Here is a 72,089-nt window from a genome sequence, read left to right as displayed (position 1 = left end):
ATATTTACCCTATTAATACTAAAATTTAAGAGCTTATATAAACTTATAGCAAAAGATTCATTGTCAAACAAAAATATTTTTTGTTTTGTCAAATTAAATGTTGTATTTAATATCTTCTATTTTTTTACAATGAATGACTTGTCTCGTATTTTTTGATACTTATTAACTTAGAATGTCAAGGAGCATTAAGAAAAATATTCAAGTTATATATTGTTACTTTAATCTTTTACAAACAGTAGAAATAACTAATTTTTCATTTGTATTAAAATACTGTTTCAATTTTATCTCAAACCTTTTTTAACTCTTTTTTAGAGTAAAACTGTGTATAGTTATTTAAAGTTTTACTTAAAGCAATAGGTTTTAGACTAAAATGAGCTCCTAAAAAGAAAAAAAAGTGTTAATAGATCTAACAGTATTATTTTTTATACTGAATTAACTGTTATAACGAAACTCTAGTAGCAATAGGTAAAAAGGTAAACGTACAAGTACAAGATAAAGGTATACAATCAAAATCCACCCGCGTTCAAAATCAACTTGATTTTTTTTTTCTTTTTTATTAATTTATTTTATATATTTTTTGCATTTTCTTTATTACTTTTAATTTAATTTTCACTATCACTGTTAACCCTAACCCTTACCCTCGATCGGTAAGCGGTTTTCGAATTCGACTGGGTGGATTTTGATCGGGTGGATGTTGAACGTGTCCCAAGATAAAAGCATGAATTACTGAAATAGTGTTGTAAAATCACATAACAAATAGCTTGACAAAAATTTATTTTAAGTTTTATAAAAAAGAACAACGGTTAGTCAAAAGTTTTATTTTTAATATAAAAAATAGTACATATTATAAATTCAAAAACAAGGAGTTATCATTTTGTATACTTTGAATTACATCTGCCTTTCTCTAGTATTAAAAAAGTTGGAGACAAAATAATTAGTTAAATTGATTCAGTTATATATTTCTACTATCATGATCTGAAAATTTACCAATAGTAATAAAAATGCTTTAGTAGTTTATTACATGTTTGTTGAGAAAAAAAAAAACAATTCTAGTTTAAACAATAGTTGGTGAAAAATAATCAGTTTTAAGTTTTTTTATTAGGAATTAAAATTTTCGTCAAATAATAAAATACTGTATACATATAAATGTTTAAACTTTATTAATGTTAACCTCTATGTCAATTATGAGATACATTGACCAGATAGTTTTTTTTATTTAACTACTAAAATGCACCAACAAAAATTGATATTTTGCATTTGACATTTATGTATGAAAAAAAATAAATTGTAAAATTTTTGCATAAAATTATAGTTTCGGGATGGGCAACGTACATATTGCGAGTCGGATTCGGCCCTCCCACAAAAATCTCTGAACCGAGACGTATTTTCAACTTCTAAATAACATATAAAAAATATATACAATTGAAGTTTTTGTTAAGGATATGTCATGACATTGCTCTTAATTTGAGATTTAGTAAATATAAGTGCTTTTGTTAGTGATTATTTATTTATTCTTTTAAAGAGTTTTTTGTATATTTTTATTTTTGAAAACAATTGGCCTGCTACGACTTTTCAAAATACAATGACCCGCGATTTTTTTGTGTTGATAAATTTGACCGTCCTAATACTATATTATATACTTATTCTTCTTATATTATATACAAGTGTAACTTACATTATACTGATTACATAGCATATATGTGTATGTCCGTTCGTTAGTGTATTGTATATTATGAAATTATTACTTCAAAAAAAAATTAGTATCAGTTTATTAAGTACTACTAATATGGTTTTAAAATATTACTGTTCAAAATATAGACTTAATCGTTTGCTAACAAAAGGTCCTAGTGAAACAAGTTCACTAGAATATAAATGAAAACAAATTATACAGTAGTCTTCCTTTATTGTACCAACTATGTTTCTGTGTGCCAATCTACACAATTCAACTGTGTTTTTAATGGAAAGAATAACTCATGGTAATATGTTTTTAGTACTGGATTATTTGAAAAAAGAATTTGAATTTCTTTTAGTTTGATACAAAATAGTTCAAATCTACAACTTTAATGTACTGCTAATCTATAACTTTGAAACAAAACTTTTATCAAGATACTCTTTTTATATCGTAAGTTAAATTCTAAAAAGTTTTAAGATATGATAACAAAGCTTGTTTGATTTCATTTAAGACTCACTAGTACTAATTATGTTTGTTAATAATAAGATCATAATAATGTGAGTAAACTTAAGTTTTTTTTTATATGTTTTGCTTAATCATCAATTGCTTCTTTAATTTTTTATGTAAACTTGTACAATTTCGATTATTGAGAATATTGTGTTAAGCTGTTAAAATATAAACAAAAAAAATTGTGCTTACAAATCTAAATTAACTATAGCAGAAACTATAAAAAACATATTTTAAAAAAAATTGAAAATAGATTTAAGTTGGAATGTTTATATATAACTTGTAGAATAAAATAAATTCACAATACAATAAATTTGTTAAATGTTACATTACTACCATTAAAGTTTTTTCATTTTAAATTAAAGTTAACTATACTTTAATCAGAAGAAAATTACTTTTAGTTTTAAAGATGATAATGCAGTTTTTTCTATAAAGTTTTAAAGTTCTACAATTTATTTGTGTTTTTACATTTTCTATAAACATTTTACGGTTTTCAATAACTTGACTGAAGCTAAAAACTGTTTTAAGTTCTACTTCTTAAGCATAAAGTAAGACACTGGAAACAAGGTTTTAAACAATTTGTAAATATGTATAAAAAAACTTATTTACCTGCAACTTTTGCAGCTTTTTCGGCTTCATGAGTGCCAAGTCCAAGTTCTTAGCCACTCTTGAAGAGCACTTGGGAGCCTTCACGTTGGATGATCGCAACTAAAAAAATACAAATTTAAAGTAAAATATGCTTTATTTTATTATTTAACCAAACTAACTTTTTTGTGGTACTTATTGCCACAGTTCTTTGAGTTCTTCGTTTTCCTAACCTAGTAAAAGCAGTAGTTGAAAAGTTGGTTGTTCATTAGATTACAACTTTAAGGAGTTACAGTGTTTAAAAAATAGTAATAAAAAAAAAACACTTTAAATAAAAAATTAAGGATTTAATTGTAAGTGTTTACCACTTAATAAAAAACATATTTTTTAAGTATTGTGAAAACACATTACTCACCGAACGTTGGTTTTCTTTTGAAGACTTCTTAGACTTTGAATAGCTTGGCATACTGAAATTGCGTTTTGGAAATAGTAACTTAAAGTAACTAATCACTTAATAGATTGCTGAAAGCTTTACGAGTAAACGTGTTACTGGTAAAATGTTTGCTAGGCAAAAAAGATTTTTAAGGAAAAAAGTCTCACAACATTTAAATGTATGTTACGTCACGAGTTTTCATTATTAAAATATTTTTAACGAAAATAAAAGCCAATAAGAAGACTTAAAACTAAATAAATTATGAACAAAAACAAAAAAAATAATTAAGCAGTTTAGAAATCGACGGTCGTAAAATAAATGACCAAAGGACTAACTGTATAAGAAAGAGACAACTTGGTCATATCAACTTACACAATACATATTTACTTATACTATCTTAAGGTATATACAAAAAACAAGTCTAAGTTTTAAACTTAAAAAGAAGAACTAGCATACAATTAAAAAAACAATGTACTTAAACATAACACTTTAATTAGTAATAACTTTTAAATGTTAAATAATCGTGTTTAAATGGTAAATAAAGATCTAGTTAAAAGTATAAACACGAGAAAAAAATAAAAACACCTTATATTAACCATTAGATTAAAGACTTTAGTATAAATACACCAAAAAGAGAATTTTCTTGGAACTGGCCTGTTAATAATAGTATCCTATTCATTTGAACTTATTAATAGGCCTGTTATTTTGACAGTTTAAACTGTATATGGGTTTCATTTATAAACTTTGTCGTCTTCCTGAAGTAAAAGTATAATAAAGTTTTTATTTTTTCAAAAAGATTTTATCGAAAAGGAACATTAAACTTGATTGAGTAATATTATTAGTTTATTTTCTATAGTAAAAAAATGTGTTGTTTTTAAAATATATAAGACTGTGCTAAAACTTGTATAATTCTATAGTTTAAGCTAAATTGTTTTTGTACATTAGTTTTTTTTTTTCCATATTATAACATAACTTAGATGTTAAATTGGAAGTAAAATATTTTACTTAACTTTTGTTTTGTAGTGTATTCAATTTATATTTTCTAAATCTGCTAGCTTTAACTATTTTATAAAGTTTAATTAAAACTTTTTTTCATTTCTTACTGTAAAAAAGTTTTAAATTAGTCTAAAGCCATTATTAGAAAACAAATTCAACGACAAAACCTTAATAATTTCAATGTAATAAATAATGAACTTTACCACACGACCATCAACAACAGTATCCAAGACAATTCTCAACCTACGACTCAACTTTGTTATTAATGGCCTTAATAAATATTGGTTAATTTTAATGGATAGTGTTTTTTATACTAGGTAAAAGTGCAGATTATTACTATATATTACTTAAATACTTTAAAGTTTTGACAGTTTAAATACTCCAAGTTAATAACAGAATCATAAAGTATAGATTTTTTTGTTATAAAAAACTACTAAAATAGTATATTAAAAACTAATAACACTAAAACATGATTTTTTTTTCAACTAAGTTGAATCATTAAACTACTAAAAGCTTTAAATGTAAAAAAAAATTAAAATACTAATAACTCGAACTTCCATCAAAATTCCAACATAAAACTGTTTTTATTTCAAAACGTTTAATGAGATAGAAGTAATAACTTTACTACGAGTATTTTTTATTAATAACACACTATTATACATTTTAACTATTGTATTCATGTTTTGTCGGTCTATCTATGCAATCTAAGCTAAAAACCGTATCGGATACGCACTGCCGTGAAATTATACCAAGATAAAAAACAAAGATTAATCAAACGTTTTAAACTAAAAAAATATTTGTAACTGTGCTGTAGTTGGTAATTAGTTTTACTATTTCGTAGTAAGATAATATGTACTTTTAGCACCTAAGCCAGGGGTCGGAAAACTACAGCCCACGGGGCAAGATCAAGCCAGTCAAGCAAAAGTTTCTGGCCTGCGACGTGAACTCCCGATATTTTTCATTTGTTTCTATGAAAAAGCAAGGTTAAAATCTTTAATATAAGACTATTCCTACAACAGAGTTTTTTTTTTGTTAACGGTTCGCCACGAAGATCTTTATTTTTCTACATGGCCCGCAAAGAACGCGAGAAGTGTTTTAGTAAAACTGACCCGTTTCTCATAAAAGCTGATGACACCTGATAAAGGCCGCAAGAGTGCAAATTGCTTTGTTTTATTCACAACCCGTTTTTGGTAAGCTTTTATCGGTGGGAGATACTTTTATTGTTTCCAAGACAGTACAATAAACTGTTAACACGTTTTAACGGAACTTATACACTATAACTATGAATAAAATTATATCAGTACTGTAACCTGCCAGCTAGGTACGCACTTTGAAAACAGCGCAAAATACGTACCTAGGATTTTTTTTCTCTTTAATTACTTACATTAAGCCTTAAATAAACATGTTAAAAACCACTAAAGTTTACAAGCGACTACTACTTTTTATTTTATTTATATTTCAATCATAAGCTATGAAAATGTCAATTACAATGTTCTTTATTTTCCTTAATTTCGCTTTTTATATTATTTTTATATTTAAGCTGCAATCATGGTTATGTAAATGTCAAATTGCACTGTTCATTGTTTTTATTAATCTTTTTTTTTAGTTTTTATTTTTATACGCTTTATTACATTTATGTTTTAATCATTAGCATTATATTAAATGTTAATTGCAGTGTTCATTATATTTGTTTATCTAATTATTTTATTCCTATGTTTTAATCAAGGGATATCAAAATTTTAATCGCCCTGCTCGTTATTGTCGTTAAATAAGTTAACTGTAGTCGTTTGTTTTAAATATTGGATATGATATACAACTTTTTAGTACATAATTTTTTTTTGGTTCCTTCAGTTTTAATTTATCAAACTTTAATAAAGAATAGTTTTATTATAACATAACAGTTTTGTATTAGTAATCTTAGGTTTATTATTAAAATTTCAAAGTAAATAAAAGTGTGGTTTGAACACAGCTTTCTCGGTGTAGAAATAAAAGTGCGTACCATACCGGCAGTTCGTACCTAGGAGGTGTGTACCTAGTTTGCAGCTTACTGTATATGATATGTATTAAAATGTAAATAAACAAAATATGTAGCCATTGAAATTTTAACTTTGTTTAGAAAAAACTATCTAAATTGACAAAAATAAATTACTTTAGAATAAAAGTAAATTTGTATCCGCAAAGATATAGCTTATTTTTTTTTAAATTATTCTACTTAGTTGTCTTGAAATTTTTTTCACCTATTTACTATTGTTCTTGGTATATAATTTTTGTATTTAGGTAAAAAGTTAATTGTTATAAGTTTTAAAATAACAAAAGCAAAATTACTATTGTTTTAATTAATAAAATAGCTTTCTAAACTTAACTGTATTTCTTTTGAGTAATTTTAGTTATTTCTTTATTTGATTTAAACCGTAACTTGAAATTGTCTTTTAAAATGTTATAAGCTATAAAATAACTTTTTTAAGTCAAACTGCTGAGATTATTAGTCACAGGGAAACTTTTATGAGTCAACTAAAGTAAGCACCTATCATAGCAACCTTTAAAGAAAAAGGAGCAAGTTATAAGTTACTACTTATGAGGTTATTTGAAAAAAAAACTGAGTAAATTTGCAATTTATTTTTACTAGATAAATAAGTTTTTGTTAAAATTGAGATTTACACTATCAACTTTAAATACCAAATATTTATTTTTTACATTTTTGAATTTAAAATTTTTATAGCAAACTGCTAGTCTTTGCTTTTAGTAACAATAATCAAACAATTTCCGCAATTTTTCAGAAATCTTAATCTTTACAGCAAAACTTGTGTTTTGTGTATTTTAATTGCATGTGGCAAGAGAATCTACTTTTTTAGAATAATCAACTTACTTCTCCGCTCGCCTCTCTCCAGCGCAAAACGCACTCAAGTGAAACAGAGTCACCAAATTGTTATGAAAGAAAAGCAGTTATGCAACTGATATGAGTTAAATAACATTTTGATTTTAGCATTTCAGTTAGCTTTTTTAAACTGTTTTATATTTTTGGATTAAAAATGTGCACAGTTACTCATGCAGTGGCTTAACATGTAGATCAGGGAAATGATTTATTACTTTGATTGTTGCTTAAGGCCTTTTATTTATTTTCAGCTTAAAAAGCAAACCTTAAGTTTTAATTAGCATTTTTTATAACAAAAAAATTTAAAACACAACTAATTATAAAGTTGATACTCAAAGGTAGATTTTATTTTACTGCTTTTTTATATTGATTAACTTATGTAAGTTTGTGGCTATTTTAATTTGTAAATTTTACTGTTAATCTACAAAAACTTGGTACATATTTAATTTTAAAGGCGATCAAATAGTAACTTGAAGTATTAGTTTATTCTGGTAAATATTCAAATATCTTTAACTTTATTATACTTTTATACCTATCTTAAACTTAAAAGAAAATAATATTAAAAATCATTAAACATTTTGCAAAGAAGTAATAAACAATAGTTTTATTTAAAAAGAAAAATTTGTAAAACACTGTTGAACTATTTAAAAAATTACTATATAGGTTTTATTTGTAAACTGAAAAACTTATGTCACATTTAAATAAGTATGACTAATACAAATTAACTTCTCTTAATTTCTAAACAAAGCTTAAGTTTTTAGCTAAATTAACAAAAACACAACAAATTCATAGAGTTTTAGCAAAGTAGCTTACAAAAAGATATAAGAAGCAAACTTAGTTTTTTTTTATAAGTGTTTATCTTAAAGTTGAAAATTTGTGCTAACCACTTCTAAAGTTTATAAAAAGCAAAACATCGATTTTCTTCAATAAGCGTGATATGTTTAAGTATTTCTTAGTTTTTTTATTTCTTTAACAAAAATTCAACCGGTTTTAAACTTTTACATCTTAAACAGTTTTATTAAGAACAAACTAGCATATGTACAAGTGAGTTTTTGTTTAATTAATTATCTTCTATTGAATATTTTTTGAAAATTTTAAATGTTTATAAAACTTTTCAAACTTAAGTTGTTGTTTATTAAGAGAGTAAATCAGTTGTAAAAGCACCTGTAACCGCTTAATTTTAATTTAATTAAACTCTCGAAGTAATTCATAGCTAACTATATTTTTTATATTAAGGCTGTGTAATTAATTGCAGTTAAAATAGTTTTAGATATTTAAAAAAGATAGTATTGTACTAATAAATAAATGTAAGAAATGTTAATCTTTTATTTACAAAGCAACACACAGTACAGTAACAAACTAACTATTCTTCAAAAATGTTTACTAAACAAATAGTACTAAGTTTGTTAAATCTGTTATAAGACCTAACTAAAATTTAACAATTTGTTGGAGTAATTACAATTTAATATTACTAACAAACTTTGGTTTAAAACTATTAGAACATTGTAACAAAAACATGTGTAGAATATTTTTTCAAATAAACGATATTTTTTAAGTTTGCTCATTATTAAACAATAATAATTTTATTTTTTATTTTTTATTTTAGTTGTATTCAAAAAAGTCTGATATTTGAATCATATATTAAGTTGCGAAAAATCAATATGTTAAATCTCCCTATAGCACTACTATTTAATGAGTGCATATGTTTCATTTACACGCATTAAAAAATTTTTACTGGTAAAAATGTATTTGAATTAGTTCTGTTTTTTATCCTATTAGTTACAAAACTTTATTTTAATTTTTACTTATTGTAAAAAAAGTTTATTTTATGTTTAAATTTCTTAAAATCAGAACAATTAAAGTATCAAAAAATATTTTTTTATTTTCAATATCATTTTAATTATACTGTGTACTTATAAACTTTTATTTCACAAATCTACTGCGCTCAGTTGGTTTAGAACAGGAATCGGCAAACTGCGGCCCGCGGGCCAAATGCGGCCCTCAAAGTTAAAATCTGCGGCCCGCAAGCTATTTTTAGCCAAAAATATACATTTTAAAAACAATAAAAATTTTTGTAATAAAAACTTACTGTTAGGCATTAAATTCTATTATTACTCTTTCTTAAAGCTCTAAAATTGTTTAACTTATCATATTTTTAATCTTAAGTAATATTTTTATATTGATTACAAGAACTTTTTTGAAATAAATGTGGCCCTAATTTTTTTTTTTTTAATACTTAGGCCCGCGAGAAACTTTTCGTGGGAGTATTGGCCCGCGAGTTACATAAGGCCCTGTTTTTAGGTAGGTTTACACCGACCCCTGGTTTAGAAAAAGGTAGAGACCTATTGTTCTATCTAAACAAATTAAGACGGCATGTTTAAATATATTCTATATATTTTTTAAATACAGCAATGTACTTTAAACTTGTTTTAAATTACTATTTTTTAGGTAAAATGACAATTAAAACTCTTCTAACAATTTAAATCTAATTAATAAGGTTATGATGACAAAAATAAAACTTTGAAGAATGTATTTATTAAAAGAAAAAAGTCATAAGTACTAAAAGTACCCATAATTTAGTAAGTTTTCAAACTAAATTTAGCAAATATTTAATAATAACCAAATTTAAAAGATTCCAGTAGTATATATAATTTGAATATGATTGCAAAAATAAACTAGAAAAAGTAATCAAATAGTATAATTTACATTAATCCATAAATATTAAAGTTTTAATCACGAGAATTTTAATCGTCGTACACCAATTCCTTATAAAAGCTTGTAGTTGCATGGCTGTTCTTAAAAATACTTGTTTGATTTAATCATTTCTCTTGATAACATCTAAATTTTTTTTACAGTAACTTAATCTAAAACACGTTTTGACAATGACCAATGACTGCGAAGTGGACAGGGACCGCACTGCTCGGTTCTCAAGCGACATTGAGAACAAAAGGCATCCGGATCAAAGCGAACACCGACTTCAGCGCAGCAGCAAGTTCTCCGACTGCAATGAGGTGATTAAAAAGAACTTGGTTGAAAAATCCACTGAGAACAACTTTTTAGTGAATAACTCAGTTGAGGAGCACCAAGCTGTTAGTTTTCAAACTCACGGTACGCAACTAAAAAACAATGTGACTGCGCTGAAAAGAAAAAATGACTCGGAAATAATTAAAAGTTCTGTTGAAACTGTAGACTTCGCAGATAAAAATTGCCGCAACTCGACAAAAGGTAGTTATACATCCGGGAAGGAAATCTCTAACAGCTCGAGTAGCTGTTCGAATTCTTCATTTAGTCCTGCTAAAATTTACACTGACCAGTCAAAGACAATGGGTACGGATAAATGCCAAGAAAATAAAGTTTGCCGTAACATAGCAGACGGCAATTTAATTGAAACAAACGATTTTGAAGAAAAAGTTTTGAGCAACTCTAATAGCTTTAGGAGTTTTAGTCCAGCTAAAATTTACATTTACGAATCAAAACCAAAGAGCACGGACACACTCCAAACGAACCACCCTCCGGTTGTGACAGTGAACAGCTTGCTGTGCTTCGTGAAAAACTACTTCACCCTGCTCAACCGCGAAGTGATGATAAAAGGCGTGCTGAGAACTTACAGCTCCGAGGAAATTTACACGGCCTGCAAGAAGCTCAAGGAAGTCGCCCCTGCCATAGATCCCCGCCAGTACAAGGATCTGATCCTGAAAGACGAGATGCCGGAGGAGGAAAAGACGGCCCGATGCATCCTCTTCATATTCGAGCATTCGAACGTTCGAAAGCTGCCCGTGTTCGTCAGCGAGGACCTCAATTTTCCGGACATGCAGCTGCTGGAGCAGCTGAACGAGATCTTGGAAAACGAGGAGCTGAACCGGCTGGTTTCGATGCTGGAAACCGCTGCTTCGGCGGGTGGAAATGCGGTGAATGAAAATAGTTCGGATGGCGACACGGGACAAGTTTAAAGTGGTGATTTGAGTGGAATTAGGTGAATTAATAAACTTAAAACTTTAAAAATGTTAAGTAGAAGTAAGTTGTACACATGACGTTTTTATAGTTACTTAAAGTTACAATTTTTTAATTATAACATCTCTAGTTTTATTTTATAGTTAATGTTAATGTTTTTGTTTTTTTAGGTAGATAATATTGTTTAAATTCAAACAATGTACTTTTGAACTAAACTTTGTATAAAGAACTTTGTTGTTTTATAGATATTTTAGCATTTTTTACAGATTATAAATTTAAAGTTAAAAAACTGTAAAGTTACTGTTTTCAAAATTATACATACAAAAAACATAGCAATTAAATATTAAGAATTATCTGTTAAATAGTATTGAGTTTTAAAACATACTACTAGTTAAAACGATAGGAAAATTTTTTGAATCTTCTTACTTTATTATGGTACAATGATAGCAAGTATTTATAATTATTCCATTCGTATTTTTCACTAGGAACTGTACTATCATTTATATTTTTAAACATTTCTACATTATTACTGATTCGCTGGACCCATGAGGTATCATTTTGAAACATAAAAAGATTAACCTAAAAATCAGGTAAAAATCAGGTAAAAGTTTCTTGTTTTTTGAAAAACTAAATATTTGATTTGTATACCTGCTTGTATTTTTTATTTATTAGCTGTGTTACCTTAACTGTATAGTTAAAGTACATTTAAAGAAGCAACTTCTATCTAATATTTAAGAAGTAAATTTTTCAAATATCAGTAGAACTGATGCTTAAACTTAATTTTAGGTTTTATTTTCTTAGTGATACCTAAATAATAATTTTCTTAGTTTAGAAATATTTAATGTTTTAAAAAATATGAAGCTACTGACTATTTAATTAATATTGGTTTAAACAACCCTAAAAGGTTTAACATACAGACATTGTTAAGTATAGTATATTAGATTTCAGGAACTTATGATTAAACAACTAAGTTTCATTATTTATATAGCAGTATTAATGTTGATTTATTGTTGTTTTCGTGGTAAAATAAACGTTATTTAATTTTTAATTATAATTTAATGCAATAATCATATTGCTAACAAATACTTACAATTTAATTTTTACTTAGTTTTTACTTTAATATTTTAATTTTTAAATTTGATCCTAATTAGGATATCTAATTTTATCTCTATACAATTTAAAATATTAGTTGATAATTTATTTTAATTTTTGTAGAGTCTTAGATTTTTTGCAGTGTATAATAAAAAATTTAGTCTTATTTTTTATTAAACGGTAATTTCTTTATTAGTTAATTTAAAGATAGGGCAGGTGGAATAATACTTGATGAGCTGAAACTCACTTGCTTGACCTTTAGAAAACGTTTATCGTTGCAGAGGGGAATGGGAGTTCTTGTGATGTTTTTCTACCAGAAAAAAAAATATTTTGGTTGTTAATCAAAAGATAACATAATTAGAATTTTTAAATTAAACTTTTTAAGCTGTTATTTGTTAAAAAATTAGCTTATCAAAAATCGATTGTCACATAAAACTATATATTCTACTACATTTGAAAACTTAGTTTAAACTTTTTTGTAAATATCAGGGGTCGGCAAAATGAGGCTTTATAAACAAAAATCTGCTAAAAACTTTTCAGCTAAAATCATACCTTTTTAAAAACAGTAGTAAGAAAAGTTTTTTGTGGTAAACCCGTATAATTAGGATCTTAATTTGACAAGGAAAGTTCACTTTAAGGTCAGTTTGATTTGCATATTTGCTGAGTTGTCAAACTTTTTAAAACTTTCTGTTTTATTTTTTATTTTTTTTATATTATTGTCCCTAACCCACCTTATCCAAACATATTAAATCAAAGTTAATCAAAAAATAAAATTCTCGTAAATAAAATTAAAAAAATCTTTTTTTGCAGACTCTGCAACAAGTATGCAATTAAGACTGAACTTTAAGTATACTATCGATTTTATAATTAATCATTACTAGTGCTCTTACTAATGCTTACTTTATCACATTTTTTTGTTTAAAGCAATATTGTTATGTTGATTACTACAAATCTTTTGAAAAAAATTGTCCCGCGAAAGACCGTTTTTAAATAGTGCAGCCCGCAAGCAACTTTTACTAGAAATAATTTCCCGAAACTTATATATGGCTGCCGACCCCAATATATATAAGTGTTATTCCAGAAATTATTTTATATGATTTAATAAATGTTACTATTGTATAACAGATTGTAGTATTTAGTAAAAGTATGTTTTTTAGTACAAAAAACTTGTTGTAAGTTAAAAGCAGTTTTTACAAAAGTTTATAAAATTACCAGACAAGTTCATAATCATAAAACTGTGGACAAGGCTTGTTAAATGTTTTGTTAGATTTTTTCCTCCCTATTATGTTTTATGTTTTTTAAATAATTCATCGCTTTTAAAAAACATTATCTTAAATCGTATTTATAATATTTTGTCTAAAATATTTTTTAAAATAATAATATTTTAAAGTTATTCAAATGTTTATAACAAAACTAATATATATTTATACATGATAAAAATGTAAGTACGATTCTTTTAACTAATCAACATAAGTAGTCAGCTAAAATTCTCAAGTAAAAGCAAACATAAGTTAAAAGAATCTGTTTCTTTATGGTAGCTATAAATAACATTAGGTTTATAAACTTATAAGTTTACAGGAATCTATATCAAAGCTAGTATGAATTTAAATCTGTTTAATGTTAACAATTTCCAGATACAAACAAGTTTTGTTAATTTAAAAAATATTTATAGAATCTACTAATAAAAAAACAAGTGGTTACGATTTATGACTTTATGTTCAGAATAGAAAAATTGTTATTAATAAAATATATCAACCATACGTAATTTTTTGTTTTTGAAAATGTTCTACCTCAAAGGTATCGATACTTTTTATGATAATTCCTGTAAAACTGCTACTATTCATAACAAAGTTAGAACCTACAATCACTCCTGCAGGTTATTATAGTACTAATTTTCAAGTAATTTATATTTAAATATGTAATCAAATTATTCATTACTACTGCTTTCTTTTTAGATCCGGATCCGGCTAAATCATAATGTTATTGATCTAGTAGATTACTGAAATTACTTTGCTCGTTTCATTTATTATTATGTTGCTTAAAAGTTAAAATATTCTAAAACAGACATTTTCAAGAGATGCTTAAAAAAAAGGTCTTAGACATATTTCAGGATAGTTTTGAAAATTACGCTAAATATTACGATAAATTTTGAAAGTTACCGATATTACCCGGATTATGATATTACCGGATCCTAACTTTATAGACCAGGTAGATCACTAATTAAAACTTTTTTAAATTAATCTATCAGTTAAAGTACCTTATTATTATAAACGGTAAACAAAGTAAATAATTTTACTTATTTAACAAAGGTTTTTATTTTTGTGTCAGTTTTTAGAAAAAAAATATTGTTCTATAAAATATATACTAATCAAAAGCTAACTTTAAATTCTTATTTTATTTACATTATATACGTAAAAGATAAAAATGACAATTGCCGGAAAACTTCGCCATTCGTCCGTTTCTGTATTGTACACGTGCAATTTTTCTATTTACGCTATTTCATCTAAATACCATCTCCCTTCAAAAACGTCAAGTTTAAAAAACAATTTTTTGCGAAAAAAACTCCCCTGGGAACATTTTGACGGCTGAAAAGCGAATGGACCAATAGTCGAACACCTCACATGTGTGCGTTACATTCCCCGCCATCACAAAAAAATTGTCGCCCCTCGCCACCGTAACGTGACCCAACCTGGCTTCGACCATGTCCGACGAAAACTGTCGTCAGCAAACACTTCGTACGCTTGGACCGAACTCGTGCCGCGGTCGCTGCCGAGTTCGGTGCTTCCCCCGACCACAACTAACCTGCCGCCGAAGACGGCGCAAGAGTGCTTGGAGCGGCCCCGCAGTACGCCCACTTCGAGCTCGGGTTCGTCGGGTCGTAGACGTAGCTGTTTTCTTGCGTCACGTCGCCAAGCCTTTGGTGCCAGCAGCGACAGCCCCGAAAACGTTCAGCTCGCTCAAAAAGGCTAAGTCGAAAATGTTGTTGAGGGGAAAAAGCGTAGTGTAATGCCTTAATTAAGAAAACGTCTATAAATAAAAATACTGCTACATTAATTGAAGTTACCTGTTTTTACCAATGTAATCAGCTTCTTTACAGCCCATTATATAAATCACTATACAATAGATTGAAATATTTAAGTAAAAAACTAAATAACGTTTAAACTGCAAACTATTAATAATTTTTATAGCTTTAAACTATCAACTTGAGAACAATAAACAAGTATAATAAGTTAAAAGTACTTTAGACAAAAAATTTTATATTAGTTACAATTTTAATCGATTTGATTTTACTAAGCTAGTATATGAACAAAAAGTTATTCATTTGCTTATACGTAATTGTAATGTTTATAAATATAAATTTTGTATAAATATTGTACTATTTATATAAATAGTTAAACAAATAATAAATAATTTTTGGCATATATTTTTTTTTATTGTTGGTCAGTTGAAGTATGCAACATACTTCTAAGTGTATTAAGTTTCTTGAAAAAAAGTTTAAATTTAATTAAAATATTTGTTAATAAAGTTATTAAGTAACTTTTTTCAACTTTTGTTTTAATTTTAAGATTTAGTTTAATCCATAGTTAAATTATATTAACAGCGCCTTTCCTCTATTAACGATGAGTCCTTTTCAATGTGTTCGATGAATATTTATCTGACCAGTCTATTGTTAATGTGCTTGGGGCTTTGGGTTTTTCAATTTTTGGTTAGACAATGCATTTACATAATTGATGTTATTTTTTACAATTGGCTGTACCTTAATTCTCAAATTTTACATTTTCAAATGTATTGGTTATGCCTTGACTAAGCAATACAAATAAATGAATAAAAAAATCGGTTTAACACATGTGCAGAACCAAATTCTGATAGTCATAATTGGTATATCGGTTGATTTTTGTTAAAGAAGAAAAAATGAGTCTTAATTTTTTTGTTGTTGTTTTGTATTTTGAATCCTAGTGTGTTCTAACTAACTTGGATAAAATTGTTTAATTTTAAAGAATGCACAGTTGTTATGAAATCTAGCAGATTACATGGGTAAATTTGTTGTTTTACTTGTACCAAAAATTTTTAAACAAAAACATCAGGATACATACTATTTTTTTTCTTAAAGATACACCCGTACTTGCCAGACTTTCTATAATAAAATTTCCACATACTTACTCGAACATGACACTTTAAGTTAAACAATACATACATTTATTTAAGAAAAAAACATAATAAGAAATACAAGACACTCAACTTAATAAACTAGGTATATGTCTGGATGTATCAGTAGCATAAAAAGCTGACGAGAGAAAAGATTTTTAAATTTATTCAGACAGAGAGTAATCATAAGTAATCAAGAAAAAACAAAGGAAATTAGCTAAAACTAAAAGTAACTAAATTTACTTGTAAATAAATGTTCTATATTAAAATAAGCATTAAAACAATGACGAAAACACGAACTTCAAACAAATTTAATGTGTTACGAAGGTAAAGAAACAGCATAACTTTTTTATTGCTAATAACATCAGGTTTCCTGAATAAGATAAATATAGGTTCCACTTACACTAAATCGATATTTTTACTACAAATTTCAGCTATTTAAAACCTATTTAAATTACAACCATTTTAATTTCAACCTACCAAAATTTTCGCATATTGGGTTTTAACAATTTTTTTTTGAATTAGACGAACTTTTTGAAGCATTTAATAAAGTTTAACCCGTACACTAACATTAATTCTAAATGTTTCAAAACTTTCGTCTATTGCCGTCCGACTCGGCAGCTACAAGTAATTAGCAGGTTAATTTTTCTTAAAAAACTTGCTCGTGGACCGCATTGTTCAATAAAATCTATTTGCTGGCCGCATTTCTTTGAAATAATTGTAGTAACAAAAATAAAAATGCCATATTGTGCTAAAAACACAACTAGCAATAAACAGGCACTAGTGGTTAGAAGTTATTAAGTAAAGGGCCTACTTGTAAGTCTTTACCACACAACTTTTTTAAAACTGTGTAAAAAGTACATCGAGGACAAATTTTAAAGCTTAATTTTAGGGTTGTAATAAAGTGTTCTTAGGTTTCTTTATTGAATGTATACAAAAATTCTGAGAGTTACAAAGCAAAAGTACGATTTAATTAATAAAAACTTTACTTACTTAAATAAAGAAAAAACAAGTAACAGTTTAGCTGGAGTTTAGGGTGAAATTTTTTTTTTTTTTTTAAATATATATTTACTTAATGTTTAACTACTTATTGTTACCTATTCAAAATAAACAATTTCTAAGTTTTATTGACCAGTTAAAAGATTAAGCGATGTTTTTCAAAAACTGTACACCTGTATTTTATCTGTTTTGATTGCTATGTAACTTTCAGATTAAGTTGTGATGCTTTGAAACCACATAAGATATACCACATTAAATTAAATGGGTAAACTGACAAATTATGTAATATTTGTGGAGACGTTTAATTAGCAAACAAATTTTTACCCGTGACAGATGCTGTAGCGGCTATTATTAGAGTGAACAGCTTCTAAATGTTTACCGAAAAAACGCAAAAGTAAATGTCATTGTTTGTAGCTAAAAAGAATGAAAATTTTACTTGTGCAGTTTAACATCGAAGCATGGATGACTTAACTTTTCCTTTCACTATTGAATCGGGCTTAAGAAATTTTACTTCACCTGACCTGTTTCTGATCTATGAAGTTAGTTACTTTAAGATCTAACATTACCAAAGTTTATAAAACATATTTTTAAAGTCTATAATCTGTAATACAATTGTATTTGTGTTTAATTTAAGCTTAAAGTCTTATCAAACTGACAAGTAAACTAAAATGTTTTAATAAACTAATATAATTTTTTTTTTGTCAATAACATAAACAATAAAATGTTTATTAAAGAAGCAATAAAACAAATACAAAAGTTATCTGTTTTAAAAACTTCAGCATTTTTTAAATCTTTTTTAAGTATTTTCTAAAATACAGTAGCTTTTTTTACAGAACAACAACAAATTATAAAAATAGAAGCGTTAAATTTTATTTTTTAAATAACAATTAAACAGCTGTTAATGTTAAGATTAAATACTTAATCATATAGTGTGTTGATGATTCCTTAGCGGTTTTAAAAATAGTTTTAACATTAACTGCTTTGGTTTATATACTTTGCTCTACCAAGTTAAAAATAAACAGAACATAAACCTTACTTTCATCTACACGTTAACTTTGATCGGAATTTTCACGATGGCCGAAAATCTGTTTGTGATGGTAAATTTGATAATAATTATCGGTAAGGCCAGAAGAACCAACAACATAAGATTCATCAACGGCTACTACTTGTGCATAAACCTTACAATTGCTGATTTTTTTGTAAGTTTTTTTTTCAACTTAAAAATTTACACAGCAACAGTTTTTTTTTTTTTTTGGACTTGTTTGTTAGTCAATACTGCCTACTTTTTTTTTTGCAAGCTGTTATAATTGTTTGGTATTATTACTCACGAACAAAAATATAGTACACTACGCAGTTTAAGGTCAGATGACTTTTCAATTTAAAAAATATTAAAGGACCACGATTTAAAAAGTGATAAAACTTAAAAAAAATTAAAAAATGCGTATGTAGGTCTAATTGCACCAACCATCCTGGACAAGTCGTTAAAAGGTATCCAAGTGGTGTGCGACTCGATAACCGTAAGGTGTTTTCGTGCACCAGTTCCTAGGACCAAATACTTTGAGCGGTTTTTTTAGTCTTTCAATCAACAATAATAACCACAGGTGGGAAGCGCGGCGTTCATAGAGGGCCACTTCGACATCCACAACACAAAGTCCCACCACTTCATCAACTACAGCCAGTGCCTGCTGCGGGTCAGCTTGATAGTCAGCCCGGCCATCGCCTCCATACTGACCATGACTTTCGTCGGCCTGGACCGCTACTCCTCCATCATGCACCCCTTCGAGTACGAGCGGCTGGTCAGCACGAAAAAGGTTTGTTTTCAATAAAATTTTCAAAATGTTTTCACACCATAATAGATAAAAATCCTCAAAGCTGCCTGCATTTAAAAAAAGTAAAAGCATTTTTTATAAAAAGACATTTATTTTACTAATTCTTATTATTTTTAAAAGTGTTATTAAAAGCACGAAAAAGGTCGATTTTTCGTTAGTTTATGTTTTATTGAGTCAAAAGTGTTTAAGCAAGCTTTAGTGGATTTGTCAGCGTTTTTTTATGGTTAACGGTTGTGTGCACGTGATTATATCTGTATTTTGGAACATCTGAAAAGAACAGTGTTTGAGATTTTTATTGTGGTGTAAATTGAGTTTACTAACTGGACTGCAAAATACGTTCGAGGTATAATTTTCAAAATTACATGTCAAGTAAACTAGTTTATTTCAAATACTTTGCAGAAAATATGTAATTAGGCTAGTTATGTTGTCAATAAATTTAGCCTCAAATAGCTTATACGTATAAAATTAATTTTAACTAACACTTCTGTTAACTTTCTACTTTACAATTTTTAACAGACCATCCTATCAATACTATCTATTTGGGTCATAGCCATAGTGTTTGGATGCATGCCGTGGTACAACTTTGACGAGATTCAGCAAAACGCCAAATTGTGCTCGTTTTTCGTCGTTAAGCCTGCTTACGTGGCGTTCGGTTGCTTCGGTCTTTACATACCTGAACTCTTCATTTCGTGCTATCTATATTATAAAGTGTTAAAAGGTAAAACTTTCCTTTTCGTTTTACATTAGAACTTTTGATATAAAAGACCTTTTTTAAAGTTAGCTCAAAACGAAATATTAACTTTTAAGATGCATTTGAACTTATTTTAACACAAAGTAATAAATGTCACAGATTTTTTTTAATTAAGTAACTATCTTAAAACTAAAAGTTGTAGATATAAACTGTTTTACTTAACCTTAGTAAAATTTTCCAGTTTCATTGGCTCAATACGATCGCCACAACTGGTCGATCGAAAACAAGTACAAGGTGTCAAGGAGGTTTTCCGACCCTTGGCAAGCGCAAAACCTAAAAAACGCAACAACCAGTCCATTGCCTTTCACGGCGCGAAAACGGTGCAAGAGCTTGGAGCTGCCGAGTTCCTGGTCGTTGTTCGATGACGTCATGGACTCGGCCAGAGTGCCCAACAGGACGTCAAAGTCCATGAGGCACCCGCGTCCGGTGAAAGTCGGGCCCGTGACTTCGGTGATTACAAAAGCAGAAATCGTGGAGAGGAGCAAGAAGAGAAATTCTTCCAAGCTCTCCATAATTTCCTCGGGGCAGCTCATTTCAAACAGTGTACGCAGTTGTTTGTTTCTACTTTGCACAAGCTTAGAGTTTTCAAGAATTTTTAGGTTGCTTAATTGAAAAAAATATAAAAAATCTGTGTTTATAGTTGTGAAAATTTTAAGCTTAAATTGCACAAAAAATGTACATTTATTCAACTTTTTATTTAAAAAAACTATATTCATTACAAAATATTCATTATTATAAAAACGGATTACGTTAACAACTGTTTTATTTCTAACTAAATGTGTAACTATCAAAAATATTTTAATTACTTTTTTTTATCCTATCTATACTATTACTTTAGGTTGGTTGATAGTATTTTATAAATTTTAAACAGTCTTTCCAAAACTCTGACTACTTTTTTATGAAAAGCAGCATCCTAAAGTATAAATGTTTATATTAAACATACTTTTAAATTTTTCAAACCATATACTAATTTTAACACATTTTTTAGAGTATATTATTTTCTAAATGTTTTTTAAGATTAGTTTTTTTAATTTGTAAAACATAATACTAGAAATCCATTGTACCATATTTTTCTGTTTTCTTGAAAGTATGCAAAGCTAAAATAAAAGTAAAAATTAAAAAAACGTTATTAAAAATTTTGGAACTAATAATGATAACTAAGACTTAACAATAAAAATTATATGTCTGTACCTCAGTTTTGGACATCAACTAAAATCTTTAAATTTTAAACAACGGTTCTAATTTAACAATAGTTTTATAGAAAGCAAAACTACATTAAACTTAACTTTAATTGCACCAGGTCCAAGGACCAAGTATTTTGAGCGATTTTATTTTTGTCATTCAATAAACAATATGTACCTATGAATACTTCAGATTGTATATAACATACATTCTAAGTGTTGCGTTTCAACTACTTACTTGCAACCAAGAAAATCTTAACCAAAAGGTTTTTAGATTAATTTTTTAAGTATTTTTTCTTTGTCGTTCAGTAAACTATAATACTGACTAAGGTATTGTTAGAATACTTTAAACTTTTAACATTTCTGTTAGTTTTTGAACGAAGTTGGTTTTATTTCTTTATCTTAAACTTATACATTGTACACAATACAGCTCAGCAGAAAATGGCAGACGACAATAGAAAATTTGAGAAAGAAAAAGTCGCTAAAGACAATAACATTGATTTTATTTTTCTTCACAACAATGTGGTCTCCGTTTCTTATTTGTTCTGTTATACAGGTTTGCTTTTTTAATAAAGTAACATACTTGAAACAAATGTCATCTTAGTAAAGTTGTGATAATCTGAAATACTTTTTTTGATATTTAAAGGTAAAAAAAATATATAGAGTATTAAAGTCATCAAGTTTTTAGAACATTCTTAATAAAAAAATCTTATCTAATCAAGAACAAAACAAAGGTAAACATATAAAAAAATTTTACAGGTGTTCACAGGAAGCTTGAACGAAGAGTTCGTTGGAACGTGGCTGCTACTGCTGGGAATTTGTAACTCGGCCATCAATCCTGTCATATACACGTACACCAACAACATGCTCAAGAAGCAGGTGAAAATGCTGCTGAAGCCGGGGAAGTTAGTGAGGAAAATCGGATGCAAAATCAGTAGCATCCCACGTCGCTTGCGATACTCGAACAACAAAAGTGTTTCCCAGGCGTAATGTATTATTTTGTGCAAGTTTTTCAAGGAGACTATTCAAAATTAAAAGCTCTAAATTAGTTTATTGCTAAAATTGCTTTAACTAAAGAGGTTTATTTTGTTATCAGATAAAACTGGCACATCAAATTGTTTAGTTGCAGCGTAAAATTACTTAACAGATACTGGATGTAAAAACCTCATTGTATTAAGTGAAAATTATTTATTAGTGATTGCATAGATATGGCTTTTATAATTTTACTTTTTGTCACATTAATTAAAATTTTTACAACTTATATTATCTTTGTGTTGTTATAAGTTACATTTTGTGTAAACTTACTGTGTCATCTATATTACAGTTTAAAAGATTGTATAATGTCATCTGTACTGTAATTTTGAATTAGTTACAACAAATTTCTTAATTTTTTATATTGTGTTACTCCAAATAGTTTTCTCTAAAAGTACTTTATTTTTCTAGAACTTAATCTAACCAGTTTTTGAAAAATATTAAAAAGCTGCAATCATCTTAATTGTCAATATTATTTTAAGTTGTTGTGAACAAACACTCTAAACTTATACTATAATAATCACTAAAAATAAGTAATAAAAATTAAAGATACGTTAAAATACAAGCCTTAAAAATAAAAAGCAGGTTACCACAAATTTCCTAGTTAATTTGTATTCTGTGAAACTACGGCTTTTGAGATATTTGCAGTTCACAGCGGCTCGCTAAAGAAAAAAAATTAGAACCCCAACATTTTTATTCCTGCCAAGTATTTTTTTGATTTAGTTTTTATAAAATAAGTTGTAAACTTACATTACAAACATAATTAAGATTTTTTCTACCACTAACTAACAGTCTAGGCACAATTTTCAAATCTAAACATGTAATTATGAGTCATTTTAGAAACTCACAATCAAATAGTTGGTCAATTTAAAACTAGTTTAATACTTTTATAACGACTTGTATAATAATTGATAGATAAAAAAGTTATATGAGAACAGTTTTCCAAAAAAAAATTAACTTGATTCTAACATACTTTTTGTACTCTTAGATAATGACATTGACCTAACAAACTTTGAACATTGACATATAAAAGGGAAGTTAGTAATTAATTTAGAACTGGAATTAAAATCAACATATTATTATTTTATACTTTAATAAGTAGAATAGATCTATTGCATTTACAATATCAGGTATTAGTTTAAATTTTAAAGTAATTCAAAAAGAAATAGACTCAAAAACTTTTTCCAAAAGAAAACTAAACTCATTTTGTTAATTAAGACATTAATTATTATAATTAAGAATCAACATGTCATCCAATTCAAAATTTTGTCATCTGCAACAACTTTTTCTTTATTGAAATTAGGGCGGTCACATGTTTTTGAAAAATTTCATCCAGGTTTTTTGAATTTCCACTAGGATTTTGAAAGTGCACGTTTTTTGGTCTATTTTTAGTTTAAATCTAAAAAACAGGTTAAGTAGTATAACAAAATTGAAAAGGTACTGTAAAGCTAGTTTAAATATGTTTGTTAATGAAAAAATTTTTTGATGATAACAAATTTTTTTTCTCATTACCATAAATTTTTCGGGTCAAATCGAAACTTCATTACTTAACATGTAAAAATTTCAAGGTTTTTTGTTCAAAATTCACGCTTTTTCCAATATTTCTCGAACTACAGGTTTTTCCAGATTTTTTAAGCCTAAATTGTCAAATTTAATTTTTGTAGCGATATTAAAATCAATAATTATTTTCAAAATACCTTCAGTATTAGGTATTTATTTATTATTAAAACCTTTCTAAATATAAGCTATAAAGCTGTTTCGAATTTAAATTAACTTAAAACACTTAACACTTTGTATGAAATATAATTAGACTTTCTTTATTATTTTTCGTATGAACTACTCGGATAGTTGCACTAAAATACAGCTATTTGAATTGATATTGTTTATAAAGTTTTGCTTATACGTATTATCCGATTTTGATTCTAGTTTAAAAAATATGTGGCGCTAAAATTTTTTAAAGATTTTATCAGTCAACAGTAAAAAGGAAAGCAAATTTCTAATAACAAAAAATTCAAAAAAAAAAAAAAACGTTAATACTCTGAGCTGAAAGATATTTTTAATCGTATCAACTGTCTATATGTCCTTAATCATAGCATTAAGTCAGCTTAATTTTGAAATCACTGTGAAAAATAAACACTTGACACTAGTAAAAATAAAAGCAAAACAACTATTTAAAAGCCACAGCAATAAACATATATAGACCAGGATAAAACATGATAGAAAATGTGTGTGAACCTGATCAAAAAAAATTCTATAGAACTATTTGAAAAGCTAAGTTATCGTAATCAGTAGAAAAAGTCATCTAAAATGAGTGAAAAAAATTAGCACATTAATCAGAAAAAAAAATTGTATTTTAATTAAAACTGAATAAAACCTGCTTTCTCACATATTCGCTTCGTCAGAAAAAAAAAATCAAAACGTAAAAACCTGGGTAATACAAAAAAATATACTTGCATACTGAAAATCACTTACACGCTTAAAAACAAATTCAAAAAATATATCATGTCCGCAAAATAAATTTTTTTTTCAAGGGTTGCCGAACTGCAGGAACTTGCTGGCCTTGTTCTTCTGCTGCTGGTTTCTTCCGTTGGACGCCGCCTGCCCGTTCTGCTGGGAGTTCCTGATCATCTCGTTGATCTGCTTCAGGTTCTTGCTGGGCGACCGCTGGAAGTTGTACGCCAGGCAGGCCGAAGGACGCACCGGTGACGCCAGTTTCGTAGATCCTTTGTTGATAAATTATTAAAAAATTTGAAATTCAAACGCACTTTTTTTAAAAGTATTTGTTATGCTTGATGTTTTTTTTTGTAGTTTAACTTTTTAGTTATTTTTAAAAATATACTTAAAATAGTTGAAGAACATGGTAGGAAATGTGTGTGACACCTGATCTAAAAAAATCAAAAGTTATGAGTTAAATTTAAATTTCAAATAACTGTTTCTCTTTTGATGCTAGTTTACTTTTGCATTAGCTTTATTTCTCAACCTTTGAACACAAACCAAACACATAAATGCCAAGTATAACTAACCCTTGCCATTCCCTCTTCCCAGTTACATACTTGAAAAAATCCTTAAATATTACTATTTAGTTTAAAATAATAACAAGATAAATTGCATTACTACAACTCACCATTCTTCATCGGACTGACGTACACGTTGTGGTTGCTTGCCACTCTCTTCGGGCTGCAAACTTGAGACCTTTCTATGGGCATGGGGGAGCAAGGCACTTCCAACTGTAGAGTAAATTATTTATGTTTATCAAGTGAAATAACAAAGTATTTTCATATTTGAACAAAATCAAAGTAAACATCGGCAAAAGTCTATCAGGACAAAGCCCGGACTAAAGGTTTTATCACAACACTTCGATTATCAGATCACTCATCGACTGAAATGTTAACACAACTGAACACGTGTTCTAAATCTATTCGTTGTCTTTACTTAAACAGCAAAAAAAAAATTAACATTAATTATTTATTTACACTATAGCTAAGACATTCTACTGTAGTTTAGATACTTTTTATGATCTTGCTGTTTTAATTAAATCGCAATTTTTGTTACTTAGTTTAAAAAAAATTATATAATACTAATCATACTTTTTGGTCTCCGTGCTTGTTCTCGTCTTTTGGGGCGAACTTTTTAACAAACGCCCGCATGGTGGGGACATACACCTTGTTGTAAAACTGAATCAGGTCGTCCCTCTCTTCCTCTCTGTCTGGGGTTTTACCCTCCTCTGAAACCGATGAGGATTTGGAAGCCGGGCATATCAGCACGCTCCTGTACACCTGTGAAAGTCATCGGTACTATCATACATTATATCAGCGTTTATTAACCTTTTATCATGTTTTACCGCATTTTGGAAAGTAATTACAAAATTTATCCCTTTTTGGAAGGTAATTACCTAATTTACCCCCAATATACAAAATAGTGATTAATTTTGAGCTTATTAAATGTAAAAAATCGTAAAATTTAAAGATAATATATAACTTTCAAAAAATTACACATATATACTAACTTATAAATTAAAAAGACAATTAATAAACATTTATTTACATAACTTGTAATAAATATAATTTACCAAGGAATAATAAAGCACGGAAATTTACCCCAAAGGTAAATTTAACCCAGGTTAAGAATCGCTGTGTTATAAGCTATTTTGATGAGTATACTTTATCAAATGTCAAACTGTTTACACAAATCAGGGGTGCAGAGGTTTTTGAAAAAAAAATTCCAGGTTTTCTGGATTTCCTGTATGTAAGTTCATTTCTAGTATAAAGTTAAATGTAAGTTAAAAACCTGCTACAATGGTATGAAAACATTGAGCAGGATTGCCAAATGTTTTAGGCAAATTTTTTCCAGGTTTTTAAAATTTTTTCCAGATTTTTAAAATAACACGTTTTAGGGTCTGTTTTTAGTTTAAAATTAAGTTTAAGGTAAAAAACTGTGTTCAACAGCATAACGACATTAAAAAGATATCTTAAAGTTTTTTAAATGTGTTTTTTAACTAAAAAATTTGTGATCATCACAAATATTTTTTATCTATATTTGTTTTTTCTGCTTCAGGTTATCTATATTTGAGTTTCATATTTTATTTTTGCTTGAAAAGGTCGCAATCTCTTGCCACCGAAACCGGTCGCGAATAAAATCAAAATTTTACTACTTAACAAGTGAATTTTTTTTTTAATTCTAGATTTTCCAGGTTTTTTAACAACTTTTGTTTTATATTACAAGTTTTTTTATAAAATTTTTGTTTATAATTGTTCAAAAATTCTCAAGTTCGAGGTCTTTACAGTTTTTTTATCCTAAATTGTCAAATTTCAGTTTTTTCCAGGATTTCAGGTTTTTTGGCATCCCTGTATTAAGAGAAATCGTTTTGCTACTTGTAATGTGTTTTAAACTAAAAAAATTCTACGTAACTATTTTTTTTGAATTTGATGGAAACTGTATAACTAATCCTAATCTAGTAAATTACATTTAAAAACTGTTTAAAATTCCAGGTTTTTAAGTGGTTTTTGTTCGAAACTCCGGGTTTTCTTTGCCTAAACTGACAAATTCGAAGTTTTAAATAAAGGTTTTAAGCAACCCTGATACTCATTGCTATAATTACTTACTGATTTTCAGATTTCAAAAATAAAGCATAATTTTTAAAGAGTATTTAAATCTTTAACTAGTTTTAACAGAATGCAAAAGTCTGTTGTTAATCAATATTTCTTAACTTTAGATTACAGCTCGAAAAGTTAAATGATAATGAAAAATTACCCACCGAACTATTTGCTTGGGGTTGATTTCTGTAGCAACGCATAATTTCTTGAAATGATTGTTCTGTTTTTTCAACCTATTTGATAGTATTTTATTAATTTTAAAAGTTTTCTACTGAGAAACAACCTAAAAACACATAAGTAAACAAAATTTTTTTTTTTAAACATCCGCTGTAAACAGCTAAATTAACAGTTAAAAAAATTGAAACCTACTTAATTTAAACTCTAAAAATCGTAAGAAATTCAGTAAGAAACGTGTTGCACATAACAAAAAGGATGAGCTTTTTTAGATACTAATAACAAAACACCCTAAAAACTCATTTTAACAACTAAATTCAACACAAAGTACAATGAAAAGACCCTTGTTAGTAACGTTATCAAAGGATTATACTAAATTTTCTTAAAAACTGCAACCTATTTGTTTCAAAAAACGATATAAATAAAACTGCAAACACATTCAAGTAGACAACAAACCTTGAAAACAACGTAGAAAACTTATATAAACTACTTTAATAACTTTATACAACACTAATTATAACACAACGAACCTTGTTAATAACGTACACTGCGCACATGAGCAGCTGATCAATGTGCCTGTCTTTCATCATGGACGCCCTGTTGATGCTTATGCTGTGCTCGAAACACGTCCATATCCTCGAAGACAGTTTGCTGTCTTCCGATTGGCCGATGTTCAATTCCCTGCACAGGTGCCGCAAGCGGATGCACGCCAAGTTGTAAATCTTGGGATTTTTCGATAAAAAATTAGTTGATAAACTCATATAAAAATAATAAACTCAACTAAACTTGATTATTATTAGTACGCCAAATTGTATATCTGGGTTTTAATAAATATTTTTGAAAATAATAGGAGCTTATTTGTTGTGAATTATAATACATTGAGACACACTTTAATTATTTTTGCTACTGTTATTTAGATCAGGGTTTCTGTAAGAGGTTTATTCCTGATCATTGATGCAGAAGCAATTCCTCATTAAAAAAAAATTGACCCCTTGCTTTGGGAACTATTGATTCAGAATTATCAGTGTTAGAAAATGTACTAATTTGTTCAGAAAACTATGACTTGGTTTTTAAAAGTTTCTTTTATTTCAATGTTTTACCATGAAAACGGATTTTAAACGAGTAAAGATTTTCTAAGTGCAAAACGTATTTGCTTAACACATTGACATTTTTTAATTTTTATAATATATAGGGTAGATAAAGAATTTCCAAAATTAATATAAAAAAAGCAATATAACTGTTGAATTTCAAATATTTTTTACAACTTAAATAAAATGTAGTTTATCAAAGATGTTTATTTTAAAACTGTCAAAGAACTTTAAAAAGGTTATATATACTTTTAAATTTCAATTTAAAAACAAAAAATATATATAACCTACACTATTTTTAAGAAAATATATTTTATATTGAATTATAATACTTATACTTATAATAACTGACTTTATTATTAGTCTTTATTATTATTGTTATTTAGGCCAGGGTTTCCTAAAGGGTGTTATATCACCCTTTTAGGGTAATAATTATTGACGCATAACCATTTTCTCATAAAAATTTAATAGTTGTCACTAAGGAAGGAACGATGTTTACAGATTTTCAGAAAACTATATCTTGATTGTATAAAATTTTAGTAAACGTGTTTTGTAAGTCAAGTTCAGTTTACTCATTATATTACATTTCGTATATATTTTCTAGTACATTCTTTACATATAGTCGCTGTAAAACTAAATCTACCAAAACCGAAAAATATTCTTCACTGTATCTATAGAAACTTTATATAGTTATGTTTACATAACTTTAATTTATGATTAAAATATTCTTTTTCATTAAACATACTTAAACGATCAGTTTTTAAACGAGGAGCTATTCTTGAATTAACCTATATAATTTTTTCTATAAATTGGTAAATTTAAATTTTGATTGAAACACAAATGTACTCACTTTCCTCCAGAAAAGGGCCAACGATCCGGTCTTCTTGGGCTTGACGGAGTCGTGCAGCTTGCTCTTGAACTTGTGCGAGTTCATCCTGGACGAGGTCTTGGGAACGTTGGAGAGAGAATTGGTGGCAACCAGCTTGATATTCGAGAAGTTCGCTCCAGTGTGCTGGCCTGTATAAATTAAATTGATTTGTTGGTTTTGTCTAATTGATTACTTAGTTTAAGCAATAATGTTTGGTAAAAGGTAGTTTTTTCAAAACTAATACATAAAGTTTTACACGTTTACAACTTAAAATAAATATTATAAATGAATTAACTTGATTTGTTGGTTTTATGAACTTAAATATTTAGATTTTCAAGCATTGGTTATTGATAGTATGATAAAAATTTATTAAAAGTGTGCTGGCCTGTATGAGTTTACATGATTTGTTGGTATTGTGCAATTGGTTACCTAAAAGTTTTAAGCATTAATGACAGCAGCAACTTTTTGAAAAGTAATCGATAAACTTTTACATATATTCTAACTGTAATGAATGATTTTTTTAATAAGTAAGTATCAATATCTGTTTCAAAATAAATTCATAGTTGGTATATATGTATTAACATTGTATTAATTATATTTATTTTTCAAGTTAAAAAGGAAAAAATATATATACTAATGTAGCTTATCAATGTAAACAAAACTGTTTCAAAGCTAGTAAATAACTTTAAAATTGTACAACTTTCCTTAAAATACAATCTTGATGACTAATTACTTACAGTTAGTAAAAAAAAATCAAGTTAGAACACTAACCTGTGCTCTCAATAACGTAAGTTTTAGTTTGATTTCTCTCAATCGGCTGCGTAGTCAACGGAGTCTGAAATCGACAAAAATATTACGTAAAGAAATTTTTTTAAATTAATGTTACCTTAATCAATACAATTATAACCAAAATAAAAGTAATTAAACTAAATTAATAGATTAATACATTAAATAAAAACAACAAATATATTACCCAAAATTAATAACATATATCTAAGCATAAAATAAAACATTTTTTTAAAATGAATAAACTAAAGGATATAAAAACATTGAAAAAAACCACTAGTAGTCAACATATTTATAAATACAAATATTTGTAATCTCACCACCACGATGCGCTTCTTGACGACGTTCTCCGGGTTGGTTGTTATGATGCTGATGACGGGGTTCCCCGTTTCGTCCGTACTGCTCGTAGCAACCTGGTTGACGACGGGGTTTCCCCCCAGCGACACCTGCTGGGCGGGCTGCGGCACCGCGGACAGGCCGAAGGTCAGCTTCCGCTTGACCGGGGTCGTCTGGGCGCCGTTGCCAGGGGCCGGGTTGCCAGGGAAGAGGACGGAACCGACCGCCGGCGAACTAAACCGGTCCTGAGCCGATCCGATTTCTGCAGAGTTTGTTGTTTGCATTAACTAAAGCAAACTTTTAATTTACTTTTTAAGCTAACTTTTCTATAAATACTTTTCTACTTTTTTGATAACTCAAGTTTTAAATTTAACTAAAATGTTCGAAATATTCTTGATAAAATAGTATAGTACAAAATTTTAGACTACAAATTTAAACTACTATAACGTTTTATACTTTATTAAAAAATATTAAAACACAACAAATTTTTTTAACAAACAAAATTTATTCACCTTGGCTGCTGTTTTTCTTTGTGCCGAAATCACCACCTAACAATTTATTCAACCTGGGATGGGTCGGTTTCGGGGTTGGGATGGGTTTGGTGCCCACGATGAAGCCCTGGTTCATTACGGGGCCGGTCAACTGGACGGTGGGCTTTTGCACACAGGGTTGATCCTTGCTCTGGAACTCTATTTTGTGCTTGAAATTTACCTGAGGATTTTAAAAATGTGTATTAATATAAAATAATCATATAAAATTCTATTAACTTAACAGGGTTTTCTTTTAAATGTAAGTTTTTAAACGAGTTTTTTTTTTAATATTTCAACACATAAACTAAAAGTTGATAAATTATTGACTACATAAAATGAGACTGTAAAACTTTTACAACTGTTATAAAATTTTTGCTGCATAAATTTAACACTTTTTTCATGTTGTTTACATCATACTTGTTTCTTCAACTTTGTCTTATACGGCGACTATTATTTATATCTCTGGTTATAATTATCACACATAGTCTATACAACTTTTTATTTCAAAATTCTTTTTTTTTACAAAACAAAAACTAATTCAGCAAAACAAAACATTAGTTTTAGCGAAACGATAGTTGTAGTGATTCTCAATATTTGATATACGCAAGCAAACAAAAAAAAAAACAACCTCCTCGCACAGCGGGGCGCAATCGCCCACGACCTGCTCGCCCATCTGCACCCACAATGGGGAATTCCCCTTCCACGCGAGCTCTTCCAAAATCCTCTCCTCCACCCCGATCAGGTGCTTGATGATGGGCGGGCTGAACGCGTCCTCCGCCCGGATCACCAGCTCGATTATCTGGGTGATTCAAAAAAAACTAAATTGTTTCAACTGTTTAACTAATTTATAATATGTTTTTTTCACGTTTTATTGGCAATATTAAAATAAAGATTTTACGATTTTTATGTATTAAATATTATTTACTGTCACCAGCTAGATTATCTGTGTGCTTCTCATTAAAAAAAAGAAATGATAATTGTTTTTTGTATTTTTTAGAGTTTAATGGTGACCTTTTTTTAAAGTTTAGTTATTTTTAGACAATAACTAATATATACTTTTCACGATTTAATTTATGATAACTATTTTGTTTTTGAATTTTAGGTTTGAATATAAATTGTGAATAATTTTTTTTAATTTCTTTAATGGAAAATTTTATAATAGACTGACTAAAATTATACCCTAAGTAGCACCTTTAAAAAACACATTATACGTTTCATTTACTTAGAAGCCTAAACTAATTGAAAACTTTTTTTTTTTTAATTCCCTTATCAGTAAAATTAAGCAAATAATAAAAATGAAACTTTAAACAATACTATTTACAAAATCAAAACAACCAACTTTGTAAAAGTAGTAGGGGGACAAGTTGAGCGCATCTAGCACCCAGGGAAAATCGAGTTTTGTTTCCAAGCAAAAACAATTAATTTCCAGGCAACATGCGAACAGCAGGCTGTTGAAATCGTCTCTTTTCAGTAAACTCTGTTATGTAAAAAAATATTATAATTAAACTTAATTCTATTAGATTTTTTCACAAATTAAACGGAAAATTTTATAGTGGGATTCAAAAATTCAAAAATTTATAAAAATAATTAAACAATTTAGGTTTTTCACATTGGAAAATTATATTTAGAATATTTTTGAAGCTTTTTTTAAGTAAAACAAAACCGGGTAGGTAATAAGCAAGAAAAAATTATTCAAAAAACTAGCAACTATGCTTAATATTAAAATGAATAAAATCATTGTATTAAAACATAAATTTACTAATTAACAAAAGTTTAGTTCATTGTAAACTTGAAAATGATTGCTTAAATTAGTTTTTAATGGTACATATATTTAATTTTGAAAAAATACGTTTTATGCTAAAATGTTATTTCAAGTTTTAGAGTAGTGTATACGATTAACATTTTGTAAATTTTTACTGACATTTATAGATTGAGATGAAAGATTTAAGAAAGTTTAGAAAACATGAAAATAAAGGTTATTATAAATTTTTAACAGCTAAAAAAAATATTCTTCAAAATTATAGATATAAACTGGTAAATTCTAAGTTATTCAATAAAAAACTAAGTACATTAAACTAATTTTTAATAGTGTAAAACCAAAAAAAAAAGTTTTTAAGTTTTTTTTATGCATTTTTATTATGCATATTTAAACATCTATCAAAACTATTACTAAATACCAATTCAAACTAACAGTGAGATCGTTTTTATGGAAGCTCCTTTCTTTTTCCTGGTTGACAATTTTTTCAAGAACGTGATAGTACATCATCTTAGTGTAAAGAACACATTTTTCCTTCATCGCCCAACTCTTAGAAGCAGCTGTTAGAATTTTATATAAATTAACTACTTTAATTGAGCTAATAGAAATTATTAAGCATTTAGCAAGATGCTACTATAATAATTTGAACTAATTAAAATGCAGTTTAAATTTGAATACTCTTACATAAAAAAACTTTAATCTCATAGTTGAAAAACTATTATTTCAAAAAATGTTTATAAACAATTATTTGTTTAAGCTTAACTATAGGATTTAAAAATAAAGTATTATAAAAATATACAACAAACCTAATTTGTGCAATAACTTAATGTTAAAATATTATCAAAATAATATTAAAATTGTTGTTTCTGAATTTTTTATAATTCTAAAATGCTAACTAAACGAGAAGGCGTAATGTCACAAGTGCGTAAAGATACGGGAGGTTACTGTAATTACAAATTACAATTTATCTTTAAGTATCAACATAAAGCTTTCAAACCAAAAAATTATGGGAAAAATATATTTCAAGGAAATTAACAACAAACCAGCAGGGTCTTGTGATTCCTTCATGGTCTTTTCAAAGTGGGACTGGTACTCAGCAATGAATTTAGCGCACAGCTTCTCCAAACGCTCACTTATCTGCTGCGTTACATCTTCCTTGCAGTGCCTGAAAAAATTTTCCCATTTAAAATATTGAAGATAAAAATTGAAACTTTATAACCATAACTATAACAGACTATAAAAGTGTATATCTAGATAATTTATAACTTTATAAGCTAAAGCAAGCGTAAAACGTTCGAAAATGTAATCAACGTATTTTAAAGAATAAATAGGCGCAGTCTTCTTCGTAAAACCTAATTAAAATAACTAAATTTATCAAATTTTATACAATCATACAAACACAAACAAACTTGAAAACTACGAGCAGGTCGGTTGAGGGGGTTGTCTTCGCCTGAGACAAGATCGACATCAGCTTCTGAGTCTCGGAATTTCTGGGGCCGACGTTGGACTTCCCCTTCTCCTGGTTCTTGCCGACCAAGTACTCCCTGTTTGTGAGGGGAGTTTTTGGAAGCCTTCTGCCGGTACTTGCCTGCTGTTTCTGTTGATATTAAATTTATGTTTTTTTTACTTTAAACCTGCTTAACTTAGCGAAAGAGAACGGCAACCATATGTTTAGAATTTAATAAACTATTTCAATCAATTTTATACTCGTCCAGTGTAAGTTAAGTATTGTGGCAGCTATATTTATCAAGATAGTAAACTTACAAGGAATAACACAATTGACTGTACGTTTTTAAAAACTTGTTTAAAAACTCTAGCACATGTTTAACATTATATTAGAGCAGTGATTCCCAACCTTTTTGATGCCCCGCACTCCTATTTATTTTAATTTGTTCTCGCACCCCTTGAAGTACATCCAATGTTTTATTTAAGAATAACTTAAAAGAGAACGATTAAGATATGTATATAATTTTTTTTTGATGGTGTACTATATTAACAAAAACAAAATATATGCAAACTAAAAGAAAACAACAAACTGCATTCAAACAATTTTTTTTTTTCAAAGGTAGAAAACATCAGAACTCAACTTTCCCCTCTTAATCTAAAAAATATAAAAGTTTAACAACTAAGACATTTATTTTTTATAAGATTTATTTAACAACAACAATGCTTTTGTCTATGACCTCGTCAGTTTGTTTTTTTAGGATTTTTATCAAACTATCCGAAGTTAGGAAGGTACCAAAAGAGTGAATAAATTTTAGGCTTAAATTTGATATATTAACTTTTTATACACTTTAATAAGAATTAGACAATAAAAAAAAAATCAACTGTGCTAGCTAAAGTAATATTTTCAGTTAAAACTATATACTCACATTAGTCTGAAGCTTGTGAAAAAAAACACTGTTTTCTAAAAATGTATAATAACTATAATAATTTTTAGTCTAGGTCAGGGGTCGGCAGCCTTATATAAGTAAAGGGCCAATTTATATTTCAAAAATTTGCTCGCGGGCCGCACTATACAGAAAAAAGTCTTGGCGGGCCGCAGTTTTTAGAAAATTATTGTAATAATTAATAAAAAAATTCTATTTTAAACCAAAAAATGTGACAAAACAAGCTATAAAAGAGCACTATTAATGCTGATTACTTAAATTAAACCCTAGTTGCAAGTTTTTACTACCAAAACGTTTTTTCTATTGTTTTAGAAAATCTTTTTTTTAGCTGAAATGTACCTCGCGGGCCACAGATTTTGTCTTCGAGGGCCGCATTTAGCCCGCGGGCCGCAGTTTGCCGACCCCTGGTCTAGGTAAAGGTAGTAATGTTTTTTGTAAAGCAACATTTAAATCAAACAACAACTTAGTATTGAGTTTGGAAGCTAAGTTTAAAATGTGCTATTAGACTATGACGTAAATATCAAAAATATTTTATATGATTAGAATTGCTTGTTAACTTTAGAATTAGTTATGTTTTGGTAAGTAAAAAAAATTATGGCTTAGAGTCGCCCAAGTTTGGTAAAAATACCCTTATTTATCAAACAAAAATGAAAAACCATCTTGCACTCCCTACAATGCTGCCTCGCACCACCAAGGGTTGGGAAACCCTGTATTAGAGCATTATTTAATACAACTGTGATTTAAGAATGCTGTAGTAAACAACACTTTAAACAAATATAAAGTGCACTTTAAACATACATTTGATTGATTGAATATTAAAACAAACAATTTCATAAAAACAAAATTTAATCAAACCTCCGCTGTGCTACCTGCTACGTTCGGAACCTCTCTCACCGGCAGGTTGGGGTTGGACTTGACGGGCGTTCCCAGCTTGGTGTCGCAATCCTCCTCCAGAAACACCCGCTCGTCGAAATCGCCCTGCTTCAGCAGGTAGTCCGAATACAACTTCTCCAACTTCTGGCTGTTGAGTTAAAATAAACATAAAATCATATTGTTATGTGCTGCAAGATAGTAATAAATTTTAATAGATTAACTTTATTAATAAATCTGCTTCAGCAAGTAATCCGAATAAAATTTCTCCAACTTATTGCTGTTGAGTATACAAAATCATTTATAGTGTGTTAAAAGATAAAAATAAAGTTTTGCAGAGTTTTAGGTTTGAACTGCATATTTTTGTCTCAAACTTTACATTTGTTTTTGAATTCTTTTCGCACTTTATGTAATTATTTCGAGGAGAAAAACTATCCAATAAAAAGTTCATTTAAGTAAAAAAAAAATAATAAAGCATCTTTAACTTCTTGTTGTTAATACAAATACACTTTTTTAACAAACATAAAATTTTCCAATAAATATTGTTAGTATTTACTGTAAAGTGTAAGGTCAGCAATAACCACATGTTAAAATGCTTATGGTTTATACTAGGTTCATCAGCTTATAAAAACATTAAATATCATATAAAAGCCATCTTAATTGAATTTTGATTTGTTTCACCCGGAAAGCTAACAATTTTTAGCATCTTTTTTTATCTTTTTTTTAAAACTTACATTTTTCAGATTTAAATTACTACTGAAGAGCCTTACAGGGTGAAACATTATTTTCTATTAAATATATGGTAATTAACATAATAAGATGTAAGCCATGTTTTAAGGTTGAACATTACTTGTTTTTTTACATTTTGAATTCTTTTCAAACTTTTTGTAATTAAATTTTTGAGAAATATATATAATCTAAATATTTTTAAAGTAAAATAAATTTGTTAATAAAAAAGTGCTCAGAATTTACTAGATATTTTTATTGTTTATTTACTTGTTGCGTAAGCTTAATAGCATTAGCTTCATAAGCAAATATAACAATTACAAAAGAATATTAAATAAGGTAGATAAGTCCGAAATTTAAGTAATTAAAATTCAATCTAAAAAAAATAAATCATTAAATTATTTAAATAATGGGTATATATTTATACTTTGTTACCATATGAGTTTAGAATTCGAATCTCACGTTAGCTTTATATTCAACTGATGAGAACAGCTCGAAATATATCTTGTTTACTGAATTCATGAATCTTATTTTTACTATAATTTGTTTTATAATATAATATCTTTTAAACTATAAAAAATTCAATGAAAATCCTAACTTCAAAAGCTAAAAACTATATTATGTACGATCAAATGTTCATTATATCCAACTTTTGACATCACGTTTAATTATAAAGTTTTATGTTTATTTCAATAACTTTTTGTTTAACTAGCTTTACTTCAACTTGGGACAACTTATAAGACCTTTGTTTCACCTAAACTAGTGATTATAGCTTTTAAAATGTTATTAAAAAATAAGTTTTAGTATTTTATAGATAACTTAAACAGTTTTTCCTGTAACACCTAGCATACAAATTAATACCTTACGACAAACTTAACAGAAGTAAAATTTCTGATCAACCTAGCGAAAAAAACACGGTTTGTTTTATTCTTTTTTAGATAGCTAAACACTCTCCTAAAATAAGTCGGGAGAAAACGCCGAAACAACTTAAAAATTATTCATTTTGGCAACTCTACCTTACAACTTTTTTTTTGTAATGTCTGAGCAATGCAGATAAAAAAAAAACCATATCAAATCAAAACCTGTTGCTGTCAAACAGATCGCATCGGAACAGCAAATCGGGAACTCCGCTCAAGTGCGAGCCGAAGTTCTTCAGGTATTCCGACCACATGTGCTTGTTGAGGACTTCGGCCTGCAGCACGCAGTTGTTCAGCTCTCCCTCGCTGAAGTGCTCCCCCGTGAACCTCTCGCACAGCAGCGGGATGATGTCCACCTTGTGAACGTTCTCCTCGTTCCAGTTTGCCGGCAATCCTGCGTTGAGTATGAGTTAACAGTACAATAACAAATAGAAAACTAATTAACGTTGTACTTCAGGGTTTCCCAAAAAAAAAATTTCAAAAGGCCCCCTTAAAAGTAATTTTAAAAAAAACTATGGCCCCCTCTAACAAGATTACTTAAAAAACTACTATAAAAAACGCATAAGACCTTTTTTTTTTTGCTCATCATCATCAGCTCCAGAATATCTAGTTCAATTTTCAAATCACACATCTTGCTTAAAATTGAAAATTAAATAAAAAAAGTAAAACTTGTCAGTGTAAACAATAGTGGAAACATATATGCCTTATTTTAAAGTATAAACAGGGTGGCCACTAGTTTTTGAGAAATTTCTTACACGTTTTTGAAAGGGGAGCGGGTCAGAATGACACAGCGACAAAATGACACGGTCGTCAAATAGACACGGTGCATCACTTTGGCACAGCGACAAAATGACACGGTGCGTCACCTTGGCACAGTGCGTCAGTTTGGCACGGAGGGTCACTTTGGCACGGCGACAAGATGACACGGTGCGTCACTTTGGCACAGCGACAAAATGACACGGTGCGTCACCTTGACACGGTGCGTCACTTTGGCACAGAGGGTCACTTTGGCACAGCGACGAAGCGACACGGTGCGTCACTTTGGGACAGAGGGTCACTTTGGCACGGCGACAAAATGACATGGTGCGTCACTTTGGCACAGAGGGTCACTTTGGCACAGCGACAAAACGACACGGTGCGTCACTTTGGCACGGAGGGTCACTTTGGCACAGCGACAAAAAGACACGGTGCGTCACTTTGGCACAGAGGGTTATTTTGGCACAGCGACAAAATGACACGGTGCGTCACTTTGGCGCAGCGACAAAATGACACGGAGGGTCACTTTAGCACAGCGACAAAATGACACGGTGGTTAATAAGGGAGGGAACGATTTGTTGTGAAACTTCAATCTTTATTGGTATGGACAACGATCTTATTTTTCTAGGAAACTTTTCGGTTTCCTGTCTTCTAACCGGTTTTGTAGAATCAGCAACAATCACATTGATTAACTTTAAAAACAAAGACCGCAGGAATTTTTGATCGTGACTTCATAAAATAAAGTGAAACACGTAATGTTTATACCTTCTATTCTCATCGTCGTACTTATAAAAAACATGCTCGTTTTTAAGCAATAGCAAGGTGTTAGGTGTGCTTAAAAGCTGTGCTTAATAAACAACAACTAGTTGTTTATACCAAACAACGTTCACAAAGATGCAAAAGCAGCAATTTTTTTAACAAAATACGACTGCCAAAATTAACGAAAATTTATTTTTGATTACTTTCGAATGGAAAATCTTAAACACAGTTTAGTACTAGAACTTGAAACGAGTAATAAAAATTAGAAAATGACTTGCCATTTTACGACTAAAAAGATAAAAACTCATATAAACATATTTTTTAAACTTCAGCAACATTCTGATTTAAAAAATACAATCTTCATTTTAGATCAATCATTCAGTACATCAAAACAATAAACTAGTAGATGTAAATACAGAGGAGAATTTGTTTTATAAACTAAAACTCAGACATTATCGAAAGCAACTTTTCTGCTGTTGTAATTCTAAATTCTAATGCGGTTCTAATTTTACGGTTTTATGCTTAAAAAAATTAATACTTGCGCTATTTTGGCGACTTAATAGGTTGCAAGATTAAAAATAGAAAATTAAATATTATTTTCATAACAGAGTTAAGACAAAACCGAGTTTTTTAAAACTTTGTAATAAAACTCAAGAACATAAAGTAGAAGAAATGTTTTACACGCAAATTAAAATCTGCTTTTACTGTATCATTATGAAATTTATTTACTGATTTTGTATTAAATATAAATGCAACTAAATCCTTATATGCAATAAAATACTATAATATCTGTCATACTCTAAGTTTAATTTTTTATATTTTAGACTAAAAATTTTTGTAAAAATAAAAAAGACTTAAAGTATTAACTTTAATAGAATGGCTGCAGCTTTAATTAGAAGGCTGCAGCAGCAATATTGTATGTATAACCTCTTCTAGTGATTTTTTTTAAAGTGATAAATATATAAATGCGCATGAATGGTTGCATCAGACTCTTAATTTTCTCTCAACTGTTCATAATACTATTTTTAACTTTTTCATAAATTTAGAATCCAGGTCCGTTTATTTTAATTATTTGTTTTTAGACAAGTTTATTATATATTTTCAATACAGAGTTTTAAGTAAACATCCTAACTTATTAACTTTTGTTAAATATTTAATATAAATTTAATATAAATGGCTAGTTACTACAAAAGCAGCTTAACTCTGTATTTTTAAAAACTACAGTTAAAACACGCATGACTTATTCTTACTACGAAATAACTCTTTATTAATTTAAATCTTAGTTATTTTTTAAACAACTCCTGATAATAATTAATTAAACTTAACAACAAAAAATACTAAATTTTATTCATTACATAAATTAAAAAGTCGTGAAACGTAAAAAACAAACTTAAGAAATTTATGTTTTTATATTATGACTTAAATTTTAAAGCAATGTAACATATATAGTTTCAAATGTATCAAGCTACTATAGTTTGGAAAAAGTATAATAAATCTTTTGTTTAACTAATTACTATCAAAATTTTACAATTAAAAGTTATATTACTGAAGAAGTTTAGTTTTGCATATAAGTTTGTTAATCCATGCTATCGTGACGCACCGTGTCATTTTGTCGCTGTGCCAAAGTGACCCTCCGTGCCAAAGTGACGCACCGTGTCGTTTTGTCGCTGTGCCAAAGTGACGCACCATGTCATTTTGTCGCTGTGCCAAAATGACGCACCGTGCCTAAGTGACGCACCATGTCATTTTGTCGCCGTGCCAAAGTGACCCTCCGTGTCGAAGTGACGCACCGTGCCAAAGTGACGCACCGTGTCATTTTGTCGCTGTGTCCTTCTGACACCCACCCTTTTGAAAGTACACGTTTTTGGGACTATTTTTAGTTTAAAGTTAAGTTTAAGGCAAAAACTGTGTTGGATAGTATAACAACATTGAAAAGATACTGTGAAGCTACTTTAAATGAGTTTTTGAATAGGAAATTTACTGATGACAAAAAATTTATATATATTAGATAGATTATCTTGTCAAATCAAAAATTTACTACTTAATATGTCCATATTGTTTAAAATTCCAGACTTTTTATAAATTTTTGTTCAAAATTTCAATTTTTTCAGTTTTTTTTTTGGCCTAAACTGTCAGATTCCAGGTTATTCCAGTACTCCAAGTTTACAGGCCACCCTCTATAAAGTTTACAAAACGTAGTTCACAGTTAAAACTTGTAAGATTGTATATTCTAACTAGAATTACTAAAACAGTAACATTTAAGGTAATTCCATTCGTTAGTTAAGAAAAAAAAAGCATTCTAACTTTTGTCACTAGTTTTCATGTTTTAATCATGACCTAAGTAATCAGTATTATTTATTATATCAAGTTTTTGTGATGAAAAAAAATATATATATATATATATTTATTAATTAGTTGTAGGTAACAGCGCACCTAATAAAACATAATTCAAGGAAATACAATATAAAAAAACAGAAAAACAAAAAATTTAAAGGGTGTAAAAAAGCAGTTTTATTACTTTTCAATAAAAATAACCTTTTTTTAAATATAACTTGTTTGTTGATCAGAAAAAACATGTAGGACATACTAAAATAAAAGTAACGAAAATGCAGTTGTTGTTTTAAAACACTATAAAAATTACTAAAGTTAAACTAAAATATACAAAGCTATCCAAAATTTACTCAGAAAATCTAAGAGTTTTTTTGAAACTATTTAAGTAAATTATAAAAGTTTTTTTTATTATAACATTAACTTATTATGAACAAATTTAAAATTAGCCGATCTAAATACTTAATCATGTAAAGTTTAACAAATAAAATTAATTACGATTCAAATATGAAAAAGTTGCACAGAAGTAAACGTTTTAAATTATAAATAATATTTCACTTTATGAGCTACTAATATGCATCTACTTATCTTATTCTAACATTTAGAACATAATATAACATTGTACTTAACTTGTTTGCCCTTATAACTAATCAATAACAATTATAAAACACTCAAATTTACATTTGTTATAAAAAACACTAACTTCGAAATACAATATGCACACTTTTTGCTTATATGAATAGGAAAAGGCTATAAACAAAACTATATCAACTGTAAAATACAAGCAAGATGTAGTTCATGGCAGCAGGATTGTTAAAACAATGATCTTGATCATTGTATGAAGATTTTACTTTGTAATATACTAAACGTTACAATTTTTAGTTTAACACAAGGTTGTAAGTATTTTTCAAGATTTTTTTAATGAATTAGATATAATATGGGTATCAAGGGTTCATTTCTTATCCATTTCAAACAATTTGTACAAAAAAAGTTAAAGTTTAATTGACTACTTTTAAAATTTAATTTCTTTCTTTTTTTTATTTCATTTAAAATAGTTTTATTTACATTTAAACAGGTGTATAAATTAAAAAATAAGCTTGCATTTTGATAATAAACATAACTAAACATTTTTTCTAAAAAATGTTAATTAATTTTTTTTTCAAAGAGGGTACAACAACATATAAGTTAAATGTATTTTAGAAAAGTTAAGTTCATAGCTATTCAAAACATCAAAATTGCTTGTACACAAAAAGATATCACTAATTGTTTTCTTTAATAAATATTTTCGTTTGTAAATGTACAATACTTTACAAAGGTAAATCATAAAATAAAAAACGAGGAAAATGTGATATTTTAACCTAATACATACATTAGGTGTGACATATAAAAGTTTTAAAAGTAAATAGTGTTTAAGATTTGAAAAATAACAAGTGCAAAAATTAATTTTACCAGAAACATACAAAGCAATTTTTTATATCAATTTATAAATTCCATAAGGTTGATTAATAACTTTCATCTAATAATACTTTTTAAGAACAAACTTTATTTCACAAAATATAAGGAAGTCCTCTAAAAATAATTAAAACTACTTGGAGAACAAAAAACAAAACAATTTAAATTCCTTCAAATATCGACTCTGTAAGGAAAATTCACTTAAAACAGTCACCTCTCTTATTTTATGTATATAAACTAAAAAATAGTATGTATTCTAGAAATTCGCAAAAATTATTAAATGATTTTTTTAAGTAATTATTTATTCTTAACAACTTTTTTAAACTTAAAAAACCACTAGTATAGACTGTTTTTTATAAAATCCCAACAACTTTATTTTTTATTGTTACAGTTTAAACACTTAAAATGATTTTAACAACTACACATTCTAAAAAACAACGAAAAAATAAATACTTGAAACCAAATAGTACATTTGTGATAGTTTGCAAAACACTGTGATGGAAATCTTGCAAAAAGTTACTTTCAAATAACCAAGACTAACATGCCTAATTTTTATATATTTAATGCTCGTTAAAACAGAAAGCAAGATTGTCAAGACCTTTCAAATGCAAACTAAAAATCTCTAAAACTAAATATAATTTAAAAAAAACGAACCGGGAAACTTGGGGTTGAGAAGCGACGACTTGTGCTCGCACCTGAGAGTGCAGTTGAAGCACAGGTTGACCGCGCACAGCAGCAGTTGAAAAGCCGGTATGATGTCTGCGCTCAACTGTTGGCAGACCGTACCTGTAAAAAATATCGAGGCTTGCTGATTACACATTAATTAAAAACTTAGCTGCATTGTAAAAAGATTATAGTATAACTGAAGTTCACATTTCATAGTAAACGCATTATGTCAGAAATTTTTCATTTTTAAATTATATTTGACTTGCTGTATATTAGACTTTGAAAAGCTGTTAATATATTAAAATAGTTAATGTTAAAATAGTATGTCAGAACATTACTACAATTTCAAACCTGACTAAGACCGATTAATAAGAGAGAGTTAAAAACTTTTTTTCAACTTAATAACAACTTCTGTTCAATAAATAAATGCCTTATCAAAATTTAGCAAATAAATCTTAAATAAACTGTTTTTTAATATAAGTTAAAACTAACAATGAAAAATAAATTATTTGCAAATTACAGAAATAAAAGGTATTCAGAGTTTAACTAAAAACATAAACATCTTTGTTCAAAAAATGAATTTGAATTTCTTAAAATTAAAATATATTTTCAAAAATTTTTTCAATGCATCTTTAAATCCAACATAAACTAAAGATCTTGATAAAGTTAATCAAAATGTCCGATAAAAACTAAAACTTACAATACTTAGGAAAAGAATAGTTAAAGTTTTTTAAGCAGCATAACTGATTTGCATTAGCCACCTAAGTGTAAAAACTGGCGTATTGTATAAAACAAATATTGTTATTAAAAACTTAAAACAGTGGAAAAAAAACAAAATTTAAATATTTTTATGAACAACATGTTAAAATTAATAAAACTATTTTAACATAAAAAAACATTAAAAACTCTTTGTAAAATTTTATTACAATTTTAAGAACTTTCCAGTATTTCATCAAAACAAATCAGTCTCTAAACTGTGTATTTAATACATAATTTTTAAATAATATTTTTATTTAAATGTATGATAAACACTTAATAACTCTTTTAATACAAACTTTTATAATACTTTAAAATACAAATTAGAATTAAAAACATTAACACAAAAAATTTAAAAATAAATTAGAATTAAAAGAGCATTTCCAAAAAAACTTTAAACATAATTATCAAAACTTTATTTTTGATTTGACTAGTAACTCCAACTATTAAATGCTTTGCTCCTTTTTCTTTTGACTTTATATATACTGAAGATATTTAAAAATAAAACTTAACTTTTTTTACTATAATTTTTCAAACATAAATGATGTAAGTATTGTACTGAGAGTTTTGAAAAAAAACATTACAAAAAACATTAAATATTAAAAAATAGTTTGCAAAAGTTTGAAAAGGCTTGCAAATTATTTTTGACAAATTTTCTTCTGGTTTTCAAAATTCTTCAAGGTTTTTTAATTTATACGTTTTAGGGTCTATTTTCAGTTTAAAACTAAGTTTAAGGTAAAAAAAAACTGCATTAAATAGTATAACAACATAAAAATATATCTTAAATCTTCTCTAAATGTATTTTTTGTTTAAAACTAAGTTTAAGGTAAAAAAAACTGCATTAAATAGTATAACAACATTAAAAATATATCTTAAAGCTTCTCTAAATGTTTTTTTTTTTACTTCGATGACAACAAAAACATTTATCTATAGGATGGATTTTCATTTATTTTTGTTCAAAATTCCATGTTTTTTAGTTTTTTTGCTCAAAATTCCAGGTTTTTCAAGGTTTTTTAGCCTAAATTGTCAAATTCCAGGTTTTTCCAGGGTTCCAAGTTTTTTGGCAACCCTGTTTGTAGCTACATAGAAATTTTTCTCATTAAATCTATTCTTGCACAGAAGTAAGAAAAAAAATCTTATCTACTTTAATTGCATTTATAAATGGAATATTATACTAACTTTGCAAAAAATACAAGAAATTTAAAAACATTAGTGTAATAACTCATTAAATCGAAATTAGTTATTATTTTAATAAATTTATCTTAAACAAAGCTTTAAAACTTTTTTTACCTTTCGCATGTATGAACAACATCCAACAAAAATTGAATACTTTACTAGATGAACATGTGAGTAGTTCCCTAAAAAAAATATTAAAAGGATGACTAAATTTTCATAACTTATAAAATAAGTTAACATATAAAAAAATATATATAATAAAACTTGTTGTGGTTCATCAAAATTATTTAAATAAAAGTTCTAAAATTGAAAAAAAAAAAATTCTTAATTAATTCAAAGATTGTAATTTAAAATACTAGTATAATATACACTTCATTTTATTTAAGTCTTTTGGTAATACTGTAGAAACTGACTTTTTAATGTATTAAAAATGAAACGTATATGTTTAAAACTCGTTTGTTTAATATTTATTTATTATTTACATTTAATATAATAAATATATTGTGCAAATTTCATTAAACTAAATACCATTTAAGAAACTACAAAACGACCATAATTAAATGATTTTTTAAATGAACTACTAACTTTGCTTTGTAAAAATGGTACATTTATATACAAAAGTGACAACTTATAAAAAAATCAATCTAAAACCAAAACTACCTTTGATTGTCTATTGGACTATTGGACAATGTTCTATTTTTGAAAATATCATCGAATATGGGTGTGAAATGTTTGAATATAACAGTGGTAACTCGAAAATTTTTGTCTATTTTAGTCATGTGGTTGTACAAACTTTCATCTTTGTTCATTTGCATCCAGACGTTCATCTTTTTGATAAATTCAGTGTAACTGAAATTAGAGCATTGAATTAGTGTACAAACTATTTATGAAAACAATTACCTCACTTTTATTACAGACCACTCATTTATAAAACAATTTTGTGTAAATGCATAGGATTTCAAAACAACATTAGGTGTTGTTTTTAGCATTTATTTATACTCATTTGTAGTCAATTGACAATTTAAGCACCAAAACCAACCTTATTTTAGCTTGTAAAAGAAGTTTGCTGAGAAGTATGTTTGTAGAACACTCCTGCTTCAACCCGCCTACCGAATTCATGGTGCTGTTTGTCTGTCTCAACGCGTGGTACAGCGCACATATCAGCCATTTCAATTTGACTCCCTGTTTTAGTAAATGTTACAAGTGTGAATGTTAATGCATGATAAAAAAAATCTTGTGTTCTTGTTTAGACTTTGTTAAGTTTGTTTAGAAAAAGTAATAATCTTGAAAGTCAAGCCCATAAGGGGAAAATCACTTCTTTTACAACTTTATCTATTTTGTAGAGTTTTATCTATGCTACAAGCTTCTTTTTACAGACAGGGTTGCCACACACTCAGGGAACTCAGGGAATCTCAGGGAATTTTCAAACTGTAGAAAATCTCTGGGAAACTCAGGGAATCTCAGGGAATTTTGGCATTTTTCTTTTAACTCAGGGAAACTCAGGGAAGTTTTGATTTTTTCTCTAAATTTCAGGGAAGTTTTTGAAAATCTCAGGGAAATTTTTTTCTAGATCTAGAATGAGGTTTAGTTAATCCTGTTTCAATATTTTGTTCAAAAGTAGTAATTTTTATTATTTAAAAGTGGTTATTAAGAATTTTTTTAGCCTTGCGGCTAGTTCTTCAATATTCTTAGTATTAACATTGTAGTTTTTTTAAGTTTTTTGCTAAATCAAGGTAAAGTTTCTAACATTTTGTTCAAGTCATTTCACAATGAATGTAAACTTTTTATATTTGCTATAATAAAAAAAATTAAAACAAGAATGACTGTTGGTTTGAACTTTTTAAGAAGGGCTGCTGTTTTAAATACGGCATGTCTAATTGGAATGGGTAAAGACCGTTGTGTCAGAAACTTTACAAGGTTGGTCCAACAACTTGTCAGCATGAAGATACTAAAAGCAAAAGAGGGTGATGACAGCATTAATCAATACATTGATTTGTTAAGTTCTTCTAACACTCAAATACTTTTTGAAAATTTTCTTGAAAAAAGTCACAGTTTAGACACCTTTTATTTTGACACACTCGATATCCCAAGCAAGTATAAAGATTTAACAAGAGTCCTTGAGGCTGTTTTTGTGCTTCACAATGGCCAGGCAAGTGTTGAACGGGGCTTTAGCTTAAATAAGGAAGTAATATCAACTAATATGGGAGAGATGACAATAAGGTCCCGAAGAATGATCAAAGATCATCTATATGCAAACAGTCTAGAACCAAGCACAGTTGAACTAAGTTCTGAATTGTTAAAATTTGTAAAATCTTCTAGGGCCCAATTTGGCATATCTTGAGCAACAGCGCTTTGCTAAAAATGTTCCAAATAAAGGTGATGCTTTGAGCAAGTTAGAAGAACAAAAAAGTAAACTTACAAAGCAACTCAAATGTTTGAATGAAGACTATGACAAATATACTGCAGATGCCAACAAACAGTCTGATTTAGAAGCAATGAAAGAATTATTAGCGAGAGGAATAGCTGCTAAGGACAACGCAAATAAACTTGAAAATAAAATTAAAACTATTGATTTAGAAATTGCATACTTAAAAAAACAGTATTAAGATTTTTTTATCAGGTAATGTGAAATTGTTTTAAAATCAAAATTATGTTTTCAGTTATTTAAAATAGATTGTGTATGAACATCTTAAAGACATAAAAAAAAAAAAATTTTAGATTATTTTGTATCAGTTGTTAGGTATTAAGTTGTACTTTGATATGAGATATTTCTTTAGCTATTTCTTTAAACTTTCTTTTTGCAGGTTTTTTACAATAATGTTAAGCTTTTAAGTTTTATTTACTGCATTCAGAACAGTTACTAGGAAAGACATACAAGTCATAATGAAGTTATTATGTATGCATTTAAGTGAGTTCTTCATGTGAAATTATTATTATAGTATAATTAAATTTTGTCAATTAAAATATCAAACAAATTAAACTTTATTCTTTTACGTAAAAAGTTAACTAACAAGTTTACACAAAGTTGTGCAAAAATTTAGTTTTTAATTTTTAATTTGTTTAAACCTTTTAAGATTGAGTTTTTGAAAACAGTTTTTTTCATAAATTTAATGCAGAAGCATACACATACAACCTTCCTTTTATTATTAAAGAAGAAAAATGAGAATGAGGTATTAATAATTTGTGTTAGAAGAGAAATTTTTTTTAAGATTTGAAAAATACTCAGGGAAACTCAGGGAAATTTTTGGTCACTCAGGGAAGATTTTTTGGCTCAAAGAGTGGCAACCCTGTACAGATTTAAAAATTCAAAACAATTTTTGAGATATAGTCGGCTAAATTTGTAGAGTATAATGGTTGTTTATGGGAGTAATAATAAGAACAAAAACAGAAAATAAGTAGAAATCACTAAAAATCTATATCCTCCTATGTTTTTTGAGACAAATATCTCAAACTTTTAAGAAATGTTCCGTGCAATATTTAGAAAAAAATTGGTGTATTAAATTAAAAAAAATATATAAAATTTATGACAAAAATAAACATACAAATAAAAATGTGCAAATTAAATATTTTATCTATTACCAGGTTTTGGTGGCAAAAAAATTACAGCCTTTTTTAGTATAGTAAAATATTATTTAAGCTAAAAATAAGTTTAAGTTAAAAAACTGTGTTTAAGTATAACAACATTGATAAGATACTGTAAACGTACTTTAAAAGTGTTTTTTAATAAAAAAAAGTTTGATGGTGACAAATTTAATTTTATCTATATGATATATTGTTCATATCAAATCAAAATTTCACTACTTAACATGTAAAACTTGTTTTAAGTTACATGTTTTTTAGTGATATTAGTTCAAAATTCCAGGTTCTTTTAGCCTAATTTCTCAAATTCCAGGTTTTTCTAGGATTCAAGGTTTTTTGGTAACCCTCAAAAACAAATTTTCCTTAAAACTCAAAATTAAAGTATACTAATGATTGTTGTGAGATATAGGTAAATAAACTAATAGAAACTGTTTACCTCCATGGTATATTTTTGCTCAGTCTCTTTGTACATGTTCCAGCCTAGATCAATAGTTGCTCTGTCCAAGTTGAGTTTTTGACACACGCCATAAAATCTGTCTGTAACTCGGTCATCTTCAACTTTGAAGCAAAGCTGGTTGTTGTTTAATTCAACTTTTTCTTCTTTTTGTTGGTTTGCGTCACTCATTTTGTTTCTAAATCTTAAGTTTTGGCTGATGACTTAAGCACACTTTAACTTTAAATTAAGGCAATATCTGTAATGTAAAAATTGTTTTTGGAAATAAATCATAACAAAATAATTTTATAAAAACTACTTCAGATAATAAATTAACAAATGTAAACAACTTAGTTTGTAGTAAATTATAACAGACATTAGAAGACAGTTTTACCTACAAATCTAAATTTTTTTTTTTGGCAAGTTTACATAAATTGTAACTCTGAACACTTTCAAAAACTATACTGTATACCACTATGTTACCTTGTCTTAATTCCAAGCCATTATATAAAAGTTACAAGATCATAAAATCAAAGTTGTAAAAATTATATTTTTTTTTAACTATCATCTTAAAACTCAATAAGATTAATTAACAACCTTTTTAGATGTATTAATACAGCCTTTTAATTAACATATATAATTTTAATTATATTTATAATACAAAATAATAACTAATTTTCGTATTGTTTACTAAGTTTCAACGTTTAACACGTTTCATCAGAACAATATATATAATCAGAAACATATATAATTTTAATTATATATGTTTAGCTTAGAAAACATTAAGATTAACAGTTATAAAAATTGTTATGACTTAATGAGTACTGAATAGATCTACTTGAATCTTAAGGTAACATAATGATCTTTAACAGTATGTATTAAAAAAATTATAACTATATAAATGCAGCAAAAAAAAGGTTTTTAATAAGAAATGCACTCTTAATGTTCTCCAATACTTAAATTAAACTTTTGTTTTGAAACAAAAATAAACCATTATATGATTTGAACTGAGCTACAATAATAATCTGAATACTTTTTTTATATTCTTTTTGTATTGAATTTTTTTATTTACATGTAATACTAAAAAAAAACATAAGTTAATTATTACCTAAAAAAACTTTTCAACAATACTTTTTGCATAAAATCAATAAATAGTGCAAAAAATTTATGTAAATAAAACAATTATTAATTTAAATATCATTAAAGCACTAAATAAACAAAATTATTTTATAAAAAACTTTTTGTTCCATTTTAAGATTTATAAATAATAATTAAATATCAAAGTTTTGAAGCAAAAAATACCAACTAATACATAAATATAAATCTATAACACTAAAAAATAGCTTAAAACAGCATAAATTTCAAGGCAAATTTTAATCAAATTTTAAATTCAAAAGGTTAAAATTTTATACTTTGTTGTATTAAGTTTAACTGTTGCAAGATAAAAAACTAATATGATAGAAATTGAAAAAACAAAACACATGAAAAATTAAAAAAACATTAAACATTAAATTTTTAGCATTACATTACATGTAAAAAAACTAATTTAATTAATTTATTCTCGGTTTAATTAAATTACTAAACTAATTTAAATGTCTCACTAGCTTGGTGAATTGGCAACACAGTAAAATAAAGCAAATTCAACAAGTAATGTTAATAATATTACAACTTTTAAAGTTAGTAGAAATAGCTTATTAGTTGTTGAGATTTAAAAAAACCATCAAATTTTTATACTCAAAACAAAAAAAATAAAAACGACAGAAAGCATTTGTAAGTACTTGAATAAGTTTGTTGAACTAAGCTAGAAAAAATCACATCATTTTATTTTAAGATATGAAACTTTTAAAAAGAAAGATTTTTTTCAATATATAATTGTAGTGTAAAAATGATTAAGATTTTTGATAATTATACACAGCTTAAGTACTATTTCAACTTACCTATTTTTTATCAATACTTAAATCTGGTAAGCTTTATTTCTTTTCTTGCATACTGCTTATGTAGGTGAACCAAACAAAGTTCTCTAAAAATTAACCAAAAGAAACTGATGTTTATCTGTAGGTAGTTTAAAAACAACTGAAGAAAACTTTTTTTTTAAACTATAACTTACCAACAACTAAAACTTGTACATATAAGTATTACAAAGGCCTTAATAGAAAATAAGCCTGAATCTAAGTTAATAAAAAAACTCATCTAAAAAAAAACAATAATTATTTTTAGTTATAATATAAACTATTAAAAACAACAAAATGATAAAAATGTTAAGTAAAAGATCCAAACTAGTAGTAGTGTAATTTTTTATCTCTAAACAACAATATATGTTTAAATGTTTTAGACAATAATGACTGCACTAATTTTTTTTTGAGTAGCTTTAAAAAATTTAACTTAACTACATTAACAAGTGACTGAAGATTAATAAAATATCAGCTGTCAAAAAATTCTTATAAGACTTTTATTATTATTATTTCTATCGATTTAACCTTGGATTTGTAATATTTAAAAAAAACTCAATATTAAAACAACTGGTTTTATAAAATCCATACAAAACTATTTGTATTTAAAAAGAAGAAAAATGCAGAAAATTTAAGTTTGAACACATTAGCTTGTAAAAATTATTATAAATAATGAATGTTCCACTTACTCATCTTGATTCTAGATGAAATACAATGTAAAACTTAAAAGTAAAAAAACAAGCAAAGTTTAACTAATTTAAATTCAAACATTTCTTTAAATTTTAGTACAATGCTTCAACTTTTCAGTAAATTAAAGTAGATTTTTTGTTAAGCTTCATAATAAATTCATCTGAGTTACATAAACAGTCTTTACAACTCTATTGTTTCAGTTGCTTGTTGTGGCGGGAACTCCTAGCCACATGTTAGCAAATTTTTAAAAAGGGCGAAGTTTAAAAATAAAGTAGTGCTTCCAATTAAGTTTCGTGAAGTAAGAAAAAGAAAACAACTATATATTACAAAAGTTATAAAAGCAATACAAAAACAGTAACAAAACTTTACTCTGTAAATAAAAAAGCTTCTTAAACAATTGCATTTTAGTAGAATTATAAGCATGCGAACATTTTTAATTAACAAAATTACTTAAAACTTAGAAGACAAAACCAAACCAATAAAATGTATTTTTGATATTGAACGTCTTTGATATCATTAAATAAAAATTTTGTTTGTATTTTAAACTTAATTTCAAATACTACAAAGTAAGGCTTAAAAATATTAAGTCAATATTTTCTTTTGTTAATCCAGCACACCTAATTTCTATAATTATTTTCTTAAAATTCTAATGCAGTTAGTTTGGCAAAAAGTATAAAAATATTTTAAGTTAAATCCATTCGATTTACAAGAGTTTTTTTACGAAAAACTTCTTGTTTGAAAATTAAATCACTGAAAATCAAGTTTATAATCTTAAGTAACAACTATGTTGAATAACGTGGTTACCATAAACTACGATAGTTTATGTAAAGTAATAGCAAATACTTTTATATATTTAGTTTTTTTTATATATTTAGTATTATGTTATTACATTTCTACTGCAGATTCACAAGAAAAAAGTTTTAAAATTTTTTGCTGGCAGTAGTTATAGTTCACTTTTTACTTTTCATTACAAGTAAAAAAACTAGTGTAAGTTTTGAATTTCCCGTGTTTTTTTTTCTCTTTACTTCATGTCTCATAATATGTTTTGTAAGTTTCGAAGGTTTCTATCTTAGGCCGCCAAGTTAGCATGTTAGTTTGCTGACTCGCAGTCTGCTTACACCTCAACTAGTATCTTTACAAAACAATTTAAAAAAATTCAAATTTCAAAAAAATTCAAATTTTAAACTGGTTGGGTTAATTAGACAACGTTGTTTATTATCAAATAGAATGTTTTTTTTTTATAAAGAACCAATTCTAACGCTCAAAAAAAGTTTTGCAAAAGGGCAACTATGCCACATATAAAGCAGCTGATTATCGTCTTATTATAATTTAGGGATTGAAAAATTTTCTTGTCCACCAGTAAGCTTCAAAATCTAGGAGGTTTTGATTAGCTTAAAATCTACTCGTTATTACTTTAAGTATTTTTTAATATTTCTTTTCAAATATATTTTGCTTTATGTTTAGGTAAGGTGGGTTAGAGGTAATTTATACATTGGGGAATTGTGTTAGATGGTGTTTTTATACTGCTATAAAAGTGCTCTACTTCATTTGCAAAATAATGTAAACGAAAAAGTTTTCAAAACCTTGCTACTGCAGCCGACCCTCTAGTCGGCTGGTTAGATTCATTTTAGGAAAAAAAGACTTTAGAACCAGACTTGTTAAAACAATTCTAGTCGGGCCAGGTATTCTTGAAACTTGTACAAGAAACAATAAAAAATATCTTAAAAAATAAAATGGTAATAAAGTAAATAAATTAAAAATTATTTGATATCAAAACTTGTTTTTATAGACTTTTTGGAATTGAGGTACAGTTGTAAAAAAATGATTATGATTTTGTATAGAACATAATACAAATTAAAAATATCAAATGTTATCAAAGGTAAAAAAGAAAAAAAATTGTAAACTAATTTAAAAATTATGTTTTTGTAGTGACCGTAATATGTAGCTAACTTGTTATAATTATATAAAAAAATCCCTTTAACTAAATATTAAGATAACATTTTGATTCTACCACTTGGACCCCCAGACCACAAGACTTTTTCATTGATCCTATCCAACTTGTGGTATAATCAAAACTTAGTCATAACTATAGCTTGTTTCACGGCACATGCAATTACAGATTTTGACTCTGATAGACTTTTTGGTGACGTTTTGATAAATATTACTAAGTGCGTTAAAACTTTTAATAGTTTTATCAAACTTTTTAGTAAATTTGCATGGATTAAAAACTTTATTTTGGTGTAATATTTTTATTGTCATCAATTTTTTCTCTAAGTTTATACATTAATTATTAAACATTGCCAAAAAGATATTAAAACAACATGTTATAGTAAACAATAGAAAAAGTCTTATTGATAAAAAAAACCTCATATAAAATAAAGTTCTGATATTAACTTAGTTTAAATTTTGTGATTCTTATTTTTGTAAAGATTATGCTTATATGACTAAATAACACGGTATAGATTAACATTTTAACTTAAAATGAATAAGCTTCAATCTAACGTGAAAGCTGTAAAAAATTAAAAGAAATTAAACTGAAAGTTTGTCTATAAGTTATACTTTAAATGTATAAACAAAGAATGGAATACAACTTTTTACTTTGTTTTTCGTTATTAATTAACTACCAAATAGAGAAAAAGTACTTTACTTAAAAAATAAGTATAACTAAGTTTTTAAACTATTAAATTATTGATTCGAATAGTAACGATCAAATATTCAAGTAGTATTTAGTTATAAAGTAGTATTTGTCAGTTTTAAAAACTTTCTCTATAAAATTAAATGTAATACTAACATTTCATAAAATATAAAACGCTTTATAAAATCTAAATCTTAACTAGACTATACAACTTTTATTTTGTTGATCTTTAATATATTTTTACTGATATAACTTTTGTTAACAGTCAGATTTAATTTTTTCTGCCTTGTTTGATGCAATAGTCAAATATGAGTTGACAAAAGAACTATTAATGTTAGTAATATTATAGACCGTTCAAATTTGGCTGAAATACAGTTTTGATTGCAAAATTATAGTTAAAACTTTTATGTAAAAATTAATATCACTGTTACCACTAGGTGTAGTTTAGCTCTGGCTATTTTACTCTAGCTATGTTTTTAATTTAAAGTTTATGAACAAAAAAATGAACAAACTAGATATACTATTTTGCGAAACTCATAAGCTTAAACTTAGTAATATACCATTTTTATAATATTTTGATCTTTTGAAAGATAATAAGCTAATAAAAAGTGTATGTAATGAGAAACAAAATTTATTAGAGCTAGTTTTATCTGTAACGATGTTTGTTAATTTACTTATGAAAACTGTTAATAATTGTATGAAGATGTTAAAACTGTCTAATTGTATGGTTAGTACATATTTAAATAACCTAAATCTTTTCTTCGTCATCTATAGCTTTTTTAGCAGTACTAACAATAGTTTTTTAGCAACACTAAACTATTACAAGCTTATGTTTTATATCTTTATTTGAAAACTTCAATATTTTATTTAAAAGACATATTATTATGCTTAAACGAACCCAAAAGTGATCACCAAGAAATTGTATATAATTCTGAATAAAACAATGTAACTGCGTTTAAAGTTGTATGGTGTTTTTTTGAATCACTTCATGGCTTGATCAGTTTAGCGGTTTATTAGATTTGATTTTATGATATTACTCTAACGCTATCGTTTTAAAATAAAGTATGTACCAACCTTATCAAGCGTATGGGTCTTTTTTTATGAGACTCCTTCTTAGCACTTTAACATTACACAAAAAAAATTAAACTAAAAAAAAAACTTTGTATTCTTTTAAAAAGAAGAAAATTTTTGAGCTATGTTTAGAAATATAATCCTTTGTATTCTTTCAAATTGAATTGAAAAGTACAGGAAATGTAGTACGCATGAAACGTAAAAACTTCGTTTGGAACTTTTTTTGACATTTTTGTTGAGAAAAGAAATAATGGCTATCAATTTTTTCCTAAACTTTATAATGTCTAAAAAAACATTTTTTTTTTCAAATGCATGTATATGTATCTAAACATAAGTTTATACAACTTTTTTCTTATACTTAATTAAAAGGTAAAACAACAGTTACAAATGATATTATCATTATTTAGTTTTGTTTTTCATTTGTTTATTCATTAAATAACTATTTTCAGTGTTTATAGATACTTATGCTCTTAAATAGCTAGTTTTGTTTTAAATACAGGTAGAGAGTTTTTTTTTCATATATGTACAATTTTAAAACTTAACAAATTGACAAGTGTTTTTTGAGCACAAATCTAAAAGGTTTTAATTTGTTTTAATCTTAATAATTACTAATTTGTTTGTTATTTATTTTATTTAGTATTAACTTTTAATTAACTAATTTCTTAATTTTAACAAAGTAAAGTTTCAAAAACAAACAGTTACAATTTTCAGCATATTTAATGAGGTTTTGTTTTTAGGTTTATTCTTTTTAAATTACAAAAAATGAACAAGGTATTTTTTCTATTGTCTTTGAATATTTTCCAAGCACTACTCTTACAAGGTCTGTAAAAACGTGTTTTTATTTTTTATTTTTTGATAGAACAATTTTTACAATCACAAATTCTAAAAATTGATTACTTACCAAAGTTTTCTACTACAACCAAATATACAATCATACAATAACTTAAATATATATTTTTAGCATCAGTTGAGGACTTTCCCACGGGAAAAATGTACGCTGCAGAAGGCTTAGTCTTCGAACTATATATGGGCAAAATGACTCATTATGACGCAATAGCCTTCTGCAAATCAGTTTCTGCTCAACTCGCGTACGTGGACACGGTTGAGAAAAAGTCAGCGATTGCATTACTCGGACAGACGGTTTCGGACAGGTTTGAAGTTGATAATTTCGCGGTCTGGTACCAGGTAAAAGACCAGAGGTCGGACTTCGAAGCCCACAAAGTCATTCAGGCGATCTTTAACCCGAGAAACGACTGTTTGGGAAGTAGAGAGTTGGTTTTTTTTTTTCAACTTTGTTACAGAAATGCAACTCATTTACAATCTTCATTTGCTGTTGATAATTTGTTTTCAGTTTGAAACAAAAACAATTGGACAGTTTAACACTAAAAAGTAAAATAACTGTGAAAATATCTTTTTAGGCAAGCAACTTCTTTAGCTATATAAGTTTTATTTTTTTTATAATCAAAGTTAAAGTAAGACAATTTGATTTATACTTAACAGTACAGCTTATGTGGCAAATGATGAAATTAGCTTTTGCGTTTTACACAACAACATTAAAAATCGAGAAAATGCTTTCGTTTGTCAGTATCATCAAGCTGAGCCTAATGGTAAGTTCTATTAAACTATTTAACAGAAATTATTGGATAACTAATTAATTATTTTTAAACAAATTATTTACTGTTAATAATTTGTATAAGACGTTTACATCTTGTTGTTAAATATAGTGATACAAAAGCAATACTGTATTTAAAATTGATATAAATTTAATACTTTTTATACAGATTTTAAAGGATAGTTTACCGGAAATTAGCAACAAAAAAAAATCTTTCTTTTTATTCTTTATAAAAATTTTATCTTAATTATTTTATAAAACTAAATAGTTAAACTTTTCTTATCAGCTTTTCAAACTTAAAGCAGTTTTCTTACACCTGTTTGACATAAGTCTACAATGTAGTTTTAAAAATGTAATAGAGTATTTCAATTCTGTATAACTAACATAAATCATTTGAGTTTATATTAAATAAGAAAGCTTTAAACAGGTTTGCAACAAAAAGGGCCAGTAATTACTGAGCCAACCGCACCTCAAACAGTCCCTGAAACCTTGGATAAAATCCTCAAACAGTTTTCAAACGAAAGCAAGCCCACAAGTAAGAATGAAATAAAAAAGCTGGCGAGTTACGTGAACTCTGTTATGAGTGCGAAACTCGTTGAACTCGAAAAGTTTAGTTCAGAAACTGTTTCAATAACTCTGTCTGTAATTGAAAGATCTGTGGAAAATTATGACTTTAAAGAGGTTTGATGGAAGTTTTAGTACTTTAGAAACTAACCAAAAATACAAACAGTTTTAGTTTGGTTATGAGTTTTTGCTATAATAAAATTTTGCTTGGTGTTTGATAAGATATATTAAAAATAATTTTTTAACTGTTTTCGAATATCAAATATTCATAAGTAAACTGTTAAACTTGTTTGTTTTAAATAAAGCATTATAAATAATTTAATATGTTTTTTTAAGCACTATCCTAAAAAAATTAATATTTTTATTTGTTTGTTAATTGTTTAATCCATTGCTTCAAACATCAAAAACCTTAAAGATAATAAAAACAATTTAAAACTTACCAAAATGATATTTTTTATTTAGACCTTTTCAGACTGAAAAATATTCTTTAAAATTAAACTCAAAAATGTTATAGGTAATATGAAAAAAATATGAAACTAGTGTTAACCAAAATAAAAATCCTTAAAATAGCACCGTTAATTTCACAACAGGGAAACTTCCAAATAAAAAACGACAACGTCGTAATCAACGCGATTCAGTTGGACGGCGAAGAACTAGACGGCTCGATGATAGGCGGGTCGGAGCGTGGAAACCCCCCGTTTGAAGAAAGCAAAAAATCATTCTTCAAGATCAACCGGCAGCTCACCAAAGAACTGAAGAGACAGAAGAGGGACGAAGAGCTTGTGAAAGTGACCACCGTCGAGTACTTGAGCCCGAAAATGTTCGCCGCCGCCGACGAGCCAAGCGATGGCCAAAAGTTGGTCCTCAGCAACGTTCTGTCCGTGTCGGTTAAATCTGGAAAAGTTGGCGTGTCCAGCCTTGAAAACGAGTTGGAAATAGTGAACATTGTTAAAGCTGGAGGTGCGGGATTATTAGACAGTATCAGCTCGCTGCAAAACTCTTCGTTTGTTAAAACAGGTTTAATTTTACGGGCTTATTATAAATGTTCAAGAAAATATCTATAAAATATAAAACTAATTGTTAACTATCAAAAGACCAGAATGTATTTTTTTATAAAATAAAATGTTTTTAGGAGTTTACAAACGAGACGATACAAAGTTCACAGTTGATGAAAAATGCGTTTTTTGGGACTTTGATACCCAAAACTGGTCGTCAAAAGGCTGCAGAAAAGTAGTAAGCAACGTAAACGGAAACTTTCAACAAATTCAGTGTTTTTGTAACCACATGACTCATTTTGCGGTGATACTGGTGAGTGCAATTAAAAAACCCAAGTTTAAATACTTATTTAAAAAATATATACAAAAAAACATCCTATTTCAAAGTTTTATAATTCAACTTTGTTTGATAGTCGATAAAAATTTAAAATTATCTGTACGGATTTTATTTTTTAAACTACATAACTATTAGATCATATGTGTTTTCTTTCTGATAAAAGTTTTCACGTTTATAAAAAGCCTTACAAAAACTTATTTGAAAATATACTACCTTTAGGACATTGAAGAAGATTACGCCCCGAAGTACATGGATCTGGTGACTCTTTTTGGCTGTTCGATTTCGTTTTCCTGTATTCTTCTAACTATAACCGTCGTTTTATACTTTAGGTAAGTCTCTATCCTTTACATTTTTGATATGAACTATAAAAGCTAAATTTCATGTTTGTTTAAGGTAATAAAGTTTTAATAGTTTTGATTTAATTTTTTTATTCTAAGATGAATAGTTTTATAAATGTGTTTAACTGTTTTTTGATGCTTTAACATAGATGTTTAACAGTTTTAAATTCAAAATATAATTTTTATAACAACATGACTTTAATAAAAAAAAACAATAGTTGTTTTATGCTATTATACTAGCATGTTTTAAAATTTTTTATACAGTTTTATTAGTTGTAATTGCCAAGGCTTTTAAAAGAAAGACACTTAAAAAATAGTTTTCTTTAGAAAAAATTCTTGATACTGATCAATTTAACTTCTATTTGATAAACTAATTAATACTTATAAAAAATGAATGAATTTAATCCACAAGTGTTACCCGAAAACTTTACAGAGAATTGCATTCGAAGCTATCACACCGTATACTTCTCATGATCTGTACTTGCGTTCTGTTTATTGACATAATTTTCATGGCAGGAATAGACAACACGGAAAATAAAGTAAGAATATTAAAAAAAACATGAAAGCCAAACAATTCCTAAAATTAATTTTAATAAAATTACGATAATAAGTGTAATACGTACTAAATAGTTTAAACTTTCTTTTGTTCTTATGGCAATTTTTATCATGAAAATTTGTTTATTTTGTAAAAAAATTTTATAGTATACTTAGATAAACCATTTTTTTTAAACATCTTAACATAAACAAACAATACGTTGTAGGAAATAAAGCTTTTTTTAAATACAATTTAAAAAACACTGAAACTATTTTTTACTTTAAGAGCAACTGCCTAGCAACGGCGTTTCTGCTCCACTACTCCGTGTTGGCTCTATGGTCGTCCCTGTTGGTTGAAGGCTGCTTTCTGTTCTACCACTTGGTCTGGTCGCGCATCAACAGGGGATTTTTTGACGAGCGGACCTTTTTCCGATGCGCCCTAGTTGTTTGCTTTGGTAAAGGCTGTTTTATTTACCTTGAGTATATTCACTTTATTTTTTTTGTATACGCCTAAAAATAATACTTGGTTCTAATTTTAAGGTTGTGTTAAATGTTTTTTCAATTTTTATTTATTTCGAATTCTTTTCTAAAATTAATTGAAAAAACTAACAGGCATACCACTACTAGAAGTGACAACAGTCTACGGCTCGTACGGCAGGGACAACTACATCAGCAGCAAATACTGCTGGCTCAGCACATGGCCCATGCTCTTCTCAGTTGTCATCCCAGTTGCTCTCGTGCTTCTGTTGAATTCGGCCATTTTCGTACTGTGTCTTTACTACATCACGTGCGGAAGAAAAGTAAGTTGCTCAATTCTGTTATAGCAACACAGTGTTTATGTACAATGTTAAGTGTAGTTATGTATTACACTTTTATAGATATTTTGTGTTTATTTTATAAATACAACAAGTTTTAAGTTTTAAATTTTTGCTAACAACATAATCTACCTGAAATACATGTTTTATTTTTTTTAGTAACAAACTTATAAACATATGTTTTATGATAGCTCATAGACAAAAGTTAGTTATTATAAACAAGAAAGTAAATTATTAAGCCTATTTTTCACGCAGAAGCTGAGCAACAGTGACAAGACGTCGTGGAAAGAAAACAAAAAGTCGTTGAAGAGAGCTGCCTGCATGGTATCAACACTGGGGCTTCCCTGGATATTCGGCTACCTGATGCTGCTGTCCACCGACCCGGATGCGAAACGGGTGTTTTCCGTGTTGTTCTCATTGATAAATTCGCTTCAGGTTAAAAAAATAATAATAACAATATCACATGTTTGTAAGTTTATTACAGTGTAAAGTTTAATCAAGCGGTTAGTTTTTTTTAAAGATTTTTTTAAAATTACTTTTGTTGATTTTAAACTAAAAAACATCTTGAACATTAAGTATAAACAGTTTCTGACTATTTGTAACCTAGAGTAGTGTAATTCATAAAAATTTTAGCAATGCAGCAAGTTCAATAATCATATTACAGCTTGTATTTATCACTTTAATCAGTAAACTTTATAGACCAATAGCCTTTATTTTTTTGAATAAAAAAAAAAGACTAAAAGCTATAAGTTTTACTTTTGTTTGGTTAGAGCGTTTTATAAATAAGATTTGTTGCTTTTTTTGTATGTTTTATAATTGTTTTATAGGGAGTACTGATTTTTGTGTTTTACATTGCGACTCAGCCTAATGTGAAAGAATTGATCGCGGTCAAGTTGCTGAATGTAAAAAAGAAGCAAATACTTAGCAGCGTAAGTAAATTAGTTTTTTTTTTCTTTTCAATTTTCTACATATAGCCATTGTTATAAATTTGTATAAACCGTTTAGAAAATTTCATCTTAAAACGATTTTTAATCTTATCTTCATTTAGATTATTTTAGACTTAGACAAAATATTATATTCGACTTAACTTTTTTTACTTAGCTAAATTTAACGTTTTAGAAGAGTTTAATTTAAGGTTTGGCAACCTTTTAGTCGGCTGGCCAGATTTACAAGAAATTCTTCTGTTGCTTGGATTCCTTAAACAAAATTTTCGCAAGCTACCTAATTTTATCAATTTTTAAAATAAAGTTTAAAAAGAACTCTTTAAAAGCAGAAAAATAATAAAAACTATTTCAAAGAGTTGTTTATTTAGACTGTCTACTAAAAAGAAAATTCAAAAAAAAAATTCAAAACTTTTGTAAAGAAAAACTCTGTTTTATTTTTGTTGCACACTTTTTAAATTTAAAAATATCGTGCAAGCCAGACTTCTTGGAAAGCCGGCGTTGCCCAACCCTGGCTAAAGTATACAAGAAACTCATAAGTTATTCTGTTAAAAGACAATTCTTATACTTATGTAGTCATAAAGGCCTCTTACTTAAAATTTTATTTGTTAAGTTATGAAAACTCAAACGTGTTTTTCTTTGTAAAAAAAAATAAATTATAAACTTGTAATACTGTCAAAACATAAAGATTTCAGTCAGAACTATATTTGTGCGTTAAGGTTATAGTATTAGTTATTTTTAATTAAACTACACCCGACTTGCATTAAGTTCTAGAATAACTTTTGAAGTATAAACTTTATACTTTTTTGATTATTAAGTATTGTACATGTTTTAAATGTAACTTGTTATACTAACAACTAAATTTAAAATAATTGTGCAACTATAACATAAATAATTAAAATAACAACATAAATTATGGTATGATTATTTTTTAGCACAAAATATCAAGTTCATACGAAAATAAAAGAAGTGAAAAATCAAGATCAACTCAATCTACTGGCTTAAAAACTACTGCCCAGTTTTGAGTTTGAAATTTATAAATGCTTTAAAATTGTATAAAAAACTTTAAAGGTAAAAATTTGTTGGAAAAAAACAAAAACTGCTGTTTACTTAAATGCGTATTTTTATATTTATCTTTCTTTAAGATTGTTTCATCATTTTTTAGATATAGATTGCATTTTTTTTCAGAATTTATTTGTAAAATAAATCAAACTAGTTTGTATACTATAACTATTGGTATAAAACTATAAAGATAACAGCTATTAAAAAATAAATTACAAAATGTATTAAACAAATATGTTTCTTTTTTTTCAGGTCTTTTGTAATCTAATACAAACTTTGTGTTTAAAAAAGTTATATAAAGTTTTACGCATATATTTTACGAAATAGTCTAAATAGCAGCAAGCAGTTTATTATTTTTTAAAGTTCACAAACTCCAAATCAAACTAAAATTCAAAAAGTGCTCACTGCTGTTTGTGCAACGTGGTAGTATAACAGTTATGGTTGATTTTCTTACAAGGAAAAATTCTACATTTTGCAAACAAACCATTAATCAAGCCGTAGTACTCCGGGCTACTGGGGTCTCTAGCTTTGTGTGAAACCGCCTCAATAACAGGTTCGGCAGTTTCGACACGAGCCAGATTAGCAGGAGCTTCGGGGCCATCTTTATCTTTAGTTGCTACCTCGGTCTGCGACCGAAAGCAAGAGTGTGTAAGAGCTAATACCCTATTCTTTCATTTCTTTATAATTTAAGTTTAAATAAGACTAACAAGTGTATATATGCTTTATTATACAATACAATCAAAGACACGATAAGAAAGGTTATAATTAGAGAAGGCTTCTTGCAGTTCACAATTCTAGTTGGGCTGTAAGAAATGGTTGCTCGTACAGTTTACTGGTTCAGAAAGTAGGGACTTATACTTCCTCATTGACACTGAATGTAGAGCGCGCGAAATAAAAAGATACAATATTTAAACAAAGAAAATGAAAGACAAGAGTAATAAGTTTATGCCAACGAATGCGTGGGCTTATGGCTCGAGTTCAATTTTCAAGTTGATCTAAACCTGAAGTTGTTGCTGCTTGTCTGCTGCAGTATGCGTAGGCTTATGAGTATGGCACGTTAACAACTTAAATAAAGTTGTACGCCCCGTCGACGTTGCTAAAGTAGGCATACAAAATGTATATAGAACAAGATATAAAAACTACGAAGTTATGAAGTTAAGTACAAAGTAAATGATTCAGACAAACAAACAAATACTTGAATAAAAATGTTTCACCGGACATAATCTAGCTTTTCCAAGATGGCGGCTTACGCTTCGGACTGAAAACTGGCGTAGTGATTTTTCTTGCTAACGTCGAAATCCCAATGATCTGCCTTCTCGTTTCATCGGTTGTTTATACGCTTTTCTTACATAACAATCGCCTGGTCAAGACATGGTTGCATGATGTAACATGCTGATTACAGCATGAAACCCGGTGTGATCGGTAGCTAATTCTACATGGCAAAAATGCGTCAACTAGCGGTTGTTACTATTTTTTCGAAACAATGCTTTTAAAAACAAAAGTGTTTTTATCATTTTAAGAATTATTAGTAAAAAAAAAGAATTTAAATATTAAATTACGTATAAACTCGACTTTTGGACTATCGAAGCGAAAATAATAAAATTTTCACGTTGATGTCCAACAAAGTTTAACATTTCCTTTGATAAAAATTATTCAAAAGTTAACAAACTTTTATAGAAAAAAGTAATAAGCAACTATTAATAAAATAAAAACGAACTAATTATAATAAAAAAAAAGAACTAATGATAAATTATAAAAATACTATTAAAATTTAATGAAATATTAGTAAAAAAAAATAAACTAACTATAAACATAATAAATTAGTTAATATGTAAACAGTGAATACAATGTTAACTTCACTATACAAAACAACTAAGTTAAATGTCAGTTAACTTAAAATTTTTAGTAAAGTTACTTGTTTCTTAAAAAATGAAAAAAGTGTAATACTATCAACCAGTTTAGTTCAAAAGTTCATTAATTTAAGAGCAAATTAGTCTACTAGTTTTTTTTTCTCTTTTTTTTATAACATTGCTTAATACTCTAAACTTCTATCAGTTAATTTATTTTTCTTTTATGTAATTATGTATTAGAAAACTAAACTAAGTTTAAACATTATATTGGTTGCTATATAACCAAAATTTTAGTTAGTTTGAAATAATAAAAAAAACATAATTAAGTAAGTATTGGGTAATTAAAGTTCACTGTTACAAAAGAAGGTTCTCTGAGTTCTGTTAAAAAATATACATTTAAATTATAGAAAGTTAAAGTTAAGTAATAATTAAATTTTAGACAACTTGTAGGAAACATATTCTTAATTTTTTATCAAGTAGTTTTTAACTAAAAAATTATTTAACTTATGTCATAGACTTTCAATATGTTGTTTATAAAAGCTTGCTTTCTAAAAACTGTTGTCTAAAAATAAAAAATTGAACTAAAGAAAAAACTATACTTTTTGTACATTTAAAGAAATTCTAAAAAAATTGACTTTTAAAAATTTGTTTTTTATGCACTTGTTTAGAAAGAAAAATGTGAACGCTCACAAGTATGGTCAATGGATTGGTGTGTAGAACGATCTTTCGGTCATTGAGCCACACATCATAAATTTTATCACTTTTTTTAAGCAGTTTTAATTACAACAAAAAAAATTATGATCAATGAAAAATAATAATTAGTAATATTAGTTGATAGTTTTTTTTCGTTTATAATTATTGTTATATAAATTAACTCAACACAAAATTATTTTTGTTTTTTTAAGAAAAAATTTGTGTGCACTCTTTTTTATACCCATTTCTACCAATTTTGACTACGAAACCATAATCTACCATACTGTCTCCTCCCTTAGATTTAAATTTTTACGATCATGTACGTTCACATTTTTCTTGTTGCTCTTTTTACAAGAAAAACCACAAAAATGCAATATAAAGTTCCAATATAAAGTAAAAAGTGGTAAAAATGCTGTGTAAAATAAATACATATATCTCATCTTAAAATATATAAGTAAGCATAAACATGAGCATAAAACAAAAACTGTAAATCATATTATGCTTTAATAAAATATGTAAACTTTCTTTGTATGTGCTTAAATGTTCTTTGTATGTGCTTAAAAAAAACTAAAATACCGGCAACCTTGATATCTTTAAGTTAAATTGTTTTTTTTTGTTTTAGAAAAGTACATTGTAGTTTATTAAAATATCAAATAAAAAAATTTCTCTATTATCATTTATATTTTTGATAAACCGAATATGAATAGTAGTATAAACGATATTGTATAAAATAGAAGTGAGCAACGTACGGCCCGCGGGCCGGACCTGGCCCGCAGAATTAAAACGACTGGGCCCCTAACAATTTTTAAATTTCAATTGAATTCGGCCACGAGTGAAGTGACTGGCCCACCAAGGTCAATATTACAAAATTTGTTTAAAACTTTGTACCATATTTTTACAAAACAAAATGTAAAAGTTTGAATTTTAATTTACGTGTAATTATAAAAACATCATTTTGTTCTTATATTTTGTTTTGTACAAACTCAGTTGGAATATCCTTTTGTCGAGTTACCCAAAGCAATTTTTTTATTTAAACTTGATACTCTACACATCTACCTTTGGCAATCGTCCATGTTAATGACACTCATAAAAAGTGGATGAGTCAAAAATGACAGTTTTCCTGAATGAATAGAGAACTGTTTATATTAATTTTAAGAAAATTTGTTATTTATTATTTTGCAACAAGTAGTTGACAACTTTTTTCAGTCAAACTACTCAACTTAACGTTTTAATAAAGTTTAAGGAAAAGTTTTAAGACGCGTTTAGGACCTAAAACCGCTTTTTTTTTAATGAAATAAAAGTATAAAGATTTTACTCAATTTTCCAATAACGATCGTCTTTCAGATTTTGCGTTCATGCAAATAAAATTTACTCTAAAGGAATTAAGGTTAAAGTTCAAACTATTTTCTCGCCATCTCAGTAAGAATAACTTAACGAATTTTGCAAAACTTTCAAATAAAGAACAATCAGTGATATCAACGGAAAAGTACATTAATATCATAGTTTCACTTTACAATGAGTTCAGTGTGACGATGAACTTCAGTTTAGCAATACCCTTAAGAATATTTACGATTAAAAGAATTTAAAAAAAATATGCTAAACTTAACAAGTCAAAGCTTGTCTTGAGTAATTTTTAGTAATAAATTTACTTTGTTTTGAAAATTAGTGTTAGTTCTACCCGAGGTTATAATAAATATATAAATCTGTTGGGTTGATAAACATTAACTTAAAGTTGTCATACTTTAAAAAATTTTTGTTAACCAAATGATTTCGAAATAGTGATCTACCAGACCCATTAAAATAGTATCCAGCCGGATACGAATTGCTTTTACAGTTAGGATCCAGGTGGGTAATAGTAGCTTGTAATTAGGATCCGGATCTAAAAATAGATTATCCTGTCGGATCCCTATACTGGATCCGGTAAATAGTTATTTCGAAATACTCCAGCCCTTCAGAGAGTAATTTTTTTCGGATCCGGCCCACCAATTATTGAGCTAATTGTTAAAGATTAAAAAGATCAAGGTAAAAAATAGAAGATCAACACAAGATGTTTCTATTACTAAAGTATGCAGTTTAAATAGTATGAAATTTGTTCTATCATTTATTTTATAACATCCTTTCTACAAATTTTTACAGATCTATAGTTTAACAAGCTAAAGAAAACTTCATATTTAGATAGTTAAAAACCTTATAGAGGATAACTTTGTAAGTCAAAAATATATTTGTAAATTTATAGGCATTTAAACTAATTTTAATTCTGAAACAGTTACATAAAGTTGATAAAATTTTGGGAAAGTATAGATAGAGCATCATAATATCAAAATAATCTTACATTTATACAAAAATTAGAATAGCTTTAGTTTGATTTACTTTTAAATGTATTAAAATTATCTTAATTGAATTAAGATTTTGACTGATTTTAACAATAACAAAATTTATAGATTCTAGCTAGACAATAAAGCAAACTTTAGAAGGAGTATTTGTAAAAAGCTTAATATTTTATATTTGAACGAATCAAAACGTTGAATAAGTTTACAAAACGTATGAACTGCTCAGCTTGAGAAATTTAAAAGCCCGCATTATGACGTATTAATATATAAAGGATTTTTATAAAAAATTCCTCACAGAGATTTTTTAAGTTCATTGTTTAAAGTGCTTATGTACATAAATAGACCTATTTTATTTGGTTTGTTATAAACTACTTTTCTATAGATATTAAAAAAAATCAAGTTTTTAGTTAGTAAGAAAAGTGTACAAATAAAAGTTCTGAGACATTTTTATTGACTTTCAACAACATACAAAAAGCTAATATACGATTAAACTGTATTTTTATGATCTTTTTAAAGGCATGTGTATAATATAAAATTTTCCATTTAAATCTTAATAGTATATTTTTACCTTTAGTAAAAGTTTAGGATTAACTAAACTTATTTGTTTTGTTTGTGTTAAAAACTAAAAAATCTGATAAACTAATACATTTGAAAAGATCCAAAGGTTTTACTAAGTTTGAAATTAACTTTTTGGTAAAAAAACTTATATGTTATAGTTTATCATTGGTTTTGTTTGTTTAATTAAAAATTTGCATTGCAACTCTTGAATGGCATGAAAGACCATTTAAATAGTTATCTAAGTTAAAGTGTTTCCTATTTGTTAGTAGTTGAAAGTTTAACTTAAAGTTTTATTAAACTAACATAAAAACGCAATATAAATTATGACAGCGTTTAAAATATTTAACTGCTCATTTGGTGACAAAGTAATTATTAGTGTTTAAAAACTTATTTTATTTTACAACTTTAACATTTTCACAGTGTAAGTTGATTAATCATATGATTATAGCTTGGTTAATATTTGGCTCTATCTACAGCCTATCAGCAGGTTAGTACTTGTGTATTATTTGAAAGCTTTTTTGAAATTTTAGAGTTCAGACTGTTTAATTGAGTAGGTGTCAAACTTGCACGAGCGGACTAAATTGCACAAAGACACTTTTGCACGAGCAGAGAATTTTGCACGGAGACATCTTTCCATAGGTTGAAGTTTTTATTTATTCTTATTTATAATTTTCTTTAACTTTAGATTTTTTAATCACTGTTACCCCTTACCCTGGGTCGGTAGCTTTTTATTTTTTAATTATTTATTTATATTCTTACTTTTTTAATAATAAATTTTACTAGTTATAATTTTTACTATCTCTCTTACCCTCGGTCAGTAACTTTTTTTTTCTTTTTGTTTTTTTATTAATTTGTCTTTTAGTATTTTTTTCTTTTTTTTACATATAAGTATATTTTCTGTTTTTTTTTTTACTCTCGTGCAAAATTGTAACTCGTGCAAATTTGACCCTTCGTGCAATTTTGACCCGTTCCCGTTTAATTAGTTTATGATAATTTTAATTATTTGTACCAAGTGTTTTTATATGCTCAAAAACTGGTCACTTAAAGTTTGCATTTTTTGTGATGTAACATTTAACGCAGTCAGAACAGTTTAAAAAGATTTTAAAAAAAGTAAAAAATTGATAAAGTCAATTAACTGTAGTAGTTCGATTAGAAAACAAAATCAGATTTTAAATGTACTTTTGTACGGTTAAATTGTCTTGCCTCTTTACAACATAAAAGTTACTTCTACTATTGAATGTTAAAATTTATCCTTTAATAAATGTTGCAAAACTTTTGTTAACTTTATAAAATATTAATCTTAATGCATAATTTAAATCACTTTACTAGTTAGTTATATTTATCTAAAATAGGAAAGTAAAGTTTTGCAACTATTTAAATTCATAAACTTATAAAATATATGTTTCTACAATTCCGCTCAATTTTTAAATAAATCAATTTCTGTTACTTATTTAATTTTAAGGAACAACGTCTTAAACGGTAAGTTTTGTAATTCTCAGTATCTATTTTTAGATTCAGTATAAAAACATTAAAGAATAACTTTTACAACTCTTAAGTCTAATTTAAATTTTACTTGTTTGTTTAAAAGAAAAATGTATTTAAAAAAAAATCAACCATGCTTAGAATTATTGTTCAGTTTAGATAAAAAATCCAAAACTTTATTTTTACTCTGCAGTACTTGTTCTGTTTATTTAAATTAAATATAACAATACTAAAAGCAGATTTTTAGAATTTTTTATTTTAATTTTTTTGTTGTTCAAATTGAAAAATAACTGTAGGAGTTATTTTTTAAGGAAAATCAAACTTTGAAATAACAAACAAGTAGCAATATAGCTGAACTTTAAAGTTTTAAAATTAAGTTTTCAGTTTTTATATTCAAAATATGTAGAAATTGAGAGAGCTATAAAGCTTAACTGTTTAATATTTATGTTGTTCAAATCTAATAAGAATTGTAAGCGTGACTGACTAATTTAAAAACAGAATGAAAATTTTAAAAAATATTTAAAGTGCTTATTGTGTAAACATGTGTTTTATAAAACTTAATTGTAACTTTTTTTCTTCCAAAGCTTAGTTTTATGCGACCGTTTCATTTTGCTTATTAAATATTTTTTATTTCGAAATTTTAACCTAACTAATTTAAAACCACTAAGAATAACTATGTATCCCAGTAAAAATACTGTAAGTATTAAAAAATTAAACAAAAACAGTAATTAAGGATGCTTCAAAACTTTTTAATTAATTATTTTAATGAAATTGCTTATTTACCGAACACAAAAACTATATTAGCAGTATGGTAAAACAATAATGGTTACATATAACAATAGTGACTTTCAAAATATTTGAAAGCAGTACACTGCACATTAAATAACTGAAAAAATAAATATTCTGCTCACTGTGTTATGAAATCGATAACCGAAAATTTTTTTTCGCGCACCAGATCCTATGACCAAGTATTTTGAGCGTATTTTTTATCGTTTAATAAACAATATTTGTTGCATTCTTCGTTGTTACAATAACTATTGACTTTTTAAGAACTTTTTTTTGTATTTAACCTAATTTAAAACTTTCGGTAGTAGCTTTTAAAAGTAGGTTATTATGTATAATACAGGTCGTCCAAAAAATATGTACACACTTTTGATAGCGACAAAACTGAAATTTAATAAAGTTTAAATCAGCGTTATCCAAAGTGGAATTACTGAAATTTAGGAGGCCATGAAGTCATGGTTTAAAACATACACTAGATATTCTGGAGTTGATTAGGAAAAGCAAAAAGAAGTCCTTGACGTTTTTAATGGTAGTTTTCTGAGGAATCTTGTTGGAGGGGGCCGTAGTTTTTTATCTTTTTAAAGGGGGCCTTTTGAAACCCTGATTCAAATAAGTATCTACAGTTTAACAGCTGGTAACTTAGTTTTTTATTTTTTTTTTAAATTAAACAGTTATAAACACCAAACTTATAAAACAAATGTAAAAATTATTTTTATAAATAGATATTTTTAAGTACTGGATAATTTTTACTGTTTTTAATTTTTTTAATTAATTATACACACTTAAAAAGCAATATTATTTAAGACTTCTAAATATTATTATTTTACTATTTATTTAATAACTTTTAAATTAGTAAAAACTAGTGTTCAAACACAAATTGTTTCAATATTGCTTTCTTTAAGTATTTTTTAATTAGTTGTTTTTTTATTTCAAAGAAGTTTTAAAATACTTAAGCACTTATTATTTTTGTAAGTTTATTAAACAACAAAAAAACAAGCGCTCAAAAATTTAGGACCTGGTGGACGATAAAACCTTTCGGTAAGTGAGTCATACACCACGGATACAGTTTAATGACCCGTTTGTATATTGCACTAATGATAAGATAATAAAGAAGCATTTGTAACTTATACCACTAACAACCAAAAATCAGTTAACATTTCTATTTTATTTGGTTACTATAAAGTTTCAGAGGTACAAAATTTAAGCTAAAAAAACTAATTTATAATATTTTATTCAATACAAGTACAGTCAAGCTCGCAGATAAAGACTGTTTAATAAAATGTCGCACTTGTTATGTTTTAAATATGTCTATACTACTTCAAAAATTGAAAATTGAGATTTTGTTGGGTGCACTAAAATTTGAAT

At 27.2% G+C, this 72,089-nt stretch overlaps 2 protein-coding genes across 2 annotated transcripts; one reads left to right on the top strand and one right to left on the bottom strand.

The window, feature by feature from the left end:
- Positions 1-24,023: 24,023 nt before the first annotated feature.
- Positions 24,024-49,637, bottom strand: LOC145829800 (retinoblastoma-like protein 1). The gene is made up of 21 exons (XM_082937669.1): positions 49,489-49,637; positions 46,513-46,655; positions 46,134-46,322; positions 45,588-45,655; positions 43,530-43,661; positions 37,746-37,974; positions 35,923-36,088; positions 34,087-34,274; positions 33,721-33,842; positions 33,113-33,237; positions 32,261-32,398; positions 31,550-31,720; positions 30,904-31,102; positions 30,376-30,653; positions 30,041-30,104; positions 29,252-29,418; positions 27,844-28,035; positions 27,301-27,372; positions 25,634-25,822; positions 25,171-25,273; positions 24,024-24,769 (listed from the first exon to the last, which is right to left on the bottom strand). Exons 1-21 carry the CDS (start codon positions 49,522-49,524, stop codon positions 24,573-24,575), a joined length of 3,168 nt encoding a protein of 1,055 aa, XP_082793795.1. The 5' UTR covers positions 49,525-49,637; the 3' UTR covers positions 24,024-24,572.
- Positions 49,638-56,573: 6,936 nt separating this feature from the next.
- Positions 56,574-63,136, top strand: LOC145843019 (adhesion G-protein coupled receptor G6-like). Its single transcript, XM_082950493.1, has 13 exons — positions 56,574-56,650; positions 56,792-57,101; positions 57,331-57,437; positions 57,870-58,123; positions 58,597-59,023; positions 59,139-59,314; positions 59,558-59,667; positions 60,110-60,215; positions 60,497-60,665; positions 60,823-61,010; positions 61,281-61,460; positions 61,853-61,954; positions 62,902-63,136. Exons 1-13 carry the CDS (start codon positions 56,593-56,595, stop codon positions 62,989-62,991), a joined length of 2,277 nt encoding a protein of 758 aa, XP_082806619.1. The 5' UTR covers positions 56,574-56,592; the 3' UTR covers positions 62,992-63,136.
- The last annotated feature ends 8,953 nt before the right edge of the window (positions 63,137-72,089 follow it).

The sequence above is a fragment of the Thalia democratica genome, chromosome 1, assembly GCF_965202585.1.
Source record: "Thalia democratica chromosome 1, ktThaDemo2.hap1.1, whole genome shotgun sequence".
In the NCBI taxonomy this organism is placed as follows: domain Eukaryota; kingdom Metazoa; phylum Chordata; class Thaliacea; order Salpida; family Salpidae; genus Thalia; species Thalia democratica.
This window is presented reverse-complemented; position numbering and strand designations above follow the sequence as displayed.

Excerpts from the sequence above, each read along its gene's own strand:
- LOC145829800 (XM_082937669.1), bottom strand. The coding sequence starts at position 49,524 with ATGTACAAAGAGACTGAGCAAAAATATACCATGGAG. Across the intron at positions 32,399-33,112 it reads TCCATAAAAACGATCTCACT|AGTTTACTGAAAAGAGACGA; the intron begins GTTAGTTTGAAT and ends TTTACATAACAG. Across the intron at positions 28,036-29,251 it reads TGGCCCTTTTCTGGAGGAAA|ATTTACAACTTGGCGTGCAT; the intron begins GTGAGTACATTT and ends AAAAATCCCAAG.
- LOC145843019 (XM_082950493.1), top strand. The coding sequence starts at position 56,593 with ATGAACAAGGTATTTTTTCTATTGTCTTTGAATATTTTCCAAGCACTA. Across the intron at positions 57,102-57,330 it reads GACTGTTTGGGAAGTAGAGA|TACAGCTTATGTGGCAAATG; the intron begins GTTGGTTTTTTT and ends TATACTTAACAG. Across the intron at positions 60,216-60,496 it reads TAGACAACACGGAAAATAAA|AGCAACTGCCTAGCAACGGC; the intron begins GTAAGAATATTA and ends TTTTACTTTAAG.